Source organism: Physeter macrocephalus, chromosome 4 (assembly GCF_002837175.3).
Source record: "Physeter macrocephalus isolate SW-GA chromosome 4, ASM283717v5, whole genome shotgun sequence".
In the NCBI taxonomy this organism is placed as follows: Eukaryota; Metazoa; Chordata; class Mammalia; order Artiodactyla; family Physeteridae; genus Physeter; species Physeter macrocephalus.
In genome coordinates, this window is record NC_041217.1 from 86692336 (window position 1) to 86749032 (window position 56697).

Consider the following 56697-nt stretch of genomic DNA (forward strand, 5'->3'; position numbering starts at 1 on the left):
CTTCCCTGGTGGCGCAGTGGTTGAGGGTCCGCCTGCCGATGCAGGGGACGTGGGTTCGTGCCCTGGTCCGGGAAGACCCCACGCGCCGCAGAGCGGCTGGGCCCGTGAGCCATGGCCGCTGAGCCTGCGCGTCCGGAGCCTGTGCTCCACAACGGGAGAGGCCACAGCCGTGAGAGGCCCGCGCACAGCAAAAAAAACAAATAAATAAAATAAACTTTTATTGTGTTAATTCACCGGTATATTGCAGTTTGTCTGTTGCAGGCAATATTAATTAACTAAGACACAGTCTTTCTGTGACCCAGCTTTCTTATCCAGCCCCAATATACTGAACCGTATTAAAAGAACATGAAATGAAATCTCAGAGTTGAAATTGTTTCAAAATAATAAGTTATTATTACATAAGTAAACTTGTCATCTCTTGGGTGCAGGAGCCACCCAATACAAATGACATTTATTAAATGTGAGGTGCGCTCATCACTGTGGAAGAGTCTCCTATGCTACTGTGATGGAGCTGCAAGGGGGTATTCTTTCTTTTGAGAACCCCACAGTGCAGTGGGCTCCTGCACAGTGCCCAACTACGTGGGACACAACAGATATTTGCCAAGTAACCAAGTGTGGTTGCCAGAGATAAAAACTGGGTCTCCTCCTCTGAAGCACATTGGACTTAACACTAATTTTCTGTGACCGGTAGCCAAAAAGCTGATCAACAGGTTCAGAATAGTCCTGATGGAGAGTTTCCTAGGCCACCAATGGATGGTGATCTTTTCAAACTATCCTAAAACAGCTGCTTGGAAATGTAACTGTGGGATTTGGGGTTAGATACATTTTTAGAGGCCACCTAATTTAGTGACTATATATAGTAAGCTTAATTCCTGCAGTGATGGGGGACTCATTTTCCCAGTAGAAATCCCATCCCATTAGTGTAGTTATGAAACATTCCCTTCTTTTATTTAATTTAAATAATTCTCTTACATCTTCTATTTATTGTTCCGGTGTTTGATGTTTGGGATAATGCAGTTAAGTCTATTTTCTTTTCCACATGGCAGTTTTTCGATACTTGAAGACAATTATTAACTCCCCCTTTAGACTTCTATTTTGCATGTTCAACCTGTGCAATTTTTTTCTGCAAGTCTTCATATAACATTTTATTTTATTTCCTGAATTTCTTTATGCACTACTCTTTCCCAAGAAAATTTAAGGAGGCAAACAAAAGAATGAAGCAAATATACCAATCCAAAGGGTTGTTGGATTTGAATATCAAATATGGCTCTGAGTTTCCTGACAGTCAAGACAAAAAGGAAAATAGGATGAGTATACATACCTCTCAATATCAGAAAGAGAATGCTTACAAAACCTTGTTTCTAGACTCTTAGCCATTCTCATCATCTTTCTCTAAAAGCATTCTAGCTTACCATTATCTCCCTTAAACTGCCGTAAACAAAAATGAACATAACCCTTCAGATATAGTTAGTCTAGAATAGGCTTATGAAAGAGTAAGTTGGCCTTAAATAAAAAGCTATTTCCTGGGACTTCCTTGGTGGTGGAGTGGTTAAGAATCTGCCTACTAATGCAGGGGACATGGATTCAACCCCTGGTCTGGGAAGATCCCACATGCCACAGAGCAACTAAGCCCCTGCGCCACAACTACTGAGCCTGCACTCTAAAGCCCACAAGCCACAACTACTGAGCCCACGTGCTGCAACTACTGAAGCCTGTGCACCTAGAGCCTGTGCTTCACAAGAGAGCCACCGCAATGAGAAGTTCACGCACCGCAACGAAGAGTAGTCCCTGCTGGCCGCAACTAGAGAAAGCCAGTGTGCAGAAACAAGGACCCAATGCAGCCAAAAAAAAAAGCGATTGCCTGAATATTTTTTTGTAGACCAAAAATGTACAAGATGCTTTATATGTACTGCAATTCTCACAACAGCTCTGAAAAGTAGTTATAATTATTGCCATTTTACAAATGAGTAAACTAAGAAATTAAGTAACTTACCTAAGGTTAGGTAAGTTACTTAAGTTACTCACAGTAACTTAAGTTACTCACAGTTATTACAGATCCAGGTCTGTCTGGAACCAAAACTTACATCCTTTTCATGAGTCAACAAGTTCTCAACTGAAAGGATTATATCATTCCTAAAGGTGCCTCACTAAATAGTCCAGGCATATTGAGTCAGAGGGAGAATATGGTTGAATGTTTTGGATCTGACATTTTCTTAAAAACCAACAGTGGTAACTGTTTTCATCTTCTTCCGGCATCTTAAGGAATCACAGAAACACATGTGAGTTGGGGGTGGTTTTGTTTTGTACACTTCAGCAGTTACTCATTTTTTGGGAAAAACTCAATGTAAACTGGATTTGAATCCATTGGGCTTTGTCAAACACAGGCGCTTATGCACTGATTCAAGTTTGGGTTGGCAGAGTAATGTTCAATATGGAGGTTTACATTTAAAATGCATGGAAAATACACAGCACGGGAAAGGCGAAATTTTCTCCCTATTGACTAGAGGTCTCTCAAATCAAGCCTTTTCTCTCCATTCCCAGGGCTGCTGACTTAGACCAAACACTTATTAGCCCTCATCTTTAATATTGCAATAGCTTCTCAAGTATCTCCTACTGCCAAACTCTTCCCAAACTTGCCCATCCTCCACAGTCACCAAAGTTTTGTCCTTAAAAATAGTTCTATTATATCACTTTCTTATTTATAAACGTCTATCAATTTCCATTGCCCAAAAGGTCAAATTAAAATTCTGTACCATGGCACACGAGACTCTTTACTATTAGGTATTAATTTGTCACTCCAGGCCCATTTCCCTTCCTTTCTCCCCAATACCCCATGCTCTAGCCTCACTGAAATTCTCAGCATTCCCCATCGTGGCTTTTCACTAGTCTGTGTCTGTGTATGAGCCCAGTCTGCCTAGAAATGACCTTGCCTCCCTCTACACCTGAAAAACTTCTACCTTTAAGACCAAGCTTAAAAGTTGTCTCTTCTATTAAGCGTTTCCTGACTTCTCCAGCAAAAATTAGATTCTCCCTCAAGGCTCTGAGTTTTCATATCCTCACCTCTATTAAATCACTTATAATTTGTTTTACATTTTGTTCTCTCCCACCTGACTCTTTAGGGCAGTAACTATATATTATTCAAGTATGTATCCTCAAAGTCTGGCCCAGAGAAAGTCCTCAATAAATGTTTATTGGGAAGGGACCTTCAAGATAGCAGAGGAGTAAGATGTGGAGATCACCCTCCCCCCCACAAATACATCAAAAATACATCTACATGTGGAACAACTCCTACAGAAAACCTACTGAATGCTAGCAGAAGACCTACTGAATGCTGGCAGAAGACCTCAGACTTCCCAAAAGGAAACAGGCGACCTCAGGTGACCTACATGCAGAGACAGGGCCAAATCCAAAGCTGAACCCCAGAAGCTGTGCGAACAAAGAGGAGAAAGAGAAATCTCTCCCAGCATCCTCAGGAGCAGCAGATTAACTCTCCACAATCAACTTGATGTACCTTGCATCTGTGGAATACCTGAATAAACAATGAATCATCCCAAAATTGAGGCAGTGGACTTCATTGGGAGCAACTGTAGACTTGGGGTTTGCTTTCTGCATCTAATTTGTTTCTGGTTTTATGTTTATCTTAGTTTAGTATTTAGAGCTTATTATCACTGGTAGATTTGTTTATTGATTTGGTGGTATGCTTCCTCTTTTTTAAATTTTTTTATATTTTTATCCTTTTTCTCTTTTTGTGAGTGTGTATGTGTATGCTTCTTTGTGTGATTTTGTTGGTATAGCTTTGCTTTTAACATTTGTCCTAGGGTTCTGCCTGTCCATTTTTTATATTTTAATTAATTAATTTATTATTTTTAGTATAGTTTTTGGTGCTTGTCATCATTGGTAGATTTGTTTTTGGTTTGGTTGCTCTCTTCTCTCTTTTTTTTTATTACTTTTAAATTAATTTTATTTTTAATAATATTTTTTATTTTGATAATTTTCTTTTCTTTCTTTCTTTCTTTCTTGCTTGCTTGCTTGCTTTCCTTCTTTCTTTCTTTCTTTTTTTCTCCCTTTTCTTCAGAACCGTGTGGCTGACAGGGTCTTGGTGCTCCGGCTGGGTGTCAGGCCTGAGCCTAGGAGGTGGGAGAACTGAGTTCAGGACATTGGACCACCAGAGAACTCCCGGCCCCATGTACTATCAAATGGCAAAAGCTCTCCCAGAGATCTCCATCTCAATGCTAAGACCCTGCAATACTCAATGACCAGCAAGCTACAGTGCTGGATACCTCATACCAAACAACTAGCAAGACAGGAACACAACCCCACCTATTAACAGAGAGGATACCTAAAATCATAATAAGTTCACAGACACCCCAAAACACACCAGCAGACGCAGTCCTGCCCACCAGAAACACAAGATCTAGTTTCATCCACCAGAACACAGGCAACAGTCCCCTCCACCAAGAAGCCTACACAACCCACTTACCCACTGGGGGCAGACATCAAAAACAACAGGAATTACGAACCTGCAGCCTGCGAAAAGGAGACCCAAACACAGTAAGGTAAGAAAAATAAGAAGACAGAGAAATACACAGCAGATAAAGGAGCAAAATAAAAACCCACCAGAACAAACAAATGAAGAGGAAACAGGCAGTCGACCTGAAAAAGAATTCAGAGTAATGATAGTGAAGATATCCAAAATCTTGGAAACAGAATGGAAAAAATACAAGAAACATTTAACAAGGACCTAGAGGAACAAAAGAGCAAACAAACAATGATGAACAACACAGTAAATAAAATTAAAAATTCCCTAGAGGAATCAATAGCAGAATAACTGAGGCAGAGGAACGGATAAGTGACCTGGAAGATAAAATAGTGGAAATAACTACTGAAGAGTGGAATAAAGAAAAAAGAATGAAAAGAATTGAGGACAATCTCAGAGACCTCTGGGACAACATTAAATGCACCATCATTCGAATTACAGGGGTCCCAGAAGAGGAAGAGAAAAAGGAAGGAACTGAGAAAATATTTGAAGAGATTACAGTTGAAAACTTCCCTAATATAGGAAAGGAAACAGTCAGTCAAGTCCAGGAAGCACAGAAAGTCCCATACAGGATAAATCCAAGGAGAAACATGCCAAGACACATATTAATCAAGCTATCAAAAATTAAATACAAAGAAAAAATTATAAAGACAGCAAGGGAAAAGCAACAAATAACATACAAGGGAATCCCCATAAGGTTAACAGCTGATCTCTCTGCAGAAACTCTGCAAGCCAGAAGGGAGTGACAGGACATATTTAAAGTGATGAAAGGGAAAAATCTACAACAAAGATTACTCTACCCAGCAAGGATCTCATTCAGATTTGATGGAGAAATTAAAACCTTTACAGACAAGCAAAAGCTAAGACAACACAGCACCAACAAACCAACTTTACAACAAGGAACTTCTAAGCTAAAGGAACTACTCTAGGCAGGAAACACAAGAGAAGGAAAAGACCTATAAAAACAAACCCAAAACAATTAAGAAAATGGTAATAGGAACATACATATCAATAATTACCTTAAATGTAAATGGATTAAATGCTCCAACCAAAAGACATAGACTGGCTGAATGGATACCAAAACAAGACCTGTATATATGCTGTCTACAAGAGACCCACTTCAGACTTAGGGACACATACAGACTGAAAGTGAGGGGATGGAAAAAGATATTCCATGCAAATGGAAGTCAAAAGAAAGCTGGAGTAGCAATTCTCATATCAGACAAAATAGACTTTGAAATAAAGACTAAGCTAAGACTAAGCTAAGATGCTCAGAGCACTAGAGATAAAGACAGAAAGTTCAGAATAAATCCCTAGATTGTGTCTTGATCAGGAAAGTGGTCCCCAGACCCTTGAAAAGATGAAGAGTTCAAAGAGGAAAAGAGGTGTTGGGCAGCAATTCAGTGATTAGAGAGAAGTAATGCACATCACTTTAGATCCACAGAGCAGACCTATCTTTAATCTGCTTTGTTACTATAACTCATAGATCAATCAAATGGTCTGGAAAATGTCATCTCAGACAATTCCTTCAGTCATCATATAGACATATGAAGGCAAGGTCTTCCTTAGCATTAAGATGGAACTAGGACCACTTTACACATTCCAGTGGGTAGGTAGGGGATCCTCTAACCCAGCACATACCCATATACTGAAGGAACCAGAACACTCACAGACTTGGGGTGGGGGAATCAACCTATCATCCTGTACAACATGCTCATCCCCAGGACCAAATCAGGACAAAATCTCACCTGCCACCTTGAGTCCTTCAGGCTCACCCTTGCCTCAGACCTCACTCCTCAGGGTCTCAGGGGTCTTGGCAGCAGAGGGGGTTCTGAGAATAAGAGATAGGCACCTGGAACTCCCAGCACAAGCTCATGGGGGATGGTCGCCAAACTCAAGGAAGAAGCCATGTCTGCAGGGAGCATAGTCACACTGCCCTACTGCTGGCTCCCCATTGCCATCCCCCCCACTGATCCACATCAGTGGATATCAGAAGACTGTCTCTTGTTAGACTCCTGGATCCCTCCTTTCTCCTAACATTAGCCCCAGGAAGCCTGGGAAGGTGTGGGGATTAGAGCAGAGTCAGGAGGGAGAAAGGTGGGGAACCAGTGCTGGGCTGCCGAGAGATTTACAAGTGAGCAAAAAAAACGTCAGTGAAACATCTGCTCACAGTAGGCTGAGATGAGCAGGCTAGTGAGTTCTGTTGGTGACGAAGGACAGCTGTAAACATAAAACCCAGATACTTTCGAATTTGTGTTTCTGTTTCAAGAAGAAAAACATAAAAAAAAAAAAAAAAAAGAAAAACATATATTCAGACTTATTTTTTCTCTTTCTGGACATAGCATTAGCTGTCTTCCTCCACAGTAAGCCCCCAAATAGAATGAATATGTGAGAGGTGGGAGCTTTGAGGACAGCCCAGAACCAAAATTAGAACTGAGTCCTGGGAAGCAGCAAAATTACAGATTTTTCACAAAATCTGCTCTCCAAATCTGGCTTCAAAAGCGCTGCTCTTTTGCTAAACTGACAACAGTTGCCACTAGGAGCATCAACAGTGTCTCACATTTGTCACCTTGGGTTCCCTGACAATGATTCAACCTGGTTTGAAACTGGTATTTGTTGCATTTCCCAACCCCCATTAGCTGCCTTCCCTAGACCTCTTTGATTTCTCATTTGCCTCTCTCCTGCCCTGCTTGTCATATTTTTGGAGGCCATAAGCTTTGATTACAAGGGGAAAAGAAAGCAAGGCAAATTTTGTTTTTATTTCCCAGCTGTGGATTATGTGTAACACACAGTCCTTTGGAAAGATAGGGCTAACCAGCTGAAATGGGCAAGTTGTAGGGAACAGCCTGGGCTGCCAGAGATGAGTTAGTTGAGCTCCAGAGTGCTCAGATCTTATTTCTGTGCTCAACGATTTTCTTCATCTGGTTTGCTGAAGAATTTGTGAATCTCATCTCTCAAGGCAGGCCCTACGTGTCATATTGTTTTTCTTGCTCTTCTCCTGATGGGTTACTTCTCAGCAACCAGCATCCTTTATGTAAAGCAGACCTCAGATGGGATGAAAATTTTCCCCAATCATTTCATCTCTTTAGATGGCTCTTCAAACCCAGGTAGAAGTGGGTGTGGATGAAATTGTCTAGTTCAGCAAATCCAGGAGACTCAGCAGCCAGGGATGTGCTACAGAAGTTAATCCAGACCAGTATAAAGGTCTTAGTTATGGACAAAGTGCCGTGCGGGCACTTATTATTCATTCACTCAGATTGAATTTAACTGACCCAGGGCCATCTGTAGATACACAGCTGTCTCTGTCCAATGGCCAGTTCTTCCACTCAAGTGAGAGATAATGCTGTGCTGACATTTTGCTTCCAGCAAAAATGGGCAAACACTTTTAGAGCATATCACATCAAATATATAACTGGCACTGTGCTAGGTACTCTTTGTATCTTATTTCATTTAATCCTCACAATCACCTTGTAAACTGGTTGTTATCATCCCCTAATAACAGATGAAGAAATTGAAGGCTCAGAGAGATTTAGGAACCCAGGGAGTTAGGATTTGAACCCTATCTCTGTGCTTAGAGTCTTGAGTTCTTCTTATTACCCTGAAGCTCCTCTAGACTTCTACATGCACATACATTGGGCAGATTTTAGACTATAAAAGCTTGGAATTAGAGGGCAACCTAATGAAATAATCTGTAAACAAGCCAACAGCAAGAACATAAGCATTAACTAAAAGATGAATAGAGTATCTTACTCCAGCATATTAGGCAAAGTTGTGAAGATAAAATTCTTTTTGTTTTAAGCCATTTTTGTTATTTAGTAAAATTAGAGTATGTTATGGAAATTACCAGTGAAGATTTTAAATACTTTTATTTACAGTTTTCAGTAATTTTTGAAAGACTCTTATAGGAGAAGAAGAGGATTTCAAAATTGCCTAATGAATTTGGAATTGTAAAAAAAAACCCAATATGTATATTGGAGGTGATGATGTTAAAATAATACCCTAGCACATAATCTCCAGTGCATATTTGAGGATGAATTAATAATGTTATCATATAAAGATAGGTCTGAGAATGTTTTAGAACTTAGCCATAAGAAGATGAACCAGAACACATGCAAATGTGCCCATCAGTCCAGACTCTATGTCACTTCATAAAAAATAATGAAATGGAGTTGATTGTACAAGAAATCCCCAGAGTAGAAATGTCACAAACATATACACAGAAAAGTAAGTGGGGTGCTCTGACAGAGGGGCTAAAGCAAAAATGAAAACTGAGAAACATCAAAGTGAGCCCATTGTCTCTAAAACTGAGGCGGCCTGACATGCCCTGTTAAATGTCTGGAGCAGAGGCTCTACCCCATTTTGGGATCAGTTCAGAAGATCAGACACTCATCAAATCATTAGGGAAGGTTTGTGTCAAAAATAGAATACTATAAGTATACTTGGCCAACATGGGCCATGTATAAATATGATTTAAGAGCTCCAGAAAACAATAATTATTAATACTGTTATTAGTAATCTTTTTAAAAGAGTATATATACATATTTACATATATGTAAATATATTATATATAGGCATGTATAAATATTATATATAAGTATGAATATATATTATAGGTAGATGTAAGAGAGTATTGTGTGAGGTGCTTTGATGCTTTAAGAATATTATTTCTAATCTTTTACATTTTAAACAGCTAGCTTATAATTCAAAAAGATACCTACACCCCAATATTCATAGCAGCACTATTTATAATAGCCAAGACATGGAAGCACCCAAGTGTCCATCAATAGATGAACGGATAAAGAAAATGCGGCATATATATTCAATACACACACACACACACACACACACACACACACACACACACACAATGGAATACTACTCAGCCATAAAAAGTATGAAATAATGCCATTTGCAGCAACATAGGTAGACCTAGAGATGACCATACTAAATCAGAAAGAGAAAGACAAATACCATATGATATCACTTATATGTGGAGGCTAAAATATGACACAAACATACTTATTTACAAAGCAGAAACAGACTCACAGACATAGAAAGAAAACAAACTTATGGTTACCAAAGGAAAAAGGGGGTGGGAGAAGGATAAAAGGAGTTTTGGATTAGCAGATACGACCTACTATATATAAAATAGATAAACCACAAGATCCTACTGTGTAGCACAGGGAACTATATTCAATATTCAGAAGCACTCTGCTGTATATCAGAAACTAACACAACATTGTAAATCAACTGTACTTTAATTTAAAAAATAAAAATTAAAAAACAGCTAGTTTAAGAATTTGATTAAACCAGCCTCTTCAAAAGGTAGCTCTAATGTTTAGGTCCGTTTCCCCATTCATAGGATAGACCCTCAACCTGTCTTAAAAAGCAAATATCCACATAAGCCATTATCACACCTTTTAAAGGGAAAAAAAATGTAAATGCCAAAATGTATTAGTACTTTTTGCTGGTTGCCCAATTTTCAGGAGATATAACAAACATTATATTTTAAACAACCATTAATTTAACTATGGTCTTGGTTTTTACTTTTGTAACTATGTCTCTTCTCACATTCTATGTTGGTTTGTTATGCTAAATGCTTGGCAGATGTGTAATCGACATATAAATTGGTCCTCATGTAGCTAGCCAAAATTATTTCTGACAGCCTTTTATACCAGGCAGAACTCTCCAATAATCTGTTTTTGGAGCCCAAGGCAACATTTGGGAAAATAAATCAGATAAATATAGCAATTTATAATGGTCCAACATATTTATTGTGGATGTTGCTATTCTCAGCATGTATCATATTAATATTTTTAAGCTGTACAGATTTATATTAGAAAGAACTGGAAATGTTTAATCAGGATTTTTAATCTCTTGAGCATCTTTTAAAACATTATGCAGAAATTTGATGGCAATGAGCTTAAAAATGACTATCAGCAATGGGGATTATTATGATATTAACTGAAGTCTCATTCCTTCAGTTTAATGCAATTCTAAGGGTGAAAAAAATGACTAACGTCAGACCACAAAAAGAAGAGAAATTACTGCTTGGTAATATTATTTCACAAACCAGATAAAGATAGGCTAAAAGATACGTTTATCTCCTGCCGTAGATGGTTTCTTTGGCCTGCTCACATCCTAATCTAAATTCTGCCTCTGTATGTGAAGTTTCCCATTAAAAGTCAGGCTATTTGACATACACTAGCTGAAGGTACAGCTGACAACAAAATTGGCCCCATAACATGCTTTCGTGCTACTAGTCTCTGGTTGATAAAGTGCAGCAGCCCACAGGAGTTACGGGTCATGCATCACTCTCCTTCATGCTTTTTCTGTCTTCTTGTCTCCTAAGCAGGAGTGGCAGCTCGTGTTTTTTTAATCTGGTGTCACAGGTTCAGAACCCTTAGAATTTTTCATCCTCAGTGGGCAGTACAGCAGGGACAGCATTGCAAATCAATTAGATATATTTCATATTTGAAATTAAGTTACCTGATTTCCAACATGTCTTCTGTCCTTGAGGACTGATGCATTTATCATCCTGGTTATTTGGCAGAAATTGGACCAACTGGGATTGAAGACTGTTTTCTGACTCTCAAGAATTAACCTGTCTTAGCAACTGAAACTGCTTTATATTCTAGCCCCAGAGACAAAGGGCCCTGCTTTTCCCTGCTCTATATTATACAGGAGTGTTATGGATTTTTATTGCATTTATACAAACTCCATACTATGTGTAAGGTGTATCTAAATAAGTAAACATCTTACTAAAGCTGCTATGAGGCTTTGGGGTGGGGTGAGTGGTGATAAAGCTGTAAGAAAAATGATTAAAAACATATATTAATCTGCCTTTATAGTATTGTTATATTGAAATATACAGTTTGAAATCCATTACCTTATTCTCCTGAGGGTTATGTTCGGGTGCGAAAGTAGCATTGACTTTGCACTTCACACTCTGTCTCAGAGATTTTATAGACCTGGTACATAATGTAAATTTCTAAATATGTTAAAATGAGAGGAAATTACATAAGTGGTTGCAGACTATGACCAAGACTGCATTCAGGCAGCAAAAGAATATGTTGAAATTTATCTGTGAGCTGGCTCTTTTGGTCAGCATAGGAAATGAATAATTCATTAAGCATTCTATTAATATCTATGGAGGCCTACTATGTAGGAAAGCACTCTATCAGGCACTGAGGAAGGAAATGTTGAAGAAGACATGGCCCCTGCTCCTATAATCTAAGCAGAGAGATTATAAAACCAACCTATCTTTGGGTTTCCTAAACATGCTCCTTTATTGAAACAGGAGATCATTCACCAGGTGAATTAATAAAAACTGGTAAGCTGAATGTTACATGTTTCTTGGTCTTGCTATCAATTTTCTGTTACCATGTTTATTATCTTAGGAAAATAAACTCAGAATACCACATTTACAATACATTTTATGTGGCACATAGGTAAGATTTTTTGACCCCCAAAGTCAATCTGGATTCAGTAACAACTGACCAAAAAGGAATATTCCAGTAATCTAATCATCTTCAGCTTTTCCTCTGACTCAGGCACACAGTATTTTAACAAGTAAGAGTGGCTCGCTTATTAGTTTCTCAATACCCGGGTTTGATAATGTAGCTGGGCCATTCATGAAGCACTAAAGTACTCAGATGCACTTGAAACACTCTCAGCTTACATATTTGAATGTGAGCATCTGTAATATTCTCTCTAGTTGGCACCCTTGATTCCATTCTTCATGCTGAGGTGGGCCCAGAGCCCTTGTGCTTCAGAATTAGGGGTAATTGAGTTTCAGCCCATTTGTTTAGAAATCAACCTCAGGATGGGGTGTCAGAAGTACTTAGCAAAGCATTATCTTCCAAAGCTATGCAGCCAGTGTTTTCTGGACACAGAGGTGCACTTCTATTCATTAATAATATGTATCAACACAGCACAGTCTACAGTTCTACATCTCTTGACATTTGGGGGTTGAATCGCTCCAAGATTTTGCTGTTTTATCCTCCTGAGTGCAAGAAAGCGACTTCCCTGTACCCATCTCTGAAACCTGTCATCTTGCTAGGGCCTAACCTTCCAGGGCATCTCCTCATCAGGGAGGCAGAGAAAGGTGGATCAGCCACATCCATCACGTGAAGAACTAATTGCAGTCATGTCCACACTGGGGTTGGTGTAGCAGTGGATATCCAGACAGCTTGATATTGACTAGGAGGGTAGCCCTTGGAGAGCAGGATTCAAGCAACAGATGGTGGCTCGGGTAGCAGGGCCAGTCTCCCAAGGAGGAGCCTGGTAGGAGCTGGTAGGGAGGTAGTCCAGTTTTAACAAAGGGAAAATGAGGCAGAACTCAAGTCTTAAGAACTGGGTGAGTAGGACAGGAGGTAGGGCAGACAGCAAATTGGTAGACATGCAGATACCTTAAGGTTCACATCAGCATGTCAGAATGAGGGTTTATGATCTACTCCAGGCCCCATTCAGCTTCCATTGCTGAGGTTGCTGTCCCAGTTGGAATGGGTTCAAGAGTCATGTAGTGCTGATCTTGTCAAGGGTAGGCTCTTCAGTGTCGTGCTTGAAGCCAGAGGTTGTCATGCTCTCCCCAGCAGGGGGCACCAGTAGAGTCACCAAAGTGGCAGAATCTCAGCTCTGCCTAGGCCTCTAGCTGCGCCAGGATTTATGGGCCCAAAGGAGAGGAGCTCTAAAGAAGAAATCCTGCCCTATGCATTGAGGACTAAGTTTGGAAGCTGCAGAACGTCTGTAGGAGTAAAAAAGGCTAAAAAGAAAAGGAAGGTAATTGGAGATCTAGGCAGAGAAGTCAGCTAATGCAAAAAGATCCCGGCTGGTGCTGCAGATACAGACAGGACTGAGGGTGGGCCCAGGGATGTCAGTTAAGGCAGGATGTCTCAGGCATGTGTCTCATCCATCTTTAATTCCAGGTGTTTAGCAAGTGCAGGTGTCATGAAAAGGAAAGAAAGGAGGAAGAGAGGGAAGAAGGTCTCTGAATAAATGAGTAAATTAATAAAGAAGAAAAGTAGGGATAAAAGTTAAAAGAACCTGGCTGGAAATTAGTAATATTAAATTCTATTCTGACTCTGTCACTAACTAAATGCTGGACTTTGGATAGAAGTTACTTACATCTTAAGACCATAAGTACTCCATCTGTAAAATGAATGTGTTAGACTAGATCGTCTTTTTTTAACAAGTTTACTTCAACAAATATTTTTTGCATGCCTACTAACTGCAAAGCTCTGAGCTTTGAAAAGACTGAGATGAGAGTACTAAAACCAGGAAATTCCAGAGTCTGCTTCTAAAGGATGCCCTTTGTTCTCTGACAAGTTTTGTAAACCCTGCTCAGTGTGGGTGCTCCTGGGCCACAAGTTGATTAAAGCCAGAAGTGAGAGGCCTGTCCTTCTTTGAGACACAACAGATAAAGGGCTTGCATTGCACGTGGCCTTTCACAATCAGAAGTATGATTGTGATTTCACAATCATCTCACCCTCTCCTCACTCCCCCCCCATGCGTTTATGTTGTATGGAAAGTATGAGTGAACGAACAACAACTGTGCACCTAGTGTATGCAAGATGAGGAATTGAGTACTTTCACATACGTAATCTCATTTAATTCTCATATCATGCGGCTTAGATATAATTTTTTTCATTTTACAGATGAAAAACTGAGATAGAGAGGTAAAATGGATTTGTCAAGGTCACTTTAACTTCAGATAGTTTTAATCCAATTATAGAACACTTTCTGCTACATTACAGCACATCTTTTTTTTTAAGAGTTTTTTTGATGTGGAGCATTTTAAAAGTCTTTATTGAATTTGTTACAATATTGCTACTGGTTTTTTTGTTTGTTTATTTGTTCGTTTTAATTTTTTTTTTTTTTTTGGCTGTTGGGTCTTAGTTGAGGCACGTGGAATGTTTGTTGGAGCATGCGGGATATTTCGCTGCGGCACGTGGGCTTCTCTCTAGTTGTGGCATGCGTGCTTTCTCTTCTCTAGCTGTAGAGTGCGACCTCCAGAGCACATGGGCTCTGTAGTTTGCAGCACACGGGCTCTCTAGTTGAGGCGTGGTCTCAGTAGTTGTGGTGCGTGGGCTTAGTTGCCCCATGGCATGTGGGATCTTAGTTCCCCGACCAGGGATCAAAACCGCGTCCCCTGCGTTGCAAGACGGATTCTTTACCAGTGGACCACCATGGAAGCCCCACTCCTGTTTTTTTTTTTATGTTCTGGTTTTTTGGTCATGAGGCATGAGGGATCCTAGGTCCCTGACCAGGGATCGAACCTGCACCCCCTGCATTGAAAGGCCAAGTCTTAACCACTGGACCACCAGGGAAGTCCCAGCACAGCTTAACATTAGCTTGTTCTGAATAACGACGTACTGGATAAACATGCTCAAATAGTAGGCTTTTTCTGAAAACTAATCTTTGACGTAAAAGCATTTGGCAGAAAATTCTGTTCACGTGCACGTTGAGACTGGCATCTTGCAGGTGGATTCCTAAATTCAAATGGAGTTTTATGGGGGTGGGAAATCAGGACAATTTATCCTTTATAAAACATATACATATGGGGATATATATATCCCCATTTTACATTTACATGAATTGATGCATATATATAGTATATATATATAACTGATATATATTTAAATGAACTGATATATATTTGATTATATATATTTGATTATATATATTATACATATATATATCAGTTCATTTGAATGACTATATAAACAATGGACTTCAGTTTAAATTGGTTTAGCATTTCTAGCTCTGTGTATCAACCCACGTAATTCAGTCATGAGGCATTCTAGGACTTCAGTCGGATGGTAAGGATATGGAGGGAAGCTGGGAATGGTGAGAGTACAGGCTAGGAGAATAAATTCACCTTTAGGACAGGTCCCCAAGGAGAGTGGCCAACTTCTCAAGTTATAAAATCCTAGGAGGGAGAATAAAATCTGGGTGCAAGCTGGGAAAGTCTCATTATCCATGAGGTCCAGACTGGGGTCCAGACCAGTGGCAGATGTTAGGCCAGAGGATGGGCAAAGACAATGGCAATCCCAGTAGTCAGGTGAGTGGTAGAAGCTATGTAGCTCCAAGAGGCCCACCTGGCATAAATAAGAACTCCAGCCTATGGCAGGGTTCAGCTTTGGGGGGACCTACTAAGGGCAAAAAGGAGAAATGGGATCTCAACAAGCCAGTTGAGGTTTCAGGATAGGGTTTTCATTTCAATGGGCAAACTGGAGAGAGAGTAGCAAGCTAAGGTAGAGGTCTGGTCCTACTGCCATGCAAAATATGGCAGGGGTTCAGCACAAGGCTGAAGCTTTATAGGCGATGGGGGTCCCATCCCAGGCACACTGGACTTAGGGCAACAAGACAGATTCTAGACCCACCGCCATGGGTGAGGGTAAGAATGAGATTTCCAATATATTCTGACAAGTTTGCTTAGAATTGGCTCATGAATGGAGTTGTCCTGAGTGAAGACTATCCATGAAGATTTTCAATACTTGTAGCTGAGTCTGGATCGGGAAGGGACTAACATATCACAATGTGGTTTAGTTTTATTTGCATCCATTTTATAACCAGCTGATGTATCCTTTGCATTTTATCTCAGGTATGATGAAGTTCCCAAAGAATTGCATTCATATTCTTTTGTCATTATAATACTCAGTATTTATTGGACCATTCTGGGCCTTTATACACTTTCATTAACATTACTACCATTGTCATGAAAACTCAATAAAATGGTAATGCTGTTCTTGAATTGCTTTGTCAACATCATTGCAAAATGTAATGACAAAGTAATAACACTGTGACATTATGTCCGTAGATTAATAAACTATGTTTTAGTTTTCACCAGAATGTCAATACAAACAAAATCTCAATCAAAATTTACCCTTGGCTTTACAGTATTTCAATAAATTTCTATAAATGTCTGCTAAAGCTTTACAATCTTGTGTCAATGTATGCTCAAAGTTCACATTACTATCAACTCAATCATATAACTAAAATAATCCCTTTTAGCTCTTGAAATTAATTTTATTGTGGCTCACTCATAGCCTCACAATAAAGTGTGTCACAGAGGACCATGAAGAGACAAATAAAAGGAATTTTCTAGATATTTTAAAACATTCTTGGTCAAGCCCACTTAGAGCAAAACCATAGTGAAAGCATTATTTGTAATGTACATCTCACTAGAGGAAAGTGAATATGTTTGGTAGTGTTCTAAAGCCATTCAACTGCTTCTATAAATGTTAAGATTCCCATCTGCAAGCAAATAATTTGTACATACCAGGGAGTTTACTGCTTGTCTCATCATTAATCGCACATTCTGTCTATGATTAGAGGTATGACTGTGCCTGATTTTTCAATAAATTAACCAGAAGCAGAAAAAGCCACGCAGGTGTTTCAGTGTCTGATTGCATCCTCTTATACACAGAGGCTCAAGAAGAAACACTGGACTTATTTAAATGCTTGCCCTAACGTAATACTTTTAACTCTTTTGCTGGCATATTTGCTGACAGAATTCAGTCTTCTCAGGATAGAAATTTTTTTCTGAGAATCACCCTGCCATGTGGGAACACAGACTGTTGGGTCATTCTGAGGGACAGAGCAACATCAGAGAGCCATCCTAAACCCAGTCAGGACCCCAAACCCCAGGAGTCTGCATTTATTGCATTGGCCAGAAAAGCTCATTTGGGGTTTTCCTTAAGATGCTACAGAAAACCCGAACGAACTTTTTGGCCAAGCCATTACTTCTGGAATCACTTCCTCCTTGTATAGGGCATCTTTCTTCTTTTAAAAAAATGGTACAGGGGCTTCCCTGGTGGCGCAGTGGTTGCGCGTCCGCCTGCCGATGCGGGGAAACCGGGTTCGTGCCCCGGTCCGGGAGGATCCCACATGCCGCGGAGCGGCTGGGCCCGTGAGCCATGGTCGCTGGGCCTGCGCGTCCGGAGCCTGTGCTCTGCAACGGGAGAGGCCACAACAGAGGGAGGCCCGCATACCACAAAAAAAAAAAAAAAAAAAAAAAAAAAAAAAAAAAAAAAATGGTACAAATTCAGAAGAGCACTTTTTTAACCTTTGCCTTGGGGAACAGGACTAATAGCTTTATTATGGTCTTTCAGTTTTTTAATGAATAAGTATTCATGCTTCATAATCGCTTTTCTTCTATTATACTATTCAAAAAACATTTTTCATATATCAGCACAATACTGGACACTGGCAATATGAAGATGAATGAGACAAGCCCGCTAATCCTCACAGAGGTGGTCTAAGGTAGGGCTTGAGATTGTGGACTTCTCTGTTTGAATCCTGGTTCTATCATTTCCTGGCTGTGTACTCTTGCAAGGAGTGATGTTACCAGTCTGCACTCAGTTTCTCCACGTGTGAACTAGTAGTACTAATGTTACCCACCCCCAGGGCTGTTGAAGGTTACTGCATATGAAGTGCATACACAGTCCTGGCTTAGCACAGTGTATTCACTGCTCACTATGTTAACTATCAGTATTATGGAGTTCACATTCTCATAGGGAGACAGATCATCTCATACACACTAAATATAGTTCAGTAAAGCCCTCTAAGGGAGCTCTGAACAAAACGCCATAGAAGCTCTGATGAGAAAGAGAATCATCAGTTCATTTATAATCAGTTTTATTTTGAGCTTTTCTCGAAGTGGTAATCATGGCTGACAGCAAGGCTCAGGATCTCAAGAGAGGTGACCTCTAAGCTGGGCCTTGAAGGCTGAATTCACTAGTGGGGAAAAGGTGGACAGGATGTCCAGGGAGCTGGAGCAGGAGCACAGGCTTGGCAGTAAGTGGGTGGCATGTCCAGGGACCGGCAAGTGGTACGGAAGGAACACAGAAGAGGCTGCCAGAAGGACAGGTCAGGGCCACTCATCACAGCAGCACTAGAGAGCAATGTGACCAAATCTATGTTTTACGAAAATAACTTGGCTGCTTCCTGGAGGATGAAATACATAAAAGAGAGACTGAAAGCAGGGAGCCTGTTATGAAATGATCATGGCGGTGAGAATGGAGAGGTGAGACAGAATACAGAGGGACCTGGAGAGAGAATAGAAAGCACTTAGTGACTGACTGGGTGTGGGGGTAGAGGAACGATTCGGGGATGACTTCACATTCCCACATGAAATAAGAAAAACAGGAAGAGAAGCTAGTTTGGAAAGAGAGAGATAATGAGTTCGGTGCTATAAATATTAAGTTTGGGCTATCTGCAGGAAGAATACCCAAGCAGGGAGTTGAGAATGTCATTCTGGAGTGCAAGATAGACCCATCCATTATGGTAGGGAGAAGGGAAAGTAAAGAAACAGGGAGGAAGCGACACTTTAAAAAACAAGCCTTATATACATGCACAGCCCAGCAGGTTCTATGAAATAGAACCAGAACTGGACACATACTTCTCCAAAATAACCTCTCTACACCAGCAAAACTGGTTCACTCATTGTACCTTCATATGTCTTGTTTGTTCACTCTGCCCCTTTTCTTTCCTCCATTCAACGTATACTGATTGAGCATCTATTATTGTGCCAGGTACTGTTCTAGACTTTGGTGACACAGAAGTGAAAAAGTCAAAACCCTGCCATCAGAGAGTATATGTTTTCGTGCAGGAGACAGTCAATAAGCAAGTAACCAAATAAAGACAAAATTTCAAGTAAATAAATGCAATAAGGAAAAAATAAAGCAGCTAAGATGTTGGAAAGTTACCAAGATGTGAGAGGAAGGGGGACTCTTTGAAATTGAGTGGTCGTCATCAGGGGAGTCATTTCTGATGAAGTGACATTTTAAATGGAGGCCTAAAGTAATGGAGAAAGTCATATGAAAATCTGGAGGAACAGTGTTTCAGGCAGCGGGGAGAGCAAGTACGAAGACCCTGAGGTAGGAACCAGCTTGGCATAATTGAGAAACAACAAGGCAGCCAGGTTTGGCTAGAATAGACCAAATAATCACAGGGTATCTTGTGACACTTCTGGTACTATTGTCTTGTATTGTTAACTAAATGCTGCTGTTAACATTTCTCCTGGATTTATATCCCATCTTCCCAACTCCATGTGAGCCTATTGAGGTCAAGATCTATGACCCAACTTCATACTCCCACAGTATCTAGAACAATGCTTTGCACATAGTAGGTGTTCTTTCTCCATTCATTTATGTATAATTGTAATTAGTGGTAATCTCTAGGCCTGCCTTGTCCCACTCTCAAACAACTCTGGGCTAATTCCAGAGGTTGCTAAACATCCAGTAAACCACTGATAAGCTATCTCTAGTACTGTTGTGATCAGTAAGAAACTCAAGCTACATCCAGAGCAACACAGAAAGCCCAAACACCAAGATTTACCTTTGCTGTTTGTAAATCTGATGGTTTTACTTAGGCTGTAACATTAAAGACGGAAATATAAGGAAATTCTGCACATGCTCAGAGAAGCTGTTGGCTTTGCCACAGTTCTATGCTTAAACATTATAATAATATTATTATTATCCCACAGGGGTGTCATGAGGATTAATGAGACATTTTCAAATCACTTTGAGCTACTCCACTGGGGGTACTAAATAAATGGTATGTCTTGCTCCTGAAGTGCCATTTTTGACATTGATTTGTTGTGATGGGTTCTGCTGTCCAACAGGGCTGGAATTTGCCCACCAACTCATTTCCTATAAACAATAGACTAGCCATCAGAAGAGAGTGGTTTCCACTTAAAATAAATATGAATTGAAGTGAACTAGTCAGCAATCAGAAGAAAATTGGGTGCTGTTAGAAATCTAGTATTTACAAAGCACTCACAGTGATCAACATAAGAGTTTCACAGTGTGATACAGTAGAGTGAACATTGGATTGGGAAGTAATCCAAGATTTTAAGCCCAACTCTGCCACAAACGCGCTGTGTGAGCTTGAAGAAACAAACTTCTCTGGGCCTCAAATATAAAGTAAGGACCATCCTAAGAAGCTCATAAGCAGTCTTCCAAACAAAACAAAACAAATACATGAAAGGAATTGAAATAGTCATTTCTGAAGGAGAGAGATCACAGAAGGGAGAAGCTGTGACCATCCATCACAGGACCATCCTCTGTTCTGCTCTTCCTTGCCATTGATTAATATTAATTTCAGTACCAATTCCTGCAAATGGGGAAATTAATCACTTTCTAAGTCAGACGTAGAAGTGCATGAAACATTCGGTCTTTAAAAATAGGGTCTTTGCCTTTCTACCAGCCATCCTTGCAGCGAGCCATCTGTCTTATACTTAGATTTAAATATATGAATGATTGATTATACTGCTACCCTAATTACCAGCTCAAGTACACTGTTCTAGTTTTGTGAGAGAGTACTTTACATGGATGTCCACTTTTACCATCTTACAACATATTCTACCAGCCATCCTTGCAGCGAGCCATCTGTCTTAGATTTAAATATATGAATGATTGATTATACTGCTACCCTAATTACCAGCTCAAGTACACTGTTCTAGTTTTGTGAGAGAGTACTTTACCTGGTTGTCCACTTTTACCATCTTACAACATATGTTACTGCCTGCAGTGCCCGCACTGACCTGGAGGCGATGTGGAAGATAAAGGACAGTAAAGAACATGGGTGCTTGCTGTACACAGAAAAGGCAAAGGTGGAAACCCTGTGGCATAACTGAGTAACATACTGTACTGGGAGCTCGGTTTCTCCCCACCCCTCATCCCAGGAATCTCAGTGGTCCTGGGCTCAGAAGAAAGAAATGTTGACACTCTAGAGCAGATAGAAATACAAAGCATCACTTGTTGGGGAATTCAATTCAACAAACGTATACTGAGTTCCTACTATTGATCAGGCACTTTGGTAGGTGTTAGGAATATAAATTGGATAAGATCTGGCTCTGCCCTAGAGAACCTCACAGTTGAGAGTGGTATGGAAAGCAATGACCACAGGTCACTCTTACTTCAAGTCAAATTGTCAGCTAAGGTATAAAGGGTGAGGGAATTGTCTACACAACAGTTCCTCTTTTGTAAATGATTTGAATGATACCATCGAAAACACATTTTTAAGCCTAGGGTTGACTCTAAATTGGAGTTGCTAAAACGTCTGGAAACAGAAATTGTGTTCAGTGTGCCCACAACAATTTAAAGAAATAATTTAGGTTCAAAGGGGACAATTGTTAGTTATTATCTCCAAGCCAAAATCAAGCAACAGAGATACGAGTTGTGGAATGACTGTTCTCCCAGTTTAACAACTAGAGCGTGACCAATTCCCTACGGCAAGGCCAGCGGTGGAACATCAGGCACGGCCTAGGTACTGGTCTGGCTCCCGTCCCTCCCACCACGGACTGGAGATGTGAATTTCCTTTTTCATTTTCCTCTTATTTTTGCACCGATAGGAAACTCACTGTACTGAAAAGGCCAGGCTGCCCTCGCCAAACCTAACCAGAAACTGGGTCCTTGATTCTTCCTAATGGCTGAAATCTCAGCTAAGAAAGGTAGTGTGAACTATCCACTGCAGAAATGAAGCCCCTGAATGTCTTTAATGACCATTTTCTTCAGACTCCGGGTGCGAAACTCTTCAGTACCCATTACTCCGCTGGGCTTCTCATCCAAACAGGAGCGAAATTATTTAGAGCCCTCCCGGCCTGGCGGTCTTTCACCCTCGAGTGGGCTCAGGATGCAGGCACCCGGCTTGCCTCTTGCCCAGGGCGCCCACCTGGCCTGCCACTCCCTGCCTCGACACCGCGGCGGCCCCAGAGCAAGTCCCCGTCCTCCCTCCTAGCCCGCCTCCGCCTTCGGCCACCTCGGCTCCGCGGAGCCCCCCTCCCCGAGGGGCCCAGGTGGATCTTGCGCGGCGAGGAGGCCTGCGTCTGCCGGCTGCGGTGCGGCCCAGGGCCAATCGGGAAGCCGCACGACGGCGACGGGGCCTCGGGGGGCCGGAGAAGGGGCCGCCTGGGCTGGGCGAGGCCTCCGTGGGGACGCCGAAGTGCAAAATGTGGGCGTTCGGGTGACCCAGAGGGACGAGGAGGGCGGCGGGGAAGAGCTGGGCCGGACGGCTCCCGGGGAGCGGGGCGCGCGCCCGCGCGGTGGGCCGGAATCCGGAGGGGACGCGCAGGGGCGGGCGCGCGCCCCGCGGGGAAGGGAGGAGGAGGGCTGAGGAGGCGTCTCTTTGGAGGAGCCCGGCGGACAGCGCCAGATCCAGACCGAGCCTCGCGGCAGCGACAGCAACAGCAACAGGCGGCGGGCTCGGCGGGAGGCGGAGGCGGCGAAGGGGCGGGGAGCGCGAGGAGGAGCGAGCAGGCCCCGCGCCGCCGCCTGTTCCCCGCCGCATGGACGAGCACCTCAGCCTCCTGCGCTCGCCGCCGCCGCCGCCCTCCGCCTGCCACCGCGCCCACCCGCCGCAGCACCCCGCGAGCGGCGGCGGCGGCGGCGGCGCCCACACGCTGGTGAATCCCGGCTACGCAGAGCCCACCGCGGGCCCCGAGCTGCCGCCGGACATGACGGTGGTGCCCGGGGACCACCTGCTGGAGCCGGAGGCGACCGACGGCGGCGGGGACCCGCCTCAGGGCGGCTGCGGTGGCGGCGGCGGCTGCGACCGCTACGAGCCGCTGCCGCCCGCGCTGCCCGCCGCCGGCGAGCAGGACTGCTGCGGGGAGCGCGTGGTCATCAACATCTCGGGGCTGCGCTTCGAGACGCAGCTCAAGACCCTCTGCCAGTTCCCGGAGACTCTGCTGGGCGACCCCAAGCGGCGCATGAGGTACTTCGACCCGCTCCGCAATGAGTACTTCTTCGACCGCAACCGGCCCAGCTTCGACGCCATCCTCTACTACTATCAGTCCGGGGGCCGAATCCGCCGGCCGGTCAATGTGCCCATCGACATCTTCTCCGAGGAGATCCGCTTCTACCAGCTGGGCGAGGAGGCCATGGAGAAGTTCCGCGAGGACGAGGGCTTCCTGCGGGAGGAGGAGCGGCCCCTGCCCCGCCGAGATTTCCAGCGCCAGGTGTGGCTGCTCTTCGAGTACCCGGAGAGCTCCGGGCCGGCCCGGGGCATCGCCATCGTGTCCGTGCTCGTCATCCTCATCTCCATCGTCATCTTCTGCCTGGAGACGCTGCCCGAGTTCCGCGATGAGAAGTACTACACCGCCTCTCCGTCGCAGGAGCTGTTCGAGACGGCCAGCAACAGCACGTCGGGGGCCCCCGCGGGAGCCTCCAGCTTCTCGGATCCCTTCTTCGTGGTGGAGACTCTGTGCATCATCTGGTTCTCCTTTGAGCTGCTGGTGCGGTTCTTCACTTGCCCCAGCAAAGCCACCTTCTCGCGAAATATCATGAACCTGATAGACATTGTGGCCATCATCCCTTATTTCATCACTCTGGGCACCGAGCTGGCTGAGCGACAAGGCAATGGACAGCAAGCCATGTCCCTGGCCATCCTGAGGGTCATCCGCCTGGTGAGGGTCTTCCGCATCTTCAAGCTCTCCCGCCACTCCAAGGGGCTGCAGATCCTGGGGCAGACGCTGAAGGCTTCCATGCGGGAGTTGGGGCTGCTCATCTTTTTCCTCTTTATTGGGGTCATCCTTTTCTCCAGCGCCGTCTATTTTGCGGAGGCAGACGACCCCACTTCAGGTTTTAGCAGTATCCCTGATGCCTTCTGGTGGGCTGTGGTAACCATGACGACCGTAGGTTACGGTGACATGCACCCAGTGACCATAGGGGGCAAGATTGTGGGGTCACTCTGTGCCATCGCTGGTGTCTTGACCATTGCTTTGCCAGTCCCTGTGATTGTTTCCAACTTCAATTACTTCTACCACCGAGAGACAGAAGGGGAAGAGCAAGCCCAGTACTTGCACGTGGGAAGTTGCCAGCACCTCTCCCCTTCAGCCGAGGAGCTCCGGAAAGCGAGGAGTAACTCGACGCTAAGTAAGTCGGAGTATATGGTGATCGAAGAGGGGGATATGAACCATAGCGCTTTCCCCCAGACCCCCTTCAAAACGGGCAATTCCACGGCCACCTGCACCACGAACAATAATCCCAACTCCTGTGTCAACATCAAAAAGATATTTACTGATGTTTAATATATGAAACAAGTGACATGCTGTGCCCAGTATTGTGTGGAACGTGCCCTCTTGGTCTGTGTATGCCCTTGTTTTATACATTTCCAGACCATTCATCAAGGAAAGGACATGAAGAAGTGGAAAGCACACTTCATTCTCCCTCTCCCTACTGCTTCATACTGAAACAGGTGTCTGTTTTGCAAGTGGGCTGCATTCTCTCAGCTCTCCTTTTTTTTTCCTGTCTCCCTCTCTTAATATTTCGAACAACAAACTTACTTTAAACTTGATTTTTAGCACATGCTCTGTAAAAAAAAAAAAGACAAAAAAAGAAAACCAAACAAAAAAACTGTACATCCTGGAAGGAAATGAAACTAAAGAACAGAGTAACTGTCTAACCTCAGAATCCAAAGGCAGCTGTTTCTTTACTAAGTAAAGCAGGCACATACTTAAAGGATGCTTCAGTTTGATGGACCCATCAACATTATTGAATATTTAGTTCAATTGCCAACACTGTGGATAGGTGGATAAAAAGTCTATTTAGAACAATGACTTGTAAACCCACCGTAGGTTTATTTGTTTTCAACTGGAATTTCTATTTGGAAGCCCCCCTCCCGGAATTTTAAGGATCTCTACAACTTTGAACTAAGGGAAATGCCCAAGATGTCCCGATCTGACTAATTAGTTTAACTCTTTGGGGCTTGTTAAGCATTTCGAAAGTATTAGACTAAGAGATTCCTATGAAATTCTGTATGCATTCCAGCTAACATCTATCAAAGTTTAGAAACAGATGTTTTCAGTGCTGCTGAGAGAAACAAAAAAATTTCCTAATGCATCTGAGAGATGAGCTTCTGCAATATCACAAGAAGATTAAAGTGGCAGACACTCCTTCCAGCAGAAGTTACTAATTCGGACCTGACTGATGCAGTTCCCATAGCAACCCATGTTTCCCGGGAAACCCGAAAAGGTTGTCATGGCATCTCTTGCTCTCTAGCCCCACCCCCTAGCCCCTGCTGTTTCCACAGTAACCTTTCCAGATGGTTCCTACTTACATGATTTCACAAGGAAAACCACTGTTTGAATAAACCGCACAAGTAAAGTCTGAGAATCCAAAGTGGTGAAATGAATCACAAAATGCATATTTTTACTACAGAAAATCACTGATGTCATCCCATATTGACTGAATTGAAAAGGAAAATATCGTCATTGGAATGTTAAATATACACCACAATAAGCCATGATTTGAATGAAATGCCAGTAATTAGGCAATCATTTTAAAAGATGCTTCTCTACTGTTTTCTTTTCCCAAGAAGTTTCAAGCCAACAAATGAAGTTAAAAAGCAAATGTCAAAGTGTTCTACACATAAACAGGTGAAAGATTCAATCAATATACCTGAAACCTTACTACAAGGGACCTTCAGACTTCCTCTTTAAAAGCATTATCCAGATCCCGCAACAACAGTGTCACCATCACAGCCCTTGAAAAACTAAATATACTTGAAAAATATAAAGGATGCACGCTTTTAACTGAGGGAATTGCAGACAATCAATAAGAAGGAGGAACAGGAAGTAACCAAACCTTGGGGAAGTACTTGCAAGTTTCAGCCTTGTGCCAGGGATGGCCAGAAAACAGCATCAGGTGAGCACTGTGGGAGCTACTGAGAACACTCTCTTTTTGTACAGGGAACCAGGGGGATGCCATTCATATCTAGATTTGTCCTAACTTGCAAAATCAATAGTTTTATATTCATTATATGCTAGGTGCCTTTTAAAGATCACTTATAACACCTTTTATGTTTGATGTCCAGGTTGCCAACTATTCTTTGGTTTCCATTGCTTATTGCAAAAAAGTGGGAAAAAAAGTCATTTCTCTTCAGAATAACCTTCACCCAAACTGAGCTGAAAATGATTCCATTCCTGTTACTAATCTCCTTGGCTTCTGAACAACGTGTTTCCCCTGAAAAAAGGATAAAAGGCAGACCTGCTGTTAGATTATTGGTCTGATTTCATTTACAGAATTATTTAGTAGTGTGCAATTGTACAGTTCTTCAAAACAAAGATGGTTAAAATTGCAATAAGGGTAACAGTTTATTTTAGCATATTCATTTTATTGAATATACATTATATAAAGTATAAATTATACATTATCCACAATTGCTTTTTGGTTTGATAGGTTTAACTATCTTATCCTAGAGTGAGAGTAACACTATTTTTAAAGCTCATAAAATATTTTCAGGTAGTCAGAAGCCTACTTACTTTATTATTTGTGCATTTGAGAGAGTGAAAAATAATGATTACAACTATATGAGGGGGAAGAGGAGGAAAAGACAAAAAAAACCCCAAAAAAACAGAAGCAAGAAATCTGTGTACCTGGTCATAGAGTCATTGTTCTTATATATGGTCTTCGAAATAGAACTCCTTTATCTAGTTCCCTTTGCTACTTGTTTGAGCCTTTAACATTGATCCACCTTTCGACCAAACTTTTGGTATTCTTAATGACCAGAAATTGTTTTTAGGACCCATTTTAGTGGCGATATGTAGATACACTCTAGTAATTACGTAAGAATAATTTTTGTATCTGTTCTTAAAAGATGTTAGCATAAAGATGAACAAAGTGCAGTAACAGTTTTAGTCACAGTTATTCAGAAGATGTAGAAACCCTGATTAGTTCTATAAGTAAATTATGGTTGTGCCATAATTTTTGGAATTGTATGGTTTTTAAATAACAGTAATACAAAGGAGACTTTTTTTAACCCAGAAAAATATGACTTTTGAGTCATAACTTTGAGGTAGTATTATTCCTTCTGGTCGCCATATTGTAAGCTCCTTGAAGGTTATAGGTTCTGTACAGGTCTTGACAAAGTTTTGGATTCTAGTGCCCAGCACCAAATGTAGCACCTTGTTTGTATTTAATACATTTGATGAGTGAATGGCTATTATCTTACATTAGTGTTATTTTCAGGCTTTTAATGAAGTGATTTAAAGCATAAGTTCTGCAGTCATATTGCCAGGGTTTGAATACTGTATGACCTTGAGCAAATTACTTAATCTCTCTGTGCTTCGGTTTCCTTATTTGTAAAATGAGGATAATAAATAGTACCTCATAGGGTTGTTGTGTTACCCTCACAGGGTAAATGTTAATGCAGGTATATTGCATCAGAGATTTTGCCAAGAGATTACATTACATTATTTGCTAAGAGATTACATTATGATTGTGATCATTACAGGTATTGTATAATTAATATCAAGCCTTGTGAATGGCATGAAATACATCAATAATCAGTGTCTTCCTATTTACTTTCTATAATAACAATAATAATTACGATTTGTTAAGGGTCAATCATGTCCAGGACACTTCTCAATTCTGCAGTGGTATTAACCCCATCTTAGGAGGGTAAAAAACAGATGGTTAAAGCTAAGTGATTTCCCTAAGACTTCACAGCTAGCAAGAGATCCAGCATGATTTAAAGCTAGGTCATTGTGGCCTCAAAACCCATGTTCCCTTTATTGAGTGACTTGAAAGAGATTGAGAAAATAAATTTATTATGCTTTTAGGTTTGACTTCAGCCCATGTTACTAATTAATGAATTCATGTAAAGAACATATTTCCAGAAATGTAATTCATTCAGCATACTGAAAAATTAACCCTTTTTTAACCATCAGATATTTTTAACCACAGGGACCAAATATGGTATTTAAATCAGATGAAGAGACTGACCTTTCGAGTAACAAAAGATTATTTTCTTACACGATTGATTTATCTAGATTTAATATTATAGTACTCAGAAAGTATAATTAGTCTTGGTAGTGATACCTGCTAGGACAATGGATATTTTTCAGTTTTAAGATTAATTTCCTATTTTCATGTGTTTTAATCTACCAGAGAGGATAGTATTGATATTATGCAGATTGTTGTTTTTCCATTTTCTCATACTTTGCTTAGGTTACTGAAGAACCATGCCAGAAAATAGTATAAACATTTTGACTGTCCCTTATTAAGAAGGGGGAAATTACTTAGAACAAAAGCATGGAAAGCAGAAGGAGGTTGCCATTTCGTTGAAATTTGTGACATTATTGCCTTACCTAACCACTCCATGAATCTTTAAGAGCAACTGTGCTTAAAAAAAAAATTAGAATATAATTGTGACCCACATAATAGTTGTAGCCCCTTCCCTAAGGTCCTAAGGCATTTAGAAAATGAAAATGGGTAGTGAATTGGGCTTAGAGCAGAATGCTAATGAGTCTAAGTTTACACATGCTACTTAGCTTTGTCAAACCACAGACTTCACTGAGCTCAATTGCTTGTCTTGGATGTTGAAAGGTATACGTATGTCTGTGTGTACAAGAGATTCATGGGAGGAGGTGTGATTGGATCAGTGCACATCTGTCAAAACCCTGGGAAAATGTGTATACCCTATAGCTGGTGAATCCAGAGATAAAAACAATAACATTGCTGTTGTTTTATTTCTTATGTATTGTTTTAAACTGATATTAGAGCAAATTTAAATACCCACCAACTAAGGTGACATAATCACAAATGGCTGCACATAAGAGGAGTGTTATATCAGTTATTTCTCAACTTTGAAATAAAATTTTGGGATTGAAATTTTAAGTACACAGTATGAAGAAATTTAAAGCTATGGTTCATATACATAAAACTTATTGTTTACCTCTTTGGTATATAACATACTCAAGTAATTGCTTTCCTGATCATATATAAATCCAATATATATAATATATACCAATAATCTATTCCTTTGAGAACCGTAACTGTAATTTACTGACTTCTCAATACATTTAAAATTTCAACATTTTCTACAGTAGTTACAAGTTCTTTCTACCTCTCAGCGGTGAATAGAAGTGATAGCCCCTCCCACTAAGAAATGCAAAGAAGCACATGTGCCCCTGAGTCTGAAGACTTACAGAAACACTGTGAGATAGAGGTGAGGAGCATAAGAATGGGGAAGAGGATATTGAAGGATTGCATTTTAGGGTGGGGTTTTTTCCTTCTGTTTTGTATTTGGCCTTTTAAACTAAGGAGGATAAAACTATTGCTTTTATACAACTAATTTCCTACATTTTGTGTAGTAATTTTATACATAAATGAAATCACTTGTTTTTTATAACCTGCTGAAAGTGGTTGATAATCTTTGAGAGAAGGCAAATCAGAGAAGACAAGAAGAAGGGAAGCCATGCAGATCCCAAACCTTAACATTGTTACTCAGCCCCCAGCCTCCTGCCAGAAAATGGCCGTTGCCACAGAGTATACATGATAATAGTATTCTTTAAATTATTCAGACAGGTTAGAAAGTTTTCAAATATTTGTCTTTGTTTTCAGTGATACTACGAACTAATTTTGTCTTTGACATTGTAAAGAAAAAACATTTTACAAAAAAAGTGTTCATGTTTTTTCTCTCTTTTTCTTTTTTTTTGTATTGGATGTGTTTTTTCTTACATTTCAGATTTTGCACCATTAAACTATCAAATGCATTAAAGAAGAGATCTGGAAAAGAGGCTTCATCATTTTCTTGGGAGCCATTTTATTATTGTTGCAATCTAAATAGTGCAGGATAGGAACTCTCGCTTGAAAAGTAAATCCTGGGATTCTGATTGTTAGTAAGATAACATTTAAATGAACAAAAAATCATGTTTCATCCTATCTGAAGAATGTTAGGAATAAACCTGTGCATGCAGGGCTCTGACTTTGCAGATCCAGGGATCATAGCCCCCAGCATGGTGATAGGGAATGAAGAGGAGCTTTTTCTCTACCGATGAGCCCCCAACCTCACCCTCACCCCTCCCTTGAGAGCACAAAGGCTCTGGGGAATCTCTATGGGGATCCCCACCAACTCCTTAGAATGAAAATCAGTGTTGTGCCTACGTGTTACAGGCCAATCAGCACTGCTGTTTCACTTGTTTTCCATTAAGTTTATTTTAAACTCTTTTTCTTTAAGAATCCTAAGGTTCTTATTTTTTTGCATTTAAACATGTTCCTTAAATTAAAACCTTTAATTTAATTTGGAAGAGAAACCAGTGGGGTTAATTTATTACACACACGCACACACACACACACACGCACACACACTTCACCTCTTCATAAGTTATTCCCTATCCTAAGATGTATTTACTTGTTGTCTGTAGATCTAAACAGTCTAATTCTTTTTCTGAAAATTAGTGAATTTCCAAAATATTTGCTTTCATTCATATGTGCAGCATAAACATTTACAAATCATTTTTATTTCTTAAAGCCTTGCTTAAAAGGCAGTTTTATTGTATCTATTAATGTAGTAATATGTATTAGATTCAAAAAGTAGTAAATACATTCAGTCTATAACTGAGGTTTTGTCATTTCGCCTCCTAAATATCTCTAAAAAGAATCCACTTTTCTAGATCGCTACCACTACCAGAGTCCACACTCCTATCACCTCTATGCTGGATAAGTGTGAAGGTCTCTTAACTGGCCTTGCCACATTTCCTGTGGCCAACCTGACCCTTTTTCCACCTGCTAGCCAGAATGATCTTTTCGAGACTCAATCTGATTATATCACCTGCCTCTGCTTAAAATTCTTTCAAGGTCTTTTCCTGTTCTTTGGGTCTATTAGAATAGAGACCCAAAGGCCTAACATAGCCTTCATGGCCCCATAGGATCTGGCTTAGCCCTCATGTCTAGCCTTATCCTGTACCTGTGCTCCTTCCCTCATTCTGCTGTACTCCAGCAACCCTGATCTTCTTCCAGTTACAGAATAAGCTCCCTTTTTAAGAATGGGGATCTTTGCAAATGTTCCCACTACTGGCCCCTTCCTCCCTTCCTCATCTCATTTACTTCTATTTTTACTTCAATACTTCCTCCAAGATATCTCTCATGACTCTGGTTTAATCAATTCCTCTATTATGGTATATTTCATCAAATTTAAGTGCTTTTGACTATTAGAACCACCATTATTTTATATGCCTTTAAAAACAAAGAAAAACTGCCAATTATACGGGAAAGTACCAGTGATTTTAAGGTACATCCTAATTTCATAGATGCTCAAATCTAAAAAAGTATATAGTATGTTATCTTGACATAGCTGTAATTTTACATTAATTTGTGTTGTATAATTAATGTCTATTTCCTCTGTGAGAGTGGGGACTGTATCTCTCTTTGTTCACCGTTGAATCCCTTCCCATTCTCTCTGGAATCTGTTCAGGCTTTCACCCCTACCACTTCACCAAAAGTGTACTTTTCAGGGTCAGTGGTGACCTCCTATAGCTATACCCCGGGCCATTTCTCAGTAATCATTTCATTTGACCTATCAGAAGCATTTGGCACTGTAGAGTACATTCCCACTTCTGGGAAGAAATTTTTCATTTAACTTCCAGGATACCACACTCTGGATTTTCTTCCTACCTCTTTGACCTTTCCTTCTCAAACTCTTTTACTGGTTCTTCCTCATCTCTCCTGGGTCTTCATGTTGGAGAACCCCATGCTCCATGGCTTAGTCCTTAGACCTCTTTTCTTTCTGAGTTCAGTCTTATTCTCATAGCTTTAGATGATCTATACGTAAATTTATATTTCCCACTTGGACCCCTCTCCCGAACTCCGGATTGAATTTCTGATTGTCTACTTGACATCTCCACTTGCACAGCTAATGTCTGTCTCCAACTTAATATATCCCAAACTGAGCTTCCTTCTCCTTCCCCACCCCCGCCATCAAGCCCATGCCTCCTGACTTCTTCCCCATCTCAGTTACTGGCAACTTCAATTTTCCAGTTGCTCAAGCTAAAATCCTTCGAATCGTCTTTCTCTTACACCCCTTATCCAATCTGTTTGCAAATCCTGTTGGCTCCACTTTTTAAATGTTTCCAGAGTCTTAACCACTTCTGCTACCATCCAAGCCATCGTTATCTCTCATCTGGATTTTTACAGACGATTTTCGACCCTCCTGACTGGCCCCCTGCCTCCTATCCTTTCCCCTGCCTGAGCCTATTCTTAACGTAGCAGCCAGAGTGTTCCTTTTAAAACACTTGTCAGATCATGTTACTTCTTTGCGGCAAAACCCCCATTTGGCTCCCCGTTTCACACAGAGTATAAACTAAAGAACTTACAGTGGCCTACAAGGCCCTACCTCATCTAGCCCCCCATTACCCTTCTGACCTTATTTCTGATTCCTCTTCAGGTTCATCCTTAACTGCAGCTGCACTGGCCTCCTTGCTCTTCCTCAAATATATCTGGCGTGCTCTATTCAGGTCTCTATACCTCCTGTTCCCCTGCCTGGAAGGCTGTAGCGTCTGCTCTCTGCACGGCTCGTTCTTTCACCTCCTTAGGTGTCACTGTCTCGCTGGAGCCTCTCCTGGCTGCTCTGTTTAAAATTGCCACCTCCACAGGACTCCCTATACCTTCCTCTGATCTGTTTTATCCTCTAAAATATTAGACATTTCACTTACTTTGTTTATTGTTGTCTTCCCTTCACTTCCATGAGAACAAAGATTTTTGTCTGTTCTTTGGTACTGTATCCTCCAAGGCCTAGAATATTACCTGGAATAAGGTTAGTGCTTAATGAGTATTTATTTGAGGGAGTGATGAGAAGAAGGGAATAGAATTCCAGTTTGAGCGTTTTTAAACTACAAACAAAATTTTCGTGTTGTGTATCTATGCTTCATTTTATCACTGTGAGGCTTGTACTCCTCCCCATGCTCTTTTGGATGAAATTCCTCGTAATTGGTTCACTGGAGAAGCCTTCCATTTGGCAAAACATGCTCCAGGGGGGGCGTGTTAAATATAACATTATATGTGATGTCACTCCTAATCGCCAAGGGTATCTGGAAGTCAGAATGCCTCACAGAGACGGTGTTCCCTACCTAATAGCTAATAGAATGCTCTTTATAAATGATACTCAGTATATACTTGTTGACTGATTGACCCAAGTAGTACAGACAGCAAAAATCAGAACAAGCAAGTAATATATCCAGGAACTTACCTATCTAGCAGACATTCTAAGAAACTTCCCTGTAAGTTCAGTCTTGGTTTCAGTTAATAGTGAGTCCTTAAAGACCCATGGGGTCTTCAGGACTATGGAAGCTGATTGAATAAATTATTAGAGATCTCATCAATGAATCACGTTAAAGAATTATATTACTGTACATAAGGCCTTACTGGATAAAATTATTTCTTTTACAATATAACCTAATTTTTCATGTAGTTGTCAAGTTATGTGGTAGTATCACAAAAATCGGCTATTTTTAAAAGTGACTTGTTCATATATGAAAGAAGATCCATCCATAAGAAATAAGGGTGGATTCTTAGACTGACTGTTATAATGGCAAAACTTAAGCTGCTTCTAAATAAAATAAGATGGAAGGTGAGAGGCAGTCCAGTAGCATATGTTGGTATTGGGAGATTCCTAGCAGCCTTGAAAAGCCAAAGTGTAATATGGAATAACTGAAACTAATTAAAACATTGATATAAATGAGTACTGCAGATATTGCCATGATTTTAGGCAATATGATAACAAATGCACTTTCTTCTGCTGTAGGAAATGGGGATTCTCCTGATGTGAATAGCGAGGAACTTTCCCCACACCAGTTCTGGATTTTCTCCTTTCCCTGGATTTCTCAGGCAGACCAGACCAGAGATTCACCTGGGTGTTGCCTCTGCACATGCAGTGGCACAGTTTCCTTAACAGATACGTCACCAAATTAATCAAAGCTAATGCATGTCTGCATATGCTTGAGATTACATCTGTAGACAAGTAGAACTTAGAAACTCTTTCATTTTCTATCACGTTGTACAATTAAGGCCATGTAGGACAGAGATCATTTCTCTCCTCTGAGGACACATTGTTAGGACTTTTTAAGGAAATGACACAGACTAGAGAATTGAAAATAAATAATTTTCATTTCTTTTTTTTTTTTCTGGTTTTGGGTGAGGAATTGTAACATTGTTTATTTTTATTATTTAACTCAATATGGGTTTTTCCAGATAGTCTATTGCAACCTGGTATAGCCAAGGTATTAGATATTTAAGAGGCAGCCTCACATGCCATTACATTTTATATTTACCTCAGGTAAGACTAAAGGACAAAACAAAATACCTGGTGTATTTGAGGAAGAGCAATGTGTATTTGAGGAATTCACTGATCTATTACTTTTATAAGAAATTGTAATTAAAATCAGTTAAACAAGAGTGACTATATGTGAGATTTCAAAATGTAGTAAGCGACTAAAAACCATAGAGAGAAATAACTTCTCCAAGTAAGAACTGGGTCTGAGTTGCTTTATACCTAGATTCTGTAAACTTTTTACCTGCAAACATTTTAACTCATTTTGAAAGGTCAATTTATATTGCTATAAATTATATTACTATGTGAATTGAGGAGATTTATTTTTAGTAGACCTAAATACTGCTTAAAGTAGTATTGCTTATACCTCACAGCTCATTTTCGCATGACTTTCAGATTTTGACAAAGCTCACATCTTGGCACATTACCACTTTTAATTACTGCGTGAGTTTAAACTTTTCTGCTCCCCAGAGTACATAATTTCCAAGAGGACAATCAGAGAATTATACGTAATTTAGCAAGAACTCTTTCTAGTCCTTGGGGCTAATTCATGACCATTTAGCTGGTAGAATTTGTAGAAGTTGTTGATGTGCGGCCAACTGCAAGTTATTTAGTAGATGTCAAAGTATAGACACACGAGGACAAAGTTCCCATAACACCGCGTTACAGAATGATTTCAGCTTTTTCATCTTCAGACACGAGTTAGCAAGACTAACAGGTAACCTGGGTATCTGTACCTCTTTCATTTAGGCCTGGGTAGAGGTATCAATTACTTTTTCACAGACTTGATAGCTATTGAAATTTGACTATTCTTATCCTTTTTTCTTGCTTTATATGTTAGAATATTTATTTGGTCAAATATTGATATCTTCAATTATAAGTCACCATCATACTTCCTTTCTCTCTTCTGTAATTTCGATACTTAAGTCAATGTTCATTTTTCTAAGGCCTTCAACCCATTTCTTAGCCACTAATATAAACAATATGATTACGATCTAAATATCACTTTTATTTTTTGTTTTGTTTCTGTTGAATTGCAACTCCTTCCACACCTATAGTCTATTAGGATGCCAAGCTGTACCAGACTGAATAATCCCAAGAGCCTTGAAGCAGGTATTGACACATGAAGTTAAAGAAAGCCCCAGCCCCTTATATAAAAAGGGCGCATCAAGAAAAGAATAGCTTAATAGAACCATCTCAAGGTAATCAAAGCTGCAGTAGCATTGAGCAGAAGGTAGGCACTGAGGAAATAAAAAGGTTATCATATCATTCATGTTACTTGTGATTTCTTATAATTAGTTGTCATCAATAGCTAGTAGACCACTGTAATTTTTAAACTTTCATAATGAACATTAAGTGTACTATGATGCAAGAATGTACTCTTGCTTTTTGACTAAAGACCAGGGTTAAGAAGAAGTTACTTCTTTCATGAAGGATGAGCAAGTATAATCCAGGCCAAAAAGGAAGACTTTTCACGAGATAATTTCCCAGAATAGTAGGTATACACCATGTAGTTTAGCGAGTGAATGATTCTTGCATGAAGAGCACAGTCAAATTCCAGATGGCCATCATTAGGCATTTACAACTGGTTTTGAGACACCTGCTAAGACCAGTAGTATTTATGGGAAACAGTCTTCTCTATGTATTATGATGGATTATATTCACATATTGAAACCCGAAGCTGGGTGTAGGATTTTCTGTTTTTGTTTGTATAATTATCACAATTAGTAAATCTCTAGGGTACATAAACCTAATTTTTATATATCCATTCATTCATTCAACATATGTTTACTGAGTAGCTCCTATGTGTAGACACTGTACAAAGTAATAGGGATTTATTCATTCACTGAGCATATAAAGTGTCTATTGTGTGCCAGACACCATTCTATATTCTGAATGTAGCAGTGAACAAGATAGTTGTGCTGCCTTATGCTATTTTAAAGAAACACTTTATTATCCTTATTTCCAGATGATTTTTTTGTAGTTGGATAGAGGAAAGCAATACACTTGAACTTTTATTTCTTGGTTCTCCACAGACCTTGGTTAAGTGGTTATTGTTATCTTAATTTTTTATTCCCTAAAGTGGTATATAACTGAACAGAGTTCATATTTTAAAGGATCAATAGATTTGAAAGTTATCTGTAATGACAGGATAATCTGTCATTACAGATTATCTGTAGTTCTAGGTACTACATCTGTAGTACCTAGAACATGGTTGTCAAAATACTCATTTTGAGACTGTTTCCCTCTCTCCTTTTTTTCCTCTCCATAACACTTATCTGAGCATGGGATTTCTATTCACTTCAAAGGAGTTCTCATCTTAGATTACCACAGTGGGATGTACAGCCAGAAAAGAAACAACACCTTGAAAATACATTGAGAAAATTGATACATGTATTTTTCTAAAAATCAGTAGACAGTACCTTTCAGATGGTCTAAAGATGAAGATAAAATTTCCTATTCCAAAAACAATCACATTGGTTTAGACTACATTTGGAGTTCATTATTTTTTTTTTTTTTTTTTTTTTTTGTGGTATGCGGGCCTCCCTCTGTTGTGGCCTCTCCCGTTGCGGAGCACAGGCTCCGGACGCGCAGGCTCAGCAGCCATGGCTCACGGGCCCAGCCGCTCCGCGGCATGTGGGATCTTCCCAGACCGGGGCACGAACCCGTGTCCCCTGCATCGGCAGGCGGACTCTCAACCACTGCGCCACCAGGGAAGCCGGAGTTCATTATTAATAAGGGGAAAAAAGTTCATAATTTCAGCATACTCTGAAACTGTTTCTGACTTATCAATGAAAAGCTCTCAATATGTGGTTAATGCATTTAGAAAATTAAGTTGCTCAAACTTCTCAAGGTAACAGTAAAAAAAATAAAGTTTTTAAAAGTGTAATGAGTAGAATATTTAATATTGACCTAAAGTCTATAATTTTTAAAAAACTAAATATACAGTAAATTATTGTGTTTACTCTGTCCAACAGATACCTGAAGAGCCCCACATAAAGAACTGTAGAGCTGCACTGACCAGTAAGATGATCTTTTTAAATTGCTTAGATCAAGAATACAGTGTTGGTTATATTGCTGATGGATGGTGATCTGTCTGCCAGCACATACTTTTGTTTCAGTTGACATTAAATAACATGTCTCTAAGAAATGCTTCATATACAAGAAACAGCTCTGAACCTAGAGGATTCTCTTCAAATTGTGTGCAGTATAAAAGATTTTGACCAAGAAATGAAGAAGAACATTAAAAATATGAAAGTATCATTTCAACCTTTTGACATTTTGATGATATTTAATCATCCAAAACTAATCAGTACTGCTAATAAAGAAAACCTAAATGTTTGTTTCTAACAAGGCAACTTATTACACTGTTTTCTTCTTTCATTTAATTACTGGACTGTGTTTAATCATGATGTATATTAATGTTATCTTCTCTGTTCTGAGTTATGTGCAACTTTATTTGTGAAAGTGTGTTTTGTACCAAAGCCTCATACATAAATTAGCCCATTTATACGTAAATAAGCGAAGTCTACACTGTGCCCAGATGAATGGTATTAAAGACAGACTTGCCTAAAAGAAATGTGCCTTGCTTGATTAAACATTCTTTTATTTTTTGATTCAAAATGATAGATTTGCAAATTAGTCTTGTAGGTAGGTTTTAGCTGAGCTTAACTTTAAATATAGTAGTACTTATTATATGTTTAAGTTGTCTATCTTAACTAAAATTTTAACATTTAGTTATACCTTTCAACAGTTCATATATAATATACTCATTTAATTTAGTTTCCATGCGATGTTTGGTGTGGTGAGACAAAGCACATTCTTAAAGATATATAGAATATTTCATCTAATGTTTTAAGAATTTCTTTAAAAATTGTATCTGTAAAAGGTTTCTTGACTCATTTTCTATTTTTATATTCTTTTAGAAATGGAACTTTTTCAGTTAAAAAGAAAAGCAAAGTTTTATTTGTAAAAGAGATTTAGGAGATCATGAAAATGATTTCCCATTGGGGACATTTCACTTCTGTGCCATTATTAATGTATTTACTGTGACATTTCAGCAGAATGGTAGCTATTTGCATATTATTTAATAAGCCTTATGGAAAGTTAAACTGTGAACATTTAATATAAAGAAGACTTTTCATTTCCATATTTCATTTTCAAAATATACCTGAACAAATGTGTAAAACTCCAATCTCCTATTTAAATGCATAACAATGCTAAGTTATAATACGAGTACTTGTAGAATTTCAATTACTATCAAAATATTGTTGTAGGAAAACCAAAATTATAACACTTTTTGATGTTCTGTAGAAGGAAATGCAGGTGGTGAATTTCACTGTTAACATATAAGAATCAGTAACTGAAACAATCTTATACCTAGTAGCAGAGAAACAGACAGGAGATACAATCCAGGTAACTTTCTTTGAGGCAATGTCTACAATGGATTTTGCACAATCTGCTGTTAATTTCTCTGGTCAAAACTTTGAGACCAGATCACTCTAGGAAAAAATGAAGTAAAAAAAATAACAACTCTCTCAGATTTGAGCTACGTGGACCTCCAATCTGGATAATTTGTGATTAAAGTGAAAATATAGCCACCACGGTGTTTTTGTTCTGTGTTAGCCTGTGTAGTAGAGACACTGGCCCAGAGAATAGTCCATTTCCAGCCACCTTAATACTCATAACTGATGATCACAGCCTGGTCACATCAGCTATTGGGATGATTGAAACAAACCAAACAACTGTCCTAATAGGAGGTCTTAGACATGCAGATGTTTTAGTAAGGATCAGTAGGTGTTACCAAAATAGATACAAGAGCTACCTTTATAAAATACCAATGACACAACCTTAAGCATTATAGTATGTTTAATATCATATCCACATTATTATTATAGGCTACAGTTTCAAATAAAGACAAAATCTGGACTTTGCAATAAAAGCACAGAATGGTACCAGATGAAGAAACTGTCATATCAAATAAGGTTCACCAAATGGGTAGTAAAAATAGTATTATTCTAGATATCAGGAAACCAGAATTCTTACCCACTTTCTGCCTGTGGGACCCTAGATAAGTCACTTACCACTGCTAGGCTTCAGTTTCCTAATTGCAAAATGGATGTTCTGGGTTACACTCCAAAGCCCTTTCTAGCCCCCAAATTCTCATTGTATGCATTTGAAAAGGCTTTGAAGCATACTTAAGTACTCAGATTTTTTATGAATTTCTGAAGGAATGAATAAATTGAAATAAGATTTAAGTCTTGAAAGTGTCATATCATTCTTCAAATTGCTTGTGAGAGAGAATATGGGATTTTTTTCTCCTCTGAGAATTGTCACTGGTCTATAAATGGGATCATGAAAAAGTAGAAAAAAATCACTCTCCGGAATGGAAACAGATTAATGTATTACCTGAAAAGGAGGGGAGGTTATTTTTTTTAATTTAATTTGATGTTAAGGTGATTTAAAATCATATATGAAATGCTAAAACTATAGCAGAGCTTTATCATACTCAACATTATAATCCTGGGAGTAGGAGAAGGTAGGAAGAGGTTAGAGGGATAGGAGTGTTTGCCTTATGATCTCTTGATTATTTCCGCATAAGCCGCAGTTTGGTAGAGCAGGTGTCTCTGTGCTTTCATGCTGGCTTTACCAATAACTCTCATGTGCCCTAGGAAAGTCCCTTTAATGTCACTGAGCCCCAGTTCCTTTTAGTAATCTGTATGTTTCTTTACATCTTTGAAAATTCTATATTGTTTTCATATGGTTGTAATATACATGTTCATGTCCATGTCGCTCCTCTCCAGTCACTTAGATACCACATCTCTACTCATGTGACTGAACAGACTGAAAATCCAAACATTCATGTTTCCAATATTTGCTAATTGACTTCAGCAAGATGTAAAACATGGAAATATTTTGATTTTGACCACGGTTTAATTATTATGATTTATCATTTCATCTTTGAATGTTGTTAATTGTCTAAATGAAATGTCTGTTCAAGTGAACCTTTTTAAAAAATGTTGTACTTGAATAAACACTTAGCAAATCAAAATTAAGTATATTATGCTTCCCAGTGAACTGTAGCTGACTGTAAGGTACATTTTTGTCACATTTAAAAGTTAATACCCTTTTGGTCCCAGAAACAATGGCTATGAATTAAAATAATATTCACAGAATTTTGTAAATTTTTGTGACTACAAAAGAGGCTTGATAGAGCCACATTGTAATTAATTTTGCTCAGGAGTGAGAAACAAAATTCAGGGATAACCCAAACACTTCTGTTTGGCTTTAGTGGACAGTTGGGAAAACGAAAGGTTATAGGTTTTGTACAACATAGGTAAGATGCCCATAGGTAATTATATCCATTGTAAAAGAAGAGTATTTTCTGGTTGCTGGTTTATGGTCGAAAGAGATTAGTATAGAAAAATGCTAAAATATGGACACTAGAGAAATTGTTAAAATGATAGTCCATTTGAATAATACAGAAATATTTTGTCATACTGAGATTATCTGTCCAGAAGTATAGTCTTATATCCTTCCATTCAGAAAAGGGGGCAGTTTTTAAAGGCCTCTATCATAATAGGAAATGTATGTTTTGACTAGTGGAGCAATTCATTAAAACATTTAATCTGATAATTTTGGTTATATGAATCTGAATTTTCACTTTAGGTGTAATTAAGTCTCTTAATGTATTAGTGTTAGTGATCTTTGTAAGAAGTAATTTAACTATTTTTTTTAAAGTTGATGAAATTTGCTAAATGGTGATTCTAGCATATTGTGTTAATAGTGTATCTTACAACAATTTGTGAACTGACCATATGAAAACAAAACATAGTAGTATCTCTTCCGGTAAATTGTTTCCATGGTGTGATCTCTTAATACCAGGTTTGGGGTGGGGAGGTTAAGTATTTAGTTTATGTAAAACTAACTGTCAGACTGTTTTTCCTAAATGCCATGAAAGTGTATGATTATAAACCAAATAGGAATATCCTATTAAGGACACTGTATAGACCATTTTTGAAATGATATAATTTCTGTTAAAAAGTTCCTACACATACGAGGGAAATCAAACAGTGTGTGTAGTATTTCTGTGTAATATGCTAAATGTTTTAGAATCCATTTTTGAAATCTTATGCAGATAGAAAGTATGCACATATCAGAATAACAAATACAACTACAACACTTCAGTTTTTTCAGAGATGTCTTGCATTTGTTTATTATCTCATACTTTTCAAAGATCATTAACATATCTTATTTAATCTTAAAATATCCTTATGAAGTAATAATACTATCTGAAGTTTAGAGATTAAACAACCAAGATTTAGAAAGATCGTGACTTGTCCAAGATCATATGGCCAGCAAATGACTTTAAATCTCATGTTCTTTACACTTTTCATTCTCTGTCAAGTTATTTTTTTTTCTACCACTGCCATGATCTTTAAAACTTTGACTAAAATTTAATTCTAAATGATACATTGGGAAATTTCAGGTCTAAGCTACAAGGCATGGTTGCTGTTATTGTCAGACCTTTTTAGATACTTCCAAAATATAGTCCTCCCTCATGTAGATAGCCAAACATTTTCCATCTAAAACATACTAAGTCCCCACACTCTGACCATAGGCATTAAATCCATATGATGTCAAAAATCTAGACTGAAAGATTATCTTCTCCACTGGTCTCCTTTCTAATTTCCTTTTTAAAAAGTCCATCACAATGACTGATTTCTGAACAGTTGAAAGAAGCAATAATAAACCCAAGAAACCACAAACATTCTAAGTCAAAGAAAACATACTGTGAGACCCGCCATATTAGCCATTTTTCAGCCTATTGTTTTTCATCACATGTATTCTGTGATTAGGGGAGGACCGGGAATGGGGAGTGGGTGGAAAAACTGCCTTTATTTTAAGAAAGCTCATTTCCTGTAACTATTCAAAAATAATTGGTATCAAGTATTAGATAACAGGATTATTAACATTTAGCCATAGTTCAAATATGTGGTAAATTTGATGCACATATTTAAAAATCCACTTAAGTAATTTCGGATAAAATTAAAATCTGATGACCGCTCAGTTTGAATATGGAGAACATTCATGTGTTAATCCATGACATAATACTACATTTTAATTTTTTTCTCAAACAACAGAGAGACACTGTAATTGCTTTCCCTTGTGAATCAACAGTCTGTGATACATTCTGTACTTTTACTGACTAGCAACACAGTGTTACTGTAAACAATTAAATGGATCATAAGCTATAGGATATCAGAATTTAAAATTTTGTATCCTTAAATTTAGTTCTCTTCATCAGACAGGTAAGTCAAACAAGTATTATTTTGTATGGAATGAAATAATAATCATTCTTAAGCAATGACATAATAAATAATGGAACTGAATAAAGTGTAAAATCAAACCATATTTTGTATTTTTCCATATTTGTCTTCCTTTGACATTGAATTATGTTAATTTATCACATATTAATGTAAAGTTAAAATAAGCTCTTATGCCATGTTCTGTAATGTTCTTGACATATAATTTTGGGCCTTCTGTTAAGTAAATAACAGTAAATACCTGTGAGTTGATTATGTGATATTTTCCTCTGATTCCTTTTATAAATTTGTCATTGGATTTAAAGTGTTTTCATTGCAAATATTATGTGCAGAATTCAATAAAAATACCCCCCCAAAAAATCATGTTACTCATATTAATAATTAGCTCCAAATCCTTCTTCCTCCCTCCCTTCCTTCCTTTCTTCCTCCCTCCTTCCCTCCCTCCCTCTCTCTCTTCCTTCCTTTCCTTCTCTTTTCTTTGTTTGTTTGCTTTGCAAAAGAGGAAACACCAAAGCTGAGCTATTGTCAACAGCTCAAGTGTCAGCTACATTTGGACACTTCTGCGGACTGTTTTGTGTCCTCTAGCATGACTATAGTGAAACTTCTGTGCATTACACTTAGCAAGTCTTTTGGATGCCAGCATTGCCTAGGTTTCTTTTATTGCTCCCAACTGTATACTGTTGAGGGCCCAGGAAAGTCTCAAGGAAGAAAAAAAATGTTATGTAATAAGTTTGTGCCTTCATACTATCAATTATATGAGAAAATGGTGAGAAAGCAAATGTACATCATTTCATCCAAAAATATGTATGGAGCATCAGTTGTGTAAACTGCTCTGTTCAAAACACTGTGAGGGGATGTGAAGGTGAATACGAAGGTGACCCTGCTCTCAGGGAACTTAGAGTCTAGTGGGTGATATATATATATATTCCTGAGCTTGTAGGTTAGGATTCTCATTATTTAGATCCAGAACAGTCAAGTGTTAAATAAGAACATTTTGTTTTCCATATGTATCATCTATGTAAGTCCAATATTTTGTGTACCATGACAGACTATAATTTCTATGCATCAGCCTTTACATACCCATTGTTCTTATTTTGTACTTAGCAGTGTTGATCCTAAATCTTTTTCCTAATAGCAGCTAGTTACTCAAATGTGTTCTTGTTTTTGGAATGTCAACAAATTCTACATCACCAAAACAGAGGCCCTCTTGTTTCAATCTGGAATTTTACTTTGTCTTAAAAAAAAAAAAAAAAGAAAAAGTGCAGATTAGGCTGCCTTACACATGTAGTAATTAGCTATTAGAAAAAAGAACAAAACGTATTTTTCTGAGTCTCCAGTTGATATAAGAAATAGCTGTTTTTAAGCTTTCTGGCCATGCAGCTTTAGTTGTGGACTCCATGAACCGTAATTTGTAAGTATTTCATTTTAAGGAACCAAATCTTAAAGTCTCGTAAACATTTACAGGGTGAATTAAGAGATGCAGGTGGTTTCCAATGGATTACAGCTATCCTCTTTGAACCATGCCTCCATCCAAGAGAATTTTCACATTTCTGTTGGACTTCGACAGAAACAAATTTATATATAATTATTGCTGTACATCTCCTATGGGTTAGGGACCACATAATCCTCAGTTCATTTTCCTGTACTCTCTTTTGTATTATAACCTTTATCAATATCGAGCCTTTCTCTCCCTTAGGTCCATTTATCATTTCTTTATAAGTTCCATTAATCCTTCTTTGTTCACTCTAAATGATACCTGGCAATTTGAGTCATGGTAAAGAAGAAAAGGCCAAATGAAGAACTAAAACCTCTGGTGACACTACTTGCTTTTACAGTTTAAGGTCAGTGAAGTCATTGTTTTGGAAATGAAGCTGCAGAGAAGGAACAAAACAGAGAACCCAGAAATCTGATTTCAAAAAACACAGTTGATGAGGAAATGTGTGTATGTGGCACAGTCCTCACCCATGTCTGGTTCAATTTGGCATAATACATGCTTTTAGATGAAGATGAGGAACACAAATTGATTCTCATGCACTATCTCATTAACCTTTACAATGTCAGTGAGAAGTAGATGCCAGGTATTGCTAGTTTAATTTATACGCATTATGCCAGCCAGGAAAACAAACAGTTATTTCCACATGACCTGAATCTACAAGCAATGATGGGAATTAGTCAGAAGGCCTAACAGGAATCTGGAAGCTGAGCTAAATGATGATAAATATACCTATGTCTTTAGTTTTCTTTCATTCCTATAGAAAATCTGGGGAAGTCTGCAGAGGCAAGTGCTTCTATTGTCTTTGATTTGTGGTGATGGCGACAGAAATAATTAGGAGAGAGAGGGAAGTGGCATTTATAATGTGGATGTAAAGTTTGGAGGCAGAGTTAATTTTTGCCTTACAATTTCTGGAGGCAGTTTATAAAGCTGTTTGAACTTTATATATCCTAGTCTTGAGAAAGTAATGAGTTTGTGATTTTAGTATGCTTCTCCCTCCAGGCACTTTCTGTGCCAGCAGGAATGCTCTACACTATCAGTCAGGCCAAGCTCTCAACACGTGTAGTAGCCAAGAAGGAACCTGGCACACAGTCCTCCAGGGCCATGCCATGCGTGCATATAGTTAGAATTAGCTCCACAGGGGACACTGTGCAGGCAAGCCACATTCTCAGAATATCTGGAGTATAAATTAATGGGGCCTTACAGCTGGACTGTGCTTTACAATTTTTACAATACATACATATATATGTATATTTAAAAGCATTTTGTAAAATCTGTGATCTGTAAAATAGGCAGAGAAGGTCACATCACATACTTGTTACAAACACAGAAACTGGATACATAGTTACACAAGTTGTCTAAGACCATGGGGTTAGTAAATTTCAGAGAGTGACTAGAATCCAAGTTTCCTGACTCCTGAGCCAAGGTTGTTTTTCACAACCACATTCCCGGCTCCTCACCACCCCTGCTATCTTAAGTTCTGGCTTCCCTAAGAAGTGAGGTAACTGAGGGGGTTTTCGTAGGGATATCTAGAAGAACAGCAGAAGAAAGGCCTTTCCACCGTGCTTGTCTTATTCTGCATTTATGCTGGCGAGCCTAGTCCTGCCTCAGCCTGCCCTCACCACCCAATCCCCTTGCCTTAAAGTGAGACCCCAGAGAAATGGAAACCTAAGTTCTGCAAACGGGCTCAACCATCACTCCATGAGTCTATTCATTTATTATTCAAAAATAGTTATTGAATACCCCTTATATGCCATATCTCCCTCTCACTTCAGTGGAAAAGTTGTCCCAATCTCTGGAGCTCTGGTCCATCTTGTTCAACCCCCTCCTGAAATTGCCTTCATCAAATATTGACTGTCTTGGATCTATACTCAATATCTCCCACCCCAGAATCTTTGATTAGTATATAAATGTTTCCTGGACCATAAATCCATCTTCAGTTCTATTTTCCCCCTTCCATTCAAAGCCAAACTTTTAAAAAAGAGTTGTCTCTACTCCTTCACCTCTCATTTATTTGCTATTCTACTATCATGTCCTCCCACTGTAATCTAGCTTCTGTCTCCACCTCTCATTGAATACTTCCTCACTACTAGTTTCCTTGTCATCCTTCAGTTCTCATCTTACCCAGTCTCTGCAGGGTTTGACGCTGTTGGTCTCTCCCTCTTTCTTGGTTTTTGCAACACTAACCTTCTTTCCATCTAGTCTTTGTCTCTTTCACTGATTTGTCTTCCTCTTGTTGCTTCTTAAACACTGCTGTTCCGCAAGGTTCTTATTTCAGCCTTGATCTTTTCTTAGAGTCTACACTCTCCCCAGGTAATATCAACCGATACTTTATTTTTAACTACTTCCCCAAGTCTTTATTTCCAGCTCAGATCTATATCCTGAATACTCTTCTTACTGTACTCCAGGTGCCTGTTTTCTCAGCCCATCATTTCCTCTCTGCTCACATTCCATTCTTAGAGACCTCCGCAATCCACAGCCTAGAAGGGACAGCCCTAGAACTCACATAAGCCCATTCTCCGTCCACAAGTGGTAACCTAACCCAAACTGAGCCAATCAGATTCTCTCTCCCTGGAATTTGTGACCGAGACTTGGAGACTTAGAGGTAGAAACAAGTAGGCGGAGATATAAGTCATATGGAGTTGAGCCAAGTTCAGCCTCTTGACAACCTTAAATCCATGTAATCCATGTTCTGGTGAAGCAGTAACTAAACCTGCTAGAGAAGCTTAGAGAATGAAACAGAAATGAAGCAGAACAATCATACTGCCTCAGTGAAAAATGGAAAGTAACTACAGACAAATTTCCAGTATGTGGGAGGTCCAACTCTACCCCCTGCTGTTGGGTTCTATGAGATTCTTCTATAACCTTCCAATATGCCAGGATTTTGTTAGCCATCTTTACGGGGTTTCCTGACCACATGCACAATTTATCTTTTGTATACCAATGTCCTTGCTAGAAATATCTTATTAGGTGATCTCGAGACTATCCAAGGTACTTCAAACTCAACATGTCCAACCCAGAATGACTCATCTCCTGCACTCAGCACCACATCCAACCCTAACCATATCCTTATCTTGGGGAAAGGAACCACTTCTTAATGCTACCGTTTAGAAATCTGGAAATCTTCTAATCTGACTTCTCCTTCTCACTCACTCCTCATGACCAGTAAATTCTTGATGCAACTTCCTCCCCCACTTCTACCTCTGAATTGTTTCTGTGTCTTGTCATTTCTTGCCTATTTTGCTGCAGTAGCCTCGTAGATTTTCATACTACAGCAAAAAATGATTTGTGTAAACAGCTAATATGCTAGTGACTCTCCTGGCTAAAATACTTCAATGACTCCTTTATTCTTTAAGAATAAAGCCTAAACTTTTTAGTATGACATCCAAGGCCTTTCATAATCTAGCTCCTGTCGCCTTTCTAACCTCATCCCTTGTCACTCTCCAACAGATAGGCTCTGCTCCGGTCACCCTGAATTGTTATGAATTCCTTGTATGTAATATGCTCTCTCTTCTATGTACCTTCACATTTACTGCTTCCTCTGCTTACATCTTCTTCTGCCCCGCTCCACACAACCACACTCTTCTCCTCAGCTGGGTGATGGCTAATTATCTTTCAAGACTTTCTCTAGATGACATCTCCTCCAGGAAGACCTAAGTTAAATAGCCCTCTGATGTATACGCAGATATAACTGTCTACTCTTTTGTCTCCTTTGCAAAACTGTGAGCAACTTGAAAGCTGCCCTAGCCATCGTTGTAATTACAGTGCCAGGTTTATAGTGGAAGCTCAATAAACATTTGTTGAACAAATGGGACACTGAGAAGACGTAACTTCTTCACTCAAAGACCTTATAGAAGTAGTGGAAAATGAGAAAGTTTATGATTATGGCATGGTGTTAAGTTCTATACCAGGTAGACTTGGAGTACTATGAGAAGTGGGAAAGAGCAATTAGCTCTGTCCAAGGACCTCCAGGAAATAAGACAGGAGTTTAGGTTTGATGAGAAAGTAGAAAGGACTGAGTAAGGCAAATGGAGAGAGGAAAGGGTGTTCAGCCACTTGCAGCCAATGCCAGCCTAGTTATCTTTCACAAGCTGTAAAAGCTGCTATGCATTGATGTACCACTGTTTAGAGGATCTCAACACTAGATTCATACATAAATTTATTCCAGAGAAACTAGATAGCTGTCTTAGCAGTGGAAAACCTTTAAAAAAAATTTCAAGCTATTGCAGTACTTTAAAATATTTTGGATTCAATAAAACCCCAAATATGTCTCACTCTTGGAAATTTTCCCTCTTAATTTTGAAACACATGAGTAGTGTGGAAGAAATTAATCTGTACTTTCAAGTCAACCACACTTACCTCATCCAGTTGCTGTTTTAGAAGATCTGTGTATTATTCCAGGAACCTCCAGCGACCTTATTGTAATCTTTTAGACTTAGAAACAGGAAATCAGATTTTATCTAGTGTAATTTTAACCTCAGTATTTAAACATTCCCAGTACTTTCTAGATTTCATCAAAGGACTACTTCAATCTCCAGTCCTTTGAAGTATTCCACTTGGACAAAAGCTCTTGTGTTTAAATTGTACAGAATTTTCCTGTTGATATCTCTATAAATCCTCAGTCAAAATGACTCCCAGTTCAAAAATACACACACATTCTCTTATTCTTGTGGAATCTACCAGAAATTAGCCTTTAGGAGGCACCAAACTTTAGATCATTATAACCACCAAGAACCATTAACTAACTTAGAGTAAGATTTTGGTTACTGATAATTCTAAGAAAACTCCTTAACAAAATTAAAAATATGGATTTTGCTACCTGCAATAACAGAAAAAGAATATAGATTTATTAGAAAGTAAAATAGAGTCTAAAAGTTGCAAATGGCTCTCAATCAATATTATTCATTGCAATTTCTTCAGGTCTGTTAAAGAGGAATTTAGGGAGCCAAAGAGGAAGATATAATTAATGTCACTTGGTGATTTATTCATTTACAAACTATAAGGCTGCTACTGTAAAAAGTCCCCCCTAGCTTAGAAGAAACAAAGCTCTCTGCTTTAAGAATGGGTCATAATAGCCATTCTCAGATAAGTCTCCTTTCATTTTTTCCCACCAGTTATCTGCCAGTTGAGGAGACTTTAATCTGGAATCCTAATGTGTGGTTCTCATTTGAAAAGATTTTAACATCTAATGTTGCTAAAAACTTTGCATTTTGAAATATATATTCTTGTCCATCTCTGCCATATTTTCCCATCTCCCATTTGAGTTGTTACTAGTTAATTGAATAGGCATCTGCAATGGTTAAAGGTGCCACTAAAAGGCCAAATTCCCCTTAACTGGCATCAGTGTATCTTGATCTGTGGGCCTTTTTGAGAAATGACACAGACCTTTTCTAATAACCTGGGAGAAATGACCATTTTTCTGTGCTAGGATGCAATACGGCCTTGCATAAAGGGGAATATTACATGGCTAGAAGTCTAAATCCAATTGTGATGACCTTTCTAATGAAATGAGCATACATAGATGTCTTACCATGCTCTTTTGAATCATGGTCAGTCTAGATTTTAAAGAAGTATATTTCCTGTTTCTTTCTCTAACATCATATATTCCTTTGAAGATTGCCCATCCTCCAAAAAGAAGCTCACAACTACTTGGATTTTTAAATCACACAACTTGTAATTGTGAGTCACTGGCTGATCATCTTATAAAGTTGCTAAACCCCTCATCTTATAACACAGACCTTTAATTCCTCCACTCGTAATTCAGAAGTGAGCTTGCAGCTGATATATGTCACCATTATTGTTAGTTGTTAGAAACATGTCAAGGGTTTTGTGTTGAGGTGTTTTTTAAAATAAATAAATAAAAGCTTAGACTGAAATAAGATATTGCCAGAAAGCAATGCTTTAAAGCAGGAGTTGAAATTTCAAGTTAATGTTTTAAAAATTACGTCTTTATCTGGCTCAATTTCACTTGGGTTTTGGTCCAACAATCATCTCTTCAAAGTACTCCGAATAAATCAAACACTAAAAAAAAAATCCTCAAAATGATGAGTTTTATTGAGTTCTGAAAACACTTCAAGAAGAAAACAAACTAGTAATCACACACTTGTAAAGCAAGAGAAAAACCCTTACAATATGCAGTTGGATAAAAAGCCAAACAATTGTATATAGCTTTGCCTGAATTCCTCTGTTGAAAGACCTCAGAAGAAAAGAGGCTTCAAGCTTCCATTGGTTACTCTCAATCTCATTCCCTCATGAAGGCTCAGTTCTATTATTATTGGGTAATTCCAGCTTTGTATCTGAATAGGAAATGGAAGAACTCTTTCCTCTAAACCCAAACCTTTGTTTCAAGATGTCTTTTGGAAGAGCTGGCCTCAAAAACCTATTTTGCTACATACTGGCCCCCATGGACCAGCAGCATCTGCATTACCTAAGAGCTTGTTAGAAATGCAGAATCTCAGACTCTACCCCAAACCTACTAAATTAGAATCTGAATTTTAATAAAATCCTAAAGTGACTCATATACACATGAAAGTTCCAGAAGCACTATTCTCAGAGTGCTACTACATAACCTCACTCAGAGACGTTCCATCTGTGAACCATCAGAACAGATAAACAGTATCTTCAGTTCAAATTAGACTTAAGCTAAAATAAGCCATCTTGCTCCTATATAAATTGGTTTTTTTTAAAGTCCAAAATCAACATGGCAAAGAACAAATATTATCATTATTGAACCCTAAGCATTGGAAAGCTACTACATTTTTCTATTTAGAGTCAGATTCTACTCCTCAATGTAGTCAAAACCTTTCATTTCATTACAAAAGGACCTCTACCAAACCTCTCCCCCAAGCCTACCCCTCAACAGCTGTAAACCCTTGGTAAAGCCCAGGTTTGGACTAGTCTTCATGGATGTTGATAAACTGGTAAAATAGTAGTTCTCATTTATCAAATGCCAATAACCAATGACAACAGTTTTATCAAGCATGGTTCTAAGTCTTTACCTATATTAACTTATTGAATCCTCAAAACCACCCTAAAAGATAGGTTCTATCATTACCATCCCCATTTTAGAAATGAGGACACTGATGCATGAAGAGGTTGAGTAACTTGTCTCAGGTCATAAAATTATGCCATGTCAGAGCTGGGATCTGAGGCCTGTTTCAGAGCCCAGACACCCAGTCACAAGGCTGTAATTACCACCGAACCCCAGGGGTATGGTATCTCTGCCCCTCACAACAGCTCTATGGGGTACATAGTGTGTAGTGGAGAACACCAGGGTCTCATAGACTAGGAAATGATGAAGCCCCTGTGTTCCCCCCAGTGAGTTCATGCTACCCCCCAGCCACTTTCAATATTGCAAATCCCAGCTCTTCCTATGACATCTCAACTTGGTACTGTTAGACCCCAGGAGTTCAGTTCCCTCTGTCAATGTAAAGGTAAGAACACCTCACTTCACACCTCCTCCCCTCCAGCCATATCCAACATGTATACTTTATATGTATCCAGCGCGGTGTATTTTACAAGGATGGGTTTGCAGCCCCGTCAACTGTGATCATGTATACAGGTCAAACCCTGATCCTGAACACAAACCTCTACCAAAGTGCTCACTCTAGAGGGCTTCCTTGCTGCCTCACTAGAAAGCCATGATTTAGTCATTAGTATTCTGGTCAGATAGGAAACCTCCCTTGCAGAGCTGCTGTGGCGGGGAATGAAGCTTTGCACACTACAGTGATTTTATTAAAATGTAGAAAAATTGTTGAGAAACAGAAATGCGATGGGGTAGGAGGTTGCCATGACAACTCAACCACCCCTCAGTTTTCAAAGAGTGGGGAAGACCAAGGAATAGTAAATAAAGAAAAGGAAATAGAGGAAGTCTGGATGACACATGATCACAAATGGAATGAGACAGCTCAGAGGAACAAGTTTCAAACTGAGTGATGAGCTGGGAAGCAGAGGCGGGCCTCACAAGGGGATGCCCTGGAGGAGGCAAATGTTTATCATCAGCTTCACAGCATGGCTCGGCTACAGAGGCCACCAAACAATGCGGCTCTCGACAAATGATTTATGGATAAACAACTGTCTCTCACAAGGAAGCAGGAGATCTCCTGGCATCCTCCTAGGAACTATCCTTCATGATCTCTGGGCATATTTTAATATATTGGTTCTGGGATCACTATTCTTCATGCCCACCCCTCACTTTAGGATTGTTGATTGACTCCAGGCAGATCAAGAAAAATCAGGACCATCCAGAACTCTACCCACTCATAATACATTAGATGAATTCACATATAACAAATTCAAAATATATTTTTAAGGGAAACTAGGGTGAAAGGGTAACCTTTCTTCAGCACTGTACAGGATACCAAGTACTTACACATTATCTCATTTGATGCTTGGGAGCAGTCTCAGCAACCTGGGACTACTCAGCCCTACAGCAGCCCACAAAACCTGGTGTGCAACTCAGACTGAATAAAGTAATTAAGCTCCCCTACATGCAAGAATTTTCCAACTCTCCTGGAGAATGGAATTAATGCTGATGCTTTACAGCATTTCCAGTCTGCCTTTATCACACATTATGACAGCTTGAACAATGCACTATCCCCATTAATTAACACTTCAGTTTTTTGAGATTCGTGTGTGTGTGTGTGTGTGTGTGTGTGTGTGTGTGTGTGTGTGTGGAGAGAGAGAGAGAGATGTACATGTAGATAACACACAAGCAGCTCTACATCATTTCTGCTAATGGAGGGGAATAACGCTGGAGATAAAAGATCGTCCAAAAATCATTTTAGGACTTTGTAATGCATGACATATATTGTAGTGGAGGCTACTAGTAGACGTTTGAGATAATTTTTAAGCGTGACTGCATTTTCCCCCATGCACTCTGCAAGAAATAGCAGCGGGGGGCGGTTAGGGAGGAAGCAGGCAAGGATTGAAAATTGGCCCCAGATAAGCCACTGATCACCTTGCAGAGCAGCGAGCCATGACACATACATCTGGAGTACAGCATCCACTCCTGTGCCTCCCCACAGGTCAGATCTCAGGCACAAGCTGCATAAGCCTTGGGCAGGGCTCAAGAAAGCTGACATCAAGAAAGCTGACATCGTGGCTGAAGGGAGGAGCATTGCCAGAGAAAAGCTGCCTCACCGAGCAGAGTAAGGGCCTCCTTAGACTGGAAAAACATGATGAATGAGAGGGAAAGTTGTGGGTGAGATAAAGGCACACTTGATCATCATGTCCCAGGATGCTCTTCCTGAAGAACACTTGGGGAAGTAAGTTTAGTAAGTCCACAGACGTTCAAAATGGTACATATCAGGTCATTGTCGAGAGGAGAAAACTGAGACTCAGAGAAGGTACACCATGAATTTGAACCATGCACCAAATCTTGCGTTTGATACTCTCAGTATTTCTCACAGTTCCTGAGGTGGAGGTTGCAGCTGGGGTGGGGAGAGGATAGACGCTCATTAATTAGGAAGACATGGCTACAAAGTAAAAATGAGAGGAATCTGTGGCTTTAGACTATATGCTTGCAGGTTTGGCTGGGGGAGTAGAAGAAGGGCACCAGTATTCACAGCTGCAAGTTATGAAGCCACAACCTGTGGGTTTCCTGTACCTAAGTCAACCGTGAAATGGTTGAAATGATCCACTTCTACCAGTCATAAAATGCTGCCTAAAATTCTCCCTAGTCTTATCATCTTCCCTCCCTACACACACACAAACTCACACACACACACACACACACACACACACACGCACACACGCAGAAACTCACACAATGTACTTCTATTATTTCCCAAACCTCTCTTTTCTCTTACCTTTTATCTTGCTTAGTCACACACAGTCTTTCACTTCTACATCAGCTGCATTTATCAATTCAGGACAAGTGTTTGAGCATCTGTCCAGCTAAATCCCAGGGCTGCAACTGCCAAGCTGTTCCCTCCAAGACTGCATTAACTAACAGACAGCCAAGAAAAGCTTACAGTAATGATAACTAATATTTACTGAGCACCTACTTACCATGTGCTGGGCACTGGGATAATAACTCTCATGCATTCAGATTCCTGAATATCTCCTTCAGTCCCTACTTACACAACCACCTCGGGAAGTGTTACTGTCCCTATTATAGAGATGAGACCCTGAGGCAAAGAGGGGTGGGTAACTCACAGAAACTCATAGCGCTGGTAAATGGCGGGGTGAGGGAAACATGAACTGCTTCCCCTTTACCTACCCAATGTTGAAAATATATCTGATGTTGTCTAAGTTGTTTTCCTCAAGAATAAGTGTGTCGGTGCATGGGTGGTTCAGTGGTAGAATTCTTGCCTGCCTCAAGAATAAATGTTTCATATTAAAATATTTAACTGATTCAACATTCAGTTCATAATCAGGCTATTCTGTTTTGTAGATAATCTTCTTTGTTTTCTCAGTGATGGGTAACATATGCCCTCTCACACTCCCCATTTCTGCCACCAACATGAATTTCTTAATATTCTGGTATCCGGCAACCACCTGTCCTCTTGCTCTGGTTCTCTTCTCCGATCTTAATTTCACACATTGGGAAGGTAGGCAGGACTGAATGAGCCGAATAGCTGATCTCTTCCTTTAGTTCCACAAAGCCTCTCTAGTTTCCCCCTAATCCTTTGACCCGCCTCTTCTCCATACTACCATACTGTCTCACTCTCCTTACTTCCCCTTATTCTTCAGTACCTCTTTTTTTTTCAATAACCAACAACTACTTAGACCCTTTCCAATAGGACACTAACCCAGAACCCTACGCAGATGGCTCTCAGGGGTCACCACAGCCTCCAAGTAGCTTTTTCTCGGGTCTTACTCTCCTGACGTCTCCATCTTTGGGCTTCCACAACACTGTACTGCCTTGCTTCCCTCGATACTAATTCTTCCTCTTTCACCCTCCTCATGGGTCCTCTTCCCCTGCCTTTCCCCTCAATGTTCTGTCTCCAAGGTTCAGCCCTCAGTCCTCTTTCCTTCTCCTCCAATCCCCTCCTGGGCCATCAAATTCACTCCATGCTTTCACTCTCTTTGGGACTAACTCTGCAACCCAGGCAGATCACTGGAATGACTCATTGGCACTTCTGATCCCAACTGTCCAAGCAAAGCATTCACTGTCTCTCACTGAACCAGCCCCTTCTGTCTTCCCTATTCCTACTAAATACCACCTTCAGTCACCCAGGTAGAAAAATGTGTTGTAATCTTAGATACCTCCGTCTTCCTCACTCACTGTATTCTATTAGTTTTAAAATAGTAAAAGATTCTCACTACATATTTCTTATTAGCACCCTGTTCAAAAACCTTCAGTGGTCTTGCACTGCCTGTTGATGAAGAGCCAGTGCTCACCCTGTCTTTGCATTTGATCTCTCCATTGGTAGCCCAAACCAACACTGCTTACCAAAGTGTGCTCCCACAAAACTAGCCACTGCCCTGTTCTCAAACACATGCCGAGCCTTCCTGCCTCCCTGTTCTGCTTCATGCTGTTCCTGATACCTGAGCTCCCCTTCCAACACACATGAAGTCTTTCCTGACCTTCTTACCCACAACTTAATGAGGCTTCCTAAGTTTTTGTTGTACTCTTTGTTTTGATCTGTTTGTCTCACCTCCTGAAGTAGCCTATAGGCTCCATGCCTCAAGCATCTGTTTTCCCACAATCCTTACATAACTTGTAAAGGGCAGATCTTCATTATATGTTTAATAAATGAATTTGAGGTGGGACTCAGCAGTTGTGTGGGAAGCACCAAGTTTCCAGGGCCCACGCTTCTCCTGAAACCAGGCAAATATTCTCTTATTTGCCCCACGTTCCTATCTTAAAAACAGACCTCTATGTTAACCATTAGCCTCTTCAAGCAGTGAGATCTTAGGAATGATGGTCATAGCTACTGAGCACTGCCACGTACCTATTTTAGCTTCTTTAAACCTCTCAGCAACCCTGAAAAGTTGGCACTGTAAACCCTGTTTTACAGATGAGGAAACTGAAGCACAGAGACGTTCAATGGCATGTCTAAGCTCCGTTAGCTAGAATGGAGGCAGCTGGATTCTCACCCAGACCCTCTGGCTTCAGAGCCCATCCTCTGACCACAGTGCTGTAATGACATGCAGATTCAAAAAGGGGAGATTCAGGCTTCCCTGGTGGCGCAGTGGTTGAGAGTCTGCCTGCCGATGCAGGGAACGCGGGTTTGTGCCCCGGTCCGGGAAGCCTGCGCGTCCGGAGCCTGTGCTCCGCAACGGGAGAGGCCACAACAGAGAGAGGTCCGCGTACCACAAAAAAAAAAAAAAAAAAAGAAAGG

General features: G+C 39.8%; 1 protein-coding gene across 1 annotated transcript; it reads left to right on the forward strand.

Moving 5' to 3' along the window:
• The first annotated feature begins 22700 nt into the window (after window positions 1–22700).
• On the forward strand, window positions 22701–25984 carry KCNA3 (potassium voltage-gated channel subfamily A member 3). The gene has a single exon (XM_024119974.1). The coding sequence runs from the start codon at window positions 22830–22832 to the stop codon at window positions 24570–24572; it is 1743 nt and encodes a 580-aa protein (XP_023975742.1). The 5' UTR covers window positions 22701–22829; the 3' UTR covers window positions 24573–25984.
• The last annotated feature ends 30713 nt before the right edge of the window (window positions 25985–56697 follow it).

What these genes read in the sequence shown, in the direction of transcription:
- KCNA3 (XM_024119974.1), top strand. Translation starts at nt 22,830, where the DNA reads ATGGACGAGCACCTCAGCCTCCTGCGCTCGCCGCCGCCGCCGCCCTCC.